Here is a 72,089-nt window from a genome sequence, read left to right as displayed (position 1 = left end):
TGGGGGTATCTATCATGCTGACACTTATAAACGTTTGCAATTTTGGCTTGGTGTAGGAAAATAAAATGATCCTCACAATTGTAATAATTACCGTATATACTGGAGTATAAGCCGACTTTTTCAGCACATTTTTTATGCTGAAAAAGCCCCCCTCAGCTTATACTTGAGTGAGGGACCAGGGAAAAAAAAAAGCAATACTCACCTTCCAGCCGACATCTGTGTCACCAGCGCGATGGTCTCCCCAGTGGTGCGGCAAGCTGCACTGTAATCCTCCCCGCTGTCATCTCTCCGCTCGGCTTTGAATTCCCCCGCCATCAGCAAGTAAGCGCTGTGATGGGATCGAGCACCAGCCAATCAGAGCCGGCACTCGATTATTCGCAGCCTCTCAGTGAATGACATCACTGAATGGCTATGATTGGTTTATCAAATGCTGGCTGTGATTGGCTGGCACTCGATCCAATCACAGCGCTTACTTGCTGATGGTGGGGGAATTCAGTATGTTTGCCCATATTTGACATACTGCAGTTGAAAATAAGAAAAAAAATTACAATTTTATCAAAATTTTCCCAATTTTGGCACTTTTAATAAATATACACATATTATATTGGTCTATTTTTTACCACCTAAATGAAGTACAACATGTGGCAAAAAACAATTAATCTATGTTAATGTGACACATGTCAGATTTCCAAAATTTGCCCTGATTAACAAGGCACAGACAGGCTTGGTCACTAAGGGGTTAAGTTGTTCCAGTGATCAGATTAACACTGGAGTGCTTCCCCTGAGAGATACTGGGAGGTCTTAAAGCAAAGAATCACACAGACATTTCTACTAGATGTCAAAAATGTGTTTGACTGCTCTGTAACTGCGATAAACTAGAATAGTGAGACCGGAGGACATAGGATGAGAAGAACTCCATTCACCTGATACTTGGGAGTCTCAGATGAGGGGTCCTCATCTACCGTATTAGACATTTATGTCCTATCCTTTGGATTAGCCACAAATGTTTTTGGTATGAAAACCCCTTGAAATGTATGAGAACTATCTCCTGTTATAAGCTACGGTATGCATGCGTCACTTGGTCATATTGAGCATAACCAATGAATGCTTCCATTAAGGACTCATTGGTGGCTGCGGTGGGATATTTAAAACGTTTGTGCCAGAACTAAGTAATTAATTCTTGTACAAAAAAAGTTTGCAGACTCTTTGCAAAGATCGCCGCAAAGCTTTTACAAGGTGCGGACTCAGTGCTAATATGTCATTTTTCTTTGGAGTAAGGATACTGTGCGTACCCTCAGACACTCGTTCCCCCCATTCTTCTTTTTTCGCTATTATATCTTTTGTTGGGCAAGCAACTGTGGAGATGGCAGCTGCTTATAAGATGAAGAGCAAGGAGGTGCTGATGGCCCACTGTTCTGAGAGAGGCCTGGATGGGACCAGAAAGACGAAGGAACAGCTGATCCAGTTGTTGGCGGAGGATGAAGACCAGTGTAGTGGCCTGGAGTTAACAGGGCCCCTCCATAATGAATGCATGCATTTGTCTTGTGCCTATTTGTTGTCAGTGTCTTTCATGTTGCATGAATATAATGTGTATTGCGCCTCTGCAGCACTGAATGGATTAACCGTTTGGTATGTGAGATGCCTGGAAAATGTATCTTGTTGTGTATCACGTGATCCTGCTTTGTATATATGTGTATGCAAGGTGTTTTAAAAGAGTTCCATTCCAGTCTGGACTTGCAAGAGAGAAGGAAGGAGTGATTGGAGTTCTGCAAGTGAGCCACACAGACACCATCTGCTCTGTGTGGTCCGGAATGGAGGAGGCTGAAAAGTTTCCACAAGCCTGCCCTGGGCCTACTTTACCCAGGAGATTCCAGTGTTACCCCTAAACACTATGAGGGAGAGAGGAACCGCCATGCAGAGTGCAGTGCTTATATTCCAAATGTGAGTGCTGACTGGTAGAGAGCTGGAGAGAGTAAAGGAGTTTGGCCAGGAACAGAACCCACAGATAACATGGGCTGTGGATTCTTCTACTATACTATGATTTTCCTCCCTGTCACATCACTTTGTGTTCTGCACCATTTTCCTGCTCACATGAGTTTGTACCTTTGTTGGACTGTACCCAGTTATTCTACAAGTAAACGATCACTGCCGACCGTTCCCGACTTTGCTCTTTAAACGTTTTCCCTGTGTGTGGACTGCCTATTTCTGCTACCTGGATTTACCGCAGAGAAGAAATGGTAGCATCACGAGTGACAGGACTTCTAAGGTAATTTACATATTGGGTTACCCCCATGAAAGTTCCCTCCAGCAGTAATTTGGATGGGTCCCGTGCTACCCCAGGGAAGCAGTGGGTAGAGCCCAAATCTACCCCGCTGTCTGCTCAGCTGTGGGCCCACTCCTCAGATGCTGTACCAGCACTAATTCACTGTGGATCCTGGGCAAGGGACTGATGTCCCCCCTGCAGAGAAGGCCATGGATCAAGTCCCAGGACGTCCAAGCAGCTCCAGCTCTCAGCAGGACTTGGACTTAGCTACCCAGAGGGCCCTATGGCAGTTGAGCAAAATGGACCCTACTCTGTGCGTGCAGCTAAAAGAGGCTGCAGAACGTGAATGCCAGGCTGAGCGAGAGGTTGCAGAATGTGAACACCAGGCTACACGTGAGCATCAACTACAAATGGCCCAAATCAAGAGTCAGGCCTTCACCCCACAGACCGTGAGTCCAGCGACATGCCATCCTCGGAACCCTGGGCCAGCTGATTAAAATGCATTTACACACATTGAGGTACGGGCCCCAGAACACCCGCAAATGGCATGTCCACGTACCTGGCTATAATTTACATGTCATGCTTGATATTGCTGAATAAATAAAATCATGACCAAAAATATGCTGGGCATACGTTCCCAATAGGAGTATCTCCAGTAGAGATATGGCCAAAATGGGGAATTAAGGTTTTTTCATGTAACTACGCCTCTACCCCAGCTCTGCCTGAATTACCTCAGAAAGGGTGGTGAGAGATATGTTCTGGGGAAACCTTTAAGAGCCAGGGGCTCACAGAGATCTAGTTGTCAGATTTTGGAGATCCACTATGGCGTAAGGATATTCCATTTGCTTCAGCAACTTCGCACGAACAGAACCTTGGGCTGAATATCCCAAATCTGGTATCTTTATTTTCTCCTTGTTTCATTTTAAATATTGCCTGCTGTGTTTGCCTGTAAACCTTACCTCCATTGTAACATCTTTCTCTCTATATTTTTGTATACTTACAAATATTTAGCACTGCTAGTCTTTTTTAGAATAAATCTGCAATTTATTAATCAAGCCTTGTCTGTTTTAAAACAAACCATAACTCCGAAAATTTTGTTCATAATTCGTATTCTGGGTTTCAGCTACCTGTGATATCAAAGCTGGTGGGCATAGCGAGGGTGTGCAGGTATTGTAGAGTGCTGGAGACGTTAGACCGACCAGGGGGTGATTTGAGCTTTTGTTCTGCATGTATGCAGAAGCCTGGGAAAGCTGGATACAAATCCACCTGTATTTTAATGACTTTGCACTTGTAACCCCGATAGAGTGATTGATCGAGGTTCTGCCAGGACAATTGGTGGTGGCCAGAGTGATCAAGTAGTTGACCCACGAAAAATTGGCAACAGAAGCAGGATCGGTCGGGATCCCTCCTCTCTCTCCCTGACAAATTGGTGCGTTTGAGCTGTGGTGCTGGCAAAAGCTGCTTTGTATACCCTGGACAGCAAGAGTAACAAACAGAGAAGTCCTAAATCCTATAAGACCCGATATAGCATTGGAGGGCAAGATGACGAGACTCACGTATTTTGGCCATGTAATGTGAGCTGAGCCGCTAGAAAAATCTATAATGCTTGGACAGATTAATGGCAAAAGAAGACCGGGCAGTCAAAGGACATGAGGGCTGATACTTTTAGAGCTGATACTGCCATGGATATCACACAACTGAAAGAAGCCATGCAAAACCAAAAATCATTGAGGGAACTCACCTTTAGGGTTGTGAGGGTCGTGAACGACTAAACAGCTAGCAACAACAAGGACTCACACACGCGCGTACATGTTCTCATGCTGGCCGCATCAAGGCCACAATTCGCATTAATTAAGAATAGCCGCAGTCGAATCCCGAGCCTAATTAGTGTTTTGCCGTCCCTTTACATGGGTGTATCGTGGGAAAAACACACAGCAGAATGGAAATTCTTCGGTCGGCAGCAATCCTCGGAATAACTTCCAATAGCTTTAATAGCTTGTCTATATATACTGGAGCTTCCTGCGTTTTTCGCCGAAAGATAGGTCACAACCTATCTTTTCATGCAGCGAAAAAAATCGGCAACTGAAGACGATCGCTGATTTCTCATTTTGACTATACGATTTGGCGACCGAAAATCGTCCATGTGAATGAATGCATTGGAATTTTCGGACAACGTTTTTACATGGTTAAAAAGCCACGTAAAAACTCTCGTATGAATGAGACTCAACTGATAGCAGACAGAGATCTGAAAAAGGCGAGAACTAGCAGTGATGGTACCAATGAGGATATGTCTTTTTTTCTTTTTCAGAGACTTCGGAGCAGTAACAGCTCTTGAGTTGTAATTGTTTGTACATTAAGTAACAATTATAGTTAATGATGCAAGGTATTAATCACCCCTTCATTAATTATAAATCACTGTTCATTAGAGGCTAGCCAAGAGTTCTTGCTTTTTTCTAATTATCATGATTCATTGAACATTTGATCAGACAGAAAACAAATAATCCATTATTAAATTAGAGCATTTACCCTGAAAAGAAAAAAAAGTCATCCAAGTCCTTCGTTATCTTCTGTGGTCAAGTATATTCAGCAGTTTCCACCTGTTACCCAATTCTAAAAATCTTCCTTGTAATACAGCAGTATGGCAGAGCGGAATCTGGAGTGTATTTACACGAGAAATGCGGACCAATATCGTTCTTGTAAGGGCGCAAATACGCTCGCCTTAGCACAACGCATTTGCGCTATGAACGAGGTCGATGATGTTGATTTGCGCATGCAGGGCTAGTTCACGCCCCTTCTGTGGATTAAAAGGCTATTTAGCCTAATGAAGTTCAGGTGTGTTCTACCCTTCATGGAATTGTGCAACGTATTGCGCATTTACGTGCATATTGATTGCATATTTGCAAACCTCCCATAGACTTCTATGGGCCCTTGGTACGCAAATATGCAGGAAAATAGAGCAGGATGGGTTTCATACTCTGCGTATTGTGCACATATATTTTACATGCACAAAAACAAGTGAAAGTACAGTCATGTGAAGAAGCTCTAGACCTGTGATTTTCCTTCCGATTGTGATCTGTTTTGCAATAAAAATGCATTGCATCACGCATTTCAAAATGGCATGTTATTCCAATAGTAAAAATAGAAAATAGCACTTGCATGAAACTCGAATTTACATGCGAATGGGATGCAATTTTTGGGGGGTCCCATAGGGAATAAATGGGCGATTCTTAAACAAAATTACCCAAAAATAGGACACACTATGATTTTTCTATCTTGCAGCATCACTGTAATAGAAAAATCCCCCATGTAAACGCAGCTATTTAAAATAATGGGTTCTTCTGATGTGCGAATTCTCGCAATGCAACATTTACAAGTGCAATATCATTCTGACTTTCTCCCTGTAACTACAATGGTGACATCAATGGTAAAATCAATGCTTTTGTTACGACCCGCATAGTGGGACTAAGACACGCCCATGTGTTGAAGCCCTTAGGCTGGCTTCACAGGGGCATAATTGCCCACGCAATACCCAGAGAATAGAACCACTGATTTCAATGTGTTAATTCACATTTATTTTTTTTCACACGCGCAAAGAAATTGAACATGCTCTATCTTTCTGCACATTTGTGCACTAAATTCTTAAAACTTTATTCTTAAGTGTGTGGGCGGCTTAATCACAAGATTATATTGACTTTTCTAGTAAAAAAAACTGATTTAATTTCAGACTACACTGGATTATCAAAGGGATTGTCCCAAAAGGGACTCTCAGAACCCCCAATCAGATGTGATATAAAAGTCCAATATCCAAAAATGGCCAGTTTACGTTCTAAACAGTCATAGACAAGTGGGCATACATTGGTGTTTATTTATGGGACTTACATATGTTAGAGATGAGCGAGCATTGTCCTTAGCGGGTATCTCCTCGGTTGGAAGAAAAGGTTCAGCTGCCGTCGCGGGTGACAGGTGAGTTGCGGCGGTGAGCAGGGTGGAGCGGGGGGGGGGGGGGGGAGAGGGAGAGAGAGATCTCCCCTCCGTTCCTCCCCGCTCTCCCCCACAGCTCCCCGCTCGCCGACGGCAGCCGAATCTTTTCTTCCGAGCGGGCAGGTACTCGCTCATCTCTACATATGATTCCACTCATAACTTTATTATTGCAAATCAGCTTTTCTATTAGCACTTCCACAGGAATTAGCTCAGTTTTAGAAACAAAAAGCAGAACGGCGCCACAGTAGAAACGTGACTAAGAACAAAAGTTTAGACTTTTCTAGGCACTTTGGGATGGACCCGTACCTATGTACAACCCCAACACCAGTAGGCCACGACTGTTCCTCAATAAGCAACCAAAGTTCACTGGACCCCCATCCATGTGGAAATCCACAAACAGGAGGGCGCCTGTCACCTGCAAGCCATAAGGTCACAGTCACATCAATATGAGAAAAATGCAAAAAAAACACAGCGCTCAGTGGACAGTGATGACTGCAACTCAATATGTAAAGAAGTCAATAGGACCAGCAACTTACGTACACCCCTCACGAGAGTAAGTGGTGGTTCTATTGGCTTCTTTACATATTGAGTTTCAGTTAGCACTGCACCCTGTGGTTTTTGCATTTTCCCTATAGAAGCCTATTTTTGGCATTGCAAGGTTTGATCCCCCAATTATAAAACCTTTCTGACATGGGTCTTTCTTTAAAAGGGAAAATATATTTGGAGATGCTACCAATTTCCTATCATTCCCTTACAGTTTCCCTTTCAAATTGGGTGGGTATTGTAAAAATGACTATACTCCCCTTCATAGTTCTCTGTCTACCACCTGTAGCATCTCTGCGCACTATAAATGCTGAGCTCCATATAACGAGGTACAGAGGTGTTGAGAGGCTTGCAATGTACACACAGGCATAGCTTAAAACTGTCGGGCACCAATGTAAAATTTACAACGCCTTCATTTATAATGCTTCATTTATAGTATTGGTGTCCTAATATGGGGAAGAGAGACCTTATGGGCCTGCTAACAGTCTAGGACTCGGGTGCAACCGCATCTGCTATACCCATTATTAGAGATGAGCGAGCGTACTCGGAAAAGTAATTTGCTTTATCCGAGTATCGCTGTGCTCGGGTCTGAAGATTCGGGTGCCGGCACGGAGCGGGGAGCTGCAGGGGAGAGCGGGGAGGAACGGAGGTAAGATCTTTCTCTCCCTCTCTCCCGCCCGCTCTCCCCTGCTCCCCGCTGCGACTCACCTGTCAGCCGCAGCGGCACCCGAATCTTCAGACCCGAGCACAGCGATACTCGGATAAAGCACATTACTCGAGCGAGTAGTGCTTTTCCGAGTACGCTTGCTCATCTCTACCCATTATAGTTATGCCTCTGGGTGCACATTAATAGACAAACCAGCTTTTGTGCTCCAAAACTAACTGACTCCACTCCACAGAAGCATGGGGCTGAAAGAGGACCTATAACGTCCAGGATGGGCTGCAAACATTACCAGCCATGTCCCCTTTGACTCTTCCACCAGTATTTCTATTTTTGCTTTTAGTCCCCCTTTTCTGTTCACCTGTGATGGCTCCTTTTACTTTCTGTAACAGATACTAGTCCACTGTCAAGTAGATGATCTCCACCACCCAGAATCAATGGCTCATGCGAATTCTGACTGATACTCGTTAGTGAGAACGACTATTTGACAGTGGATTAGTATAAGGCTCAAAAAGGAAGGGGAGCTATCACAAGCGAACTGAAGGGATAAAGCAAAAATGAAAACACCGGAGGAATTAGCGGGGATGTGGCTGTAAAGGTATACATTGTGTCCCACCTGTCAGAGGACATGACAGATCGTCTTTTTTAAAGGGGTTGTACCAATATAGACCTATTACCTATCCACAAGATAGGTGATAAAAGTCTGATCAGTGGAAGTGTCACCACTGAAAACCCCTATTGACTCTGAGAACAGTGGTACCATGTCCCCCTCCTTACTGTGGGCTCACTGCTCCCGCGTTTGTATGGGGCATTGGAATAAGTAAGGCTGGCACAGGTGTTCCATGCCAGGTACAGTCGAAGCTGAGCTGTCTGATGACAGTCGGGCTCTTTTTGTAATGTTCCCTCTAGAGTCCATTGGCAACCTGGAACATGATCACAGGGTTCCGATGGCTTGCTGTCGAAACAAGAGACCTAACAATGGCCATCTACGAAAGCCTATGAGCCTCATCAATAAAAATTAAGAAAATGCAATCAAAAAGTAATCATTTTAACCACTAAAATGAAGTTGGATTGGCAGAGTTGTCTTCATGTCCACTGCTACTTTTTGGAAAGACAAGAGTTTTACAGTCTAGGTCTGAAAAATGAATGCAATTATGATATAGGCATCATTCTGGTTGTTAATTCACAAATGAGGTTATGTTCTTTGAAGTAGTACATCATAAACTGTATAGCATAATCTCCATATGGCAATGAAAGAGTTGACTGCTGCCCTGATTTGAAATGCCATAAAAGTTGCATGTTTAAGGGGAATTCATTAAGAAGACTTTATTTGATATCGTTTGCCCACATGGATTACAGATAGCTCAGATGTACGCTGGGATAAGGAAGCTATCTCCATTTTAAAGATTACTTTGTAAATCAGGGGCTGATTGGAACATTGTGATGTTTAGCTATTTCTTCAAAGACAAATGTTACCAGATAAAAATCTGCTTTTAATGAGTTCGGCTTTATAGTCTATATTTGTTTAGCACAGATGGTATATATGTCAATGGACAAAAATATAAATCCAATTGTAATTGTAATAAATTATACTGCCGCACATAGCGCATCGGAGAGTCATCGTAAATTATTAAAGGGATAGTCCGAGGATTCAAAGTTAAAGTTAACATGCTAGGTTATAGGAAATAACATGTAATTTAGCAATATAATGTTGTGACTGCTTGTTTTACAAAGCTGCAGAGATATCACTTTACCTGTGGTCTCCTTCCACTTAGGTAGTTCTCCATGGGTATCCAATGGTTATGAGCTGTAGCTCCTTTGATTTACTGGTTTACATTCCATGAGTATGTCTATGTCTACGAATACTATGAAATGGTAAGAAAATGAAGACTTTTTGTTAAAGGGTGCCTTTCCACTAGCCTTTTTTTTATCGCTGCGTTTGTTTTTCACGCGATTGTCAATGGGACTTTCTAATGTTAAAAACGCAATGCAATGCAATTGCGTTTTTGGTGCAACGATAAAAAAAGGCTAGTGGAAAGGAGCCCTTAGGGTGACTACCCACTACAGTTTTTTTTTCACTGCGAAATTCGCAGCGTTTTTTCCTGATGGGGTCCATGGGACTTGTCATGTTAAAATCGCGATCGTGATTTTAACATTACAAGACCCCTGCAAAAAAAAACCCCTGTGAATTTCGCAGTGAAAAAAAAAACTGTAGTGGGTAGTCACCCTAAGGCCTCATGTCCACGGGGAAAAGAAGATTTTAAATCCGCAGCGGATCACCCGCATGCGGATCCGCACCCCATAGGGATGCATTGACCACCCGCGGGTAGATAAATACCTGCGGATGGTCAATAAAAGTGAATTTTAAAAATCCTGGAGCATGAAAAAAAATGGACATGCTCCATTTTCGTGCGGGTCTCCCGTGCAGACGGCTTCACATGGACAAATTTGCGCATGCAAAAAAAACCCCAAAGCATAATCTATTTTAGTGCGCCTAAGGCCCCATAGAGGTCCATGGGGGGTGGGCACATTAACACATAAAATCCATGAAATTATACATTACACTGCGCAATTCTATGGGAAAAAAGAAAACATCTAGAACAAACTAGGTTATATAGCCTTTTAAATCATGGGCTTGGGTTTGTCCCGCATCCTTGTCAAATGTCCCTTTTAGCAGAAAAAATACAGTAAAATGCGCAAAAGCACATGCAAAAGCACAACAATCAAAGCGCAAATACATTGCGCTAATGCATGCGATTTTGCGCCCGTGTGAAGCTGCACTAAAGAATATTTTAAAAAAATGATTATGCACACATAGCATACCTCCACTCTCAAGGATCCCCACTGATGAGGAGAACATAGAGACAATAGCATATGTGGCCATGGCCACTTCATTCTTTATTCAGCTACAGTGCCATACATGGGCCTATGGTTGTGCCAGGTATTGCAGCTCAGCCCATTCAAGTGCACGGGGCTGAGCTTAAAGGGGTATTTTGGTCAGAAGCAATTATCACCTATCCAACGGATAGGCAATAACTGCTAGATCGGTGGGACACCTACTGATTACCAGAATGGAGGACCCCAGTCCCTCATTTACCACTGACACACCATTGAAAGTACATGACACAGAATAAAATACGCAAGTGCTGTTCTTGTGTTCAGTAGGAGTCCTAGAGTGCCAACACCCACCAATCTCGCAGATAACCCCTATCCAGTGGATATATAGTAATTGCTTTGGGTCAAAACACCCTTTAACATACGAGGCACTACGACTGCGTTCCCTCTATTATGATAATATCCAGTGCATTTAGAAAGTCTGCAGACTCTTTGGGCTCCTTCCCATGGACGGATTTCCGCCGCGTAATACGCCTCCAGTCTTCTGGGGTATAATGTCACAAGGTTTGCACACCTGGATTTGGGGATTTTCCCCCATTCTTCTCTGCAGATCCTCTCAAGCTCTGCCAAGTTGGATAGGGGCCGTCTGTGAATGGTCAATTTCATGTCTCTCCAGAGATGCTTGATTGGGTTCAAGTCCGGGCTTTGGCAGGACCACTCAAGGATATTCACAGAATTGTCCGTAAGCCACTCCTGTATTGTTTTGGCTGTGCGCTTGTTGGAAGGTGAAACTTTCGCCTAGTCTGAGGTCCCTTGCTCTCTGGATCAGGTCTTCACTAAGAATATCTCTGTACTTTCCCCCGTTCAGCTTTCCGTCAACCCTGATCAGTCTCACTGTCGCAGGTGCTGAAAAACACCCCCACAGCATGATGCTGCCACCACCATGCTTCACTGTAGGGATGGTATTGAGCAGTTGATTGATGTGCAGTGACTGGTTTCCTACAGACATAACACTTAGAATTGAGGTCAAAAAGTTCAATATTGATTTCATCAGATGAGAGAGTCTCGCCTGAGAGTCCTTTAGAGTCCTTTAACCCCTCAGTGACCGCCCTATAGTGTTTTTACATCCTGCAGCTGCAGGACATGTATGGAGGGAGATCGCACTGCGACCTCCCTCCCTACATCACAGGTGTTAGCTGTTTCTTACCCACCCCCCCCCCCCCCCCAAAAAAAATACAAGTAGTACATTAAAAAAAAACTATGTAAGTTTGGTATCGTAGTAATCATATTGATCCATAGAATAAAGTTATTATGTCATTTTTGCTGCAGTTTGTGCACCGTAGAAACCAGACACACCGAAAGATGGCGGAATGTCGTTTTTTTCAATTTCTCTCCACTTAGAAGTTTTTTAGTACATTATATGGTACATTAAATAGTAACATTGAAAAATACAACTCGCCCCACAAAAAGCAAGCCCTTATACAGTTAGATCGATGGATAAATAAATGAGTTACAATTTTTTTAAAAGGGAGGAGGAAAAAACGAAAAAAAAAACAAACTTGGTCAATAAGGGGTTAAGGAAGGGTGAAGAGCCACTGTAAGTGGGAAAATTGCTGGGATTAGCCGGGTCTAGCTGCTCGGAGGACATCACCAGACCCAAGATTGGAGCTGCAGGAAGATAATTTGCATATTCCCTGTGAATTCTGGAAAGAGTGAAGAGTCACTGTGAGCGGGAAGACTGCTGGGATTAGAGGACATTACAGAAGTTGTGCACTTAGTAGCATCTTATAGGTTATATATCTCTGCTACAATTCTTGACTTTTAGAAGTTTGAGGCCTTAGTCACACGGGCGTTTTTTGCCGTGATTTGCGGATCGCATGACGGATGCGCATCCGCAGATCGCGTGACTGGGGCCGAAAAATCGCCCGAAAAAACTGCTCCTAGCCGCGTTTCAATAGAAACGGGCCGGAGCTGTCCAGCGCATTGAATTCATGAATGGGTGTGAGTGAGAGCTGCCTCTGATTGGCTCAGCGCTGAGCCAATCAGGGGCAGCTCTCACACCCACTCACACCCACTGTAGGCCGGCTGCGCTGAACTCCGTCTGCCGGGACAAGGTGAGTATATATATAATTTTTTTTTTTACACATTTCTGGATGAATTGCAGGGAAGGGCTTATATATTTAAGCCCTTCCCGACAATTCATCCCGCGATCGCCGGCAGCCCATTGCTTTCAATGGAGCCGGCTGTATTGCCGGCTCCATTGAATTCAATGGGCAAACATCGTTTTTCTCTGCCACAGCTGTTACAGCTGTGGCAGAGAAGAATGATTTGTCTTCTATATGTTCTCAATGGGGTTGGCGCTGCTGCCGCCGGCCCCATTGAGCGCATATAGAGAAGAGAACAGGAATCGCAGATCGAAGATAGGTGCGATCTGCGATTTCTGTTCTATAATTTATCGGATGAGCGCATAAAAAGCACCCATGTATCCGATACCATTGCAAAGCAATGGTTTTTAAAAATCGCCGGACGCATGCGCATGCGCAAGTCGCACGAAAAAAACGCCCGTCTGACTAAGGCCTGAAAGTGGACATCAACTGACAAGGAGAGCCATATGGTGAGCTGTAATGTATGCTACATGTTTACAGACCTGCCAGAGAAAAAGCCAAACTTGACCTGCCAGAAATTAAAGCTTGTGTCTCTACTGAAGAAAATGGTGCAAAGTCTTCAAGAGAGAGTAGCTATATTGAAGCTCATTAAGGAAGATGAGGATTTCCTTGACAGAGCAGAAGAATGTCTTAAAATTTTTGAAGGAAAATAAATGTTCAGTGTACCTGCAGAAGCAGAGGAATGGAAGCATGTGATCCAAAGAAGGAGGAGGATCAGGAGTCAGCCAGCAGCCATACTGCTCAGGAACCGTACCAGGCTGTCACACTAAGAGGTACAGCAAGAAATTACTTTGCCCACATAGAACTGTGTAGTAAGCACCCAGAATCCTCTTGGATGGAGATAAAGAAGTGTTGTTGTTGTTGTGAAGAAAAGGAGAGTGGTGGTTGGCAGGATTCCCTATTGAGAGGAACAAAGGCCGCTGTCTGCAGACCTGACACCTCAAGAGAAGTGTGCTGTCTTCAAGGTGCACAAATCAAATAAGTATTTGACAGACTATCAAGACTCTTCAGTCCTACAGAACATTAATCATTCCTACTGATGTGTGTACAGACAAATGACACTGAAAAAAGGACCTTACAACTATCTGCAGAGACTTTGAAGGCCTCGGAAAGAAGGGGAAGGAACTAGGAGCACAGGTGGTCTTCTCATCCATCCTCCCAGTGGATGGCCATGGAATAAAAAGATTGCACAAGACTCTAAAGTTGAACAACTGGCTACGTCGATGGTGCCATCAGCAAATATTAGGATTTCTAGACCATTGAGTGAATTACCTATTACCTATGGACTGTTTGATAGAGACGTGTTCCACCCTACAAAAATAGGTAAGCATATTTTTGGCATGTGCCTTGATACATTCATCCAGAGAACTTTAAACTAGAACAATATGGGAAGGGAAGTGAAAGGCCAGGTAAAAATAATAATAACACAGGTCTGCAAAAAAAACTTTTAAAAAAATTGTTTTGATTTTGTTAAATCATCTTTATGTAGTTTTTTTGCACAGATTTCAAAAATGACATGGGTTTTTTTCTATCACATAAGGCTTGCCTACAAAATAAAGTTGAAGTATTTGGAAAAAATACAAAAAACGGAAATTTTTTTATTTGTTTTTATTATTTTAACATGAAGTAAAAGCAAAAAAAAAAACAACAATACCTAGCTAAAATAAGCATAATAGTGATACATGCACATGTGTTGCAAAGTTATTATAAGTCTTTGTAAAAACGTTTTCTTTTTCCATCAAAGCTTCTTTTGGTACTTTTTCAGCTGTGTTCTTGTGAATTTTCCCTTTTTAACATCCAACAGTTGTCTGCCATCATGTTGACATTCCATCGACCTTGGTATCTGCGCTCCATTTCTTTTAGATCTTGATGGAAACATTCTCATTGTTCCTCACTTACAGCCCCAAGATCTTCTGGAAAGTAGTCCAGATGTGAGTGAAGGAAATGGACTTTGACACTCATGTTGCAGCCCAAGATTTTGTAGTTTTGTAACAATTCAGCAACCAAAGTTTTGTAGTTTGGGTCTTTTTTATTTCCAAGAAAGCCTATTACAACAAGTTTAAATGAATTCCAGACATTTTTTTCTTCCATTTCCATTTTTGTGACAAAGATTTCATCTATTAAAAGTTTTCTTATGTCAGGCCCAACAAAGACTCCCTCTTTCAGCTTAGCATCTGATAGACCAGGAAACTGTTCACAAAGATACTTGAAACACTCTCCTTCTTTGTGTAATGCTTTCACAAACTGTTTCATTAGTCCCAATTTGATATGCAGTGGTGGAAGTAAGATCTTTTTAGGATCCACTAAACTTTGTCTTTCAACATTTTTAACTACAGGAATAAGAGCCTTTCTGATTGGCCAGGTCTGCTTGACATAGTGTTGTTTGCTGTCATGGCTATCCCATTCACAGAGGAAACATGGAAACTTTGTGTAACCATTTTGTTGACCTAGTAACATGGAAATAACTTTCAAATCCCCACAAATGGTCCATTTATGGTCAGAGTAGCTGAGCTTATTAAGAACAAACCCAAGATTTTCGTAGCATTCTTTCAAATGGACTGAGTGTCCAACAGGCACAGAAGCATATTGGTTTACCATTGTGAAGAAGTACGGCTTTCAAACTCCTTTTTGACGAATCTATGAAAAGTCTCCATTCCTCTGGGTCATACGTTATGTTGAACATTTCCATGATTCCAGGTACATTGTCGCAGAAAACTAGTTCACCCTCTTGTGTAAAAAAAGGGACAAATTCCTTTTCTCTAAGTCGGTACCATGAAAATGAAACACCGGAGGCTAACATATGTCTTTCTTTAAGTCTAGACCCTAACACTTCCGCTGAATCCTTTGGTAGGCCCAGATCTCGTACTAAATCATTCAAGTCTGATTGAGAGAAAAGTTCAAGGTCATTGGTACCTGGATCATAGCTGTCATCATTATCGCTGCTACTATGTGACATTTGGTCTAAATCGTCTAAAATATTGTCCAGGGTATCCGGAGGTGAAGGAATAGGCAAGTCAGGTCCATGAGGAACAGGGCGAATAGCCGAACGTATGTTGGTTGGGTATGAAATGTCCTTCCTGTTTTTTAAATTGAAACCTTGCACTGAACAAGAACAAAAAGAACAGTCATCACTGTGATTTTTAGGCTCTCTCCAAACCATGGGTGCTCCAAAACAAAATGATTTCTTCTTACCTTGAAACCATTGTCTCAGTTCTTCAACACACACAGAACACACTATATGAGGAGCCCAAGATTTATCTTGGTCCCCTAATTTCATACCAAAGTATGCAAAATACACCTTCTGAACAAAATTAGAAATGTTCCTTTGTTGCTTCTTGACGGTATAAGACCCACAAATATAACAGAAACAGTTAGGAGAGTTGACACATCTTCTAGTAGCCATTTCTTCTAAATACCGTAACACAAACTGTTTGATGCGTACACCACAGTGGCTGGCTCCACACTGAGTCACTGACTGCAGTCAAGGTCACGCCTAGCAGACAGTTTAGATTCAGTTTATAATCTTTACTTATATAGCGCCAACACATTCTGCAGCACTTACAAGACAGGGGAAATAAAACAAGACCACGGTTACATGAAGTAATCAATTGATGGAAACAGTAGGGGTGAGGGTCCTGCTCCAACGAGCTTACATATTACAAATAGTGGGGTGATACAGAAGCTAAAGGGGCTGAAGATGTGCATGGTATGGCGAGGTGGAGAGTGAGGGATGCTATACACACAGACGATGGTCAGGCCATACAGTGGCGGAATCGGTATGACTGCAGGTCCCGGTTGATTATGGCTAGCAGGAATTGCACTCAGTAAGACAGGGAGAATGTTATCAGGTGGAGCACAGAGGAGTTTGGCTTAGGGGATATGGTATGACTAGTGACTGGCACAGGGCTGAAGGATCCGAGTAGTGGCTGGACAGGAAGATGAGCCTGGCTGCCGCATTCAGAATGGATTGGAGGGGGTAGAGTCTGGAGCAGGGGAGGCCTATCAGCAGCAAGTTGCAATAATCGAGCCAAGAGTGGATGAGGGCAACAGTTAGCATTTTTAGTGTGTCCACGGTGAGAAAAGGGCGTATTCTTGCAATGTTCTTGAGATGCAGCTGACATGTTCGGGCAAGAGATTGGATGTAGGGGGTGAAGGAGAGATCAGAGTCGAATATAACCCCAAGGCAGTGGTTGTGCTGTCTGGGAGTTATGGTGGTGCCACACACTGAGATGGAGATGTCAGGATGAGGTCGGTTAGTAGAGGGTGGAAACAGGAGAAGGTCAGTTTTTGAGAGATTCAGTTTTAGGTAGAGAGAGGACATAGTGTTAGAGACAGCAGACAGACAGTCGATGGTGTTCTGGAGGAATAGTGCTGTGATGTCATGGGAGGAGGGGTATAGCTGGGTATCGTCAGTATAGAGATGGTACTGAAAGCCAAATCTCCTGATGGTCTGTCCAATGGGGCTGTGTAGATAGAGAAGAGGAGGGGGTCGAGGACCGAGCCCTGGGGGAGCCCAACAACAAGGGAAAGAGGAGGGGAAGTAGAGCCAGGAAAGCAGACACTGAAGGAGCTGTCAGATAAGTAGGAGAAAAACTAGGAGAGGGCAGTGTCCTTTAGTCCAATGGAGCAAAGCATACTGAGGAGGCATTTGTGGTCAACAGTGTCAAATGCTGCAGAGAGGTCAAGGAGAATCAGTAGGGAGTAGTCGCCCCTTGATTTGGCCGTCAGGAGGTTGTTTGACACTTTAGTCAGGGCGGTTTCTGTCGAGTGCAGGAGGTGGAAGCCGGATTGTAGAGGGTCAAGAAGAGAGGTTTCTGAGAGATAGCTTATAAGGCGAGAGAAAACCAAGTGTTCTAGTAGTTTGGAGATGAAGAGGAGGTTGGAGATGGGTTGATAGCCAGGTAAAAATATACAGCAATTTAAAATCTGGCCTTGGGCATTAGCCCTCACAGTCCTCCACATTAATAGCAAGAAGACCTGGGTGAATAAGGTCCAGGGCAGACATCGCTCAGCCTCTTCCATCCTAGGGAACCTCGTAGGATGAGGCACAGTTTCTCCTACTCACTACAAAGCTCTCCCTTTCCCAGGCTCCAACCAACTTGCAGACTTCTCTCTAGACTGCCTCTGGCTAACTCCCTCACTTAGCATCCTTGCACACACATATATGAAACATGATCACGTGACACACAACAAGATACATTTTCCAGACATAACCCAGACATTAACCCATTTAGTGCTGCAAAGGTGCAATACACATCAAATTCATACACATAGAAGACACTGACAACATAAAGGCACAAGACAAACACATGCATACTTATGGAGGGCCCCTATTAACTCTGGGCCACTACAGTAGTAGTTCTGTAGAAACTGTTTGGGTAGGAATACAAGGAGAGAACAACAGAAATGACACCATTGTATGCATTTGCTATAGAACGCCTGGACAAGAAGAAGATATGGATGAACTCTTTCTACATCAGATGGCCAAGATCTCAAAAAAGCATGATATAGTGATCATGGGAGATTTTAACTATCCAGACATTTGTTGGGAATCTCTCTCAGGCAAAAGTAATGCCCAACAAATTCTTATCCGCTCTTGCTGACAACTTTATCTTCCAAAAGGTAGAAAAGAAAACAAGGGGATCTGCTATCTTGGACCTAATTCTTACCAACAGGAAGGGAATGGTTGAGGAAGTAAGAGTGGCTGGGACCTTACGAGGCAGGGATCATGCTATTCTTGAATTTTGGATAACAAGGGGAGGAAGACCTGAGAAAACTCAGACCTCAAGGTTGGATTTCAGAAAGGCCGATTTTAATGGATTCAGAAAGAGGATAGGAAGAATCCAATGGCTGGATGTTCTTAAGGACAGAAGTGTCCAAGAAGGTTGGGAAGTATTGCGAAATGAGATTCTCAAAGCACAATTGTTAACAATCCCTAAAAGAAGGAAAAAATTGAAGCATTTAAAGAGACCAGGATGGATGAACACAGAACTTACACACATGTTGAAAAGCAAGAAAAATATGTTTATCAAATGGAAAGAGGGGGTGATATCTAAAGAAGAATATAATGTGGTCTGCAGAAACTGTAGGGCAAGTGTCAGAAAAGCTAAAGCTAATAATAGCTAGCTGAAAGCTAAAGGTACAAGATGCGATACTGAAAGCACTTCTTTTTATTTAACAGCATTGAGAACCAGCAAGTGAATACGCGTTTCAGGGTCGAGCCCTTTCCTCAGTTCGGTTGGAATAAACATGACAGGATGCCTGGGGGGGGACACAACTCCAAAGGTTTTTGGATGTGCCAGAGGTCCTGTATGTGACAGGGAGACAGGAAGGAAAGAATTTCCAAGTTCAGTGTAACATTTGAATCACGTAAAAAAGAGTCTTTCACTGGACTGTGCTCCTCGTTAAATAGATGTGATGCCAGTTGTTCCAAATAAACGGAAAAAACTGTTTAACCCTTTGCAATCCAATTTTCGATTCAGGGTTTCCAAGGGGGCTTTCTCTTTCTGCCATTATACAATGGTGCCATCTGCTGGCTAGAGCCAGTACTGCAGTATGTGACATGCCGGAGAGGCCCCCGACAACAGAGCGACCAGTAATGCACAGTAAGAATACCCTGCCGGATGTCTTCCGACATCAGAGCTGTGCAGCCTGCAATCAGAATGTCTTTAGACGTCAGACAGTGGATTGGAAAGGGTTAAGGGCAAAAACACATGGGCGCATGCGCTATTATGCTCACCACCAAGGAGTGTATTGGTGCATGAACTGGGGTTTATTTGTTTTTCAAACTGTTCAAACTCTGCGTTATTGCACACGAGTTTGAGGGGAAAAAAACGGGAAGATGGGTTCTGCCTTATCTTTCTTGCATGTAGGAAAACTACGTGCGATAAAAATAGAGCAAGTCCTATCTTTTCTTGTGTGTAGTACAATCCCGATAGTGAAAACAAAACCATTGAAATCAGTGGTTTTGTATCGTCCCATTATGTGTCTGTGATTATCACGGCCGCATAATGGGACTAAAACACGCCCATCTGTTTAAGCCCTAATATAAATCTTTTTTTGTAATGCTGCACTTAGAATGAACGATTATCACTCAGAAAATCATTCAAACAAGTGAAACTGAACGCCAATTGTTCAGTTTGAAATGTGAGCCAACGACTGAACAATTAACCCTTTGCAATCCAATTTTGGATTCAGGGTTTCCTAGGGGGTTTTCTCTTTCTGCCATTATACAATGGCGTCATCTGTTGGCTAGAGCCAGTCCTGCGGTTTGGGACATGCTGGAAAGGCCCCCGACAACAGAGTGACTAGTAATGTACAGTAAGAATACCCTGCTGGACATCTTCCGACATCTGAGCTGTACAGCCTTCATTTAGAATGTCTTTAGATGTCAGACAGTGGATTGGAAAGGGTTAAGAATCATGCAGTTCTGTGTCTTTAGGTGGCTGTTGTGGAAATATTTTGCACGTGTGAAATGTCTCTTAGGCCACTATTACAAAAGCCTCATTAATGCTCTAGTAATAGCGCTAATTGTTAGGCTGCACCTGCCCTTGCCAGCAGCTGCCACTAGTGCTTGCGTAATAGCAGCCGTAATCACACAGCACTCAGGTAGGTCATTATTTCTATTATGTGTCTATCATCACTAATACTATGCATTAATCCCTTAGTGACAAGCCTATCTTTTGCTTTAAGGACCAAGCAATTGTCATTGTCACATTGCCAAGAGCCATACATTTTTGACATAGCTGTATGTGGGCTTGTTTTTTTTTCTTAATGTCACCACTTTGGGGTACATATAATTTGTTGTCGAACTTTTTTTTTTGAAGGGGACGATTGGAAACTCCACCCCTCCACGACAATCAACTGTGGGGTGCCGATGGGTGACAGAAGTATCCCCCTCTTCCTACCATCTGATTAAATGTTGCAGTTGTTATTAATTGTGCCATATAAAGGTGGGGTCACACGAGCGTGTTTTCGCGCTTACATAGGCGCTTACATAGGTGCGCACCTACGCATGAGCAAAAACACACAATGCTGCCGGTGGCTCCATTGAAAACAATGCCCTGCCGGCACCCCTGCATTCTTTTTCAGGGAAGGGCTTTACATATAAGCCCTTCCCTGAAAAAGAAACATTTTAGTGTAAAAAAAAAAAAATTGCCTCTCCGCTGCTGCCGTGACCCCCGCGGGCATGAAGAGCACATCTGCCGCATGTGGCAGATGTTTCCTTCACCCCCGCTAGTTAAAAGAATTCCCTGCTGCTACATCTGCCACATCTGTGGCAGATGCAGCAGAGGAATTCTTCAATTATCAACTGCAGCTGTCACACATGACAGCTGTGGTAGAGAATCCTGCTGCCTGCATCCCCATCAATGGCTTTTCAAGGAAGGGCTTCATAAGCCCCTCCCTGAAAATCCAATTAAAATAGTGTAAAAAGAAAAAAAATTCAATACTCACCTGCCGGGGCTCAGCCTCGACTTCTGCCGCTGTCCCAGACTCTGTAGTTCTGAGCTATCAGCAGCCGGGGATTTAAAATCCCCATCTGCTGGTAGCTCTGATTGTGATTGGCTGAGTGCTTCAAGCATAATTTGCCTGTCTGCTTTGCTGGGAAAATCAAATACCCACAGTGTGAGTCAGAGGTCTCAAACGTCGTTCAAAGTCACCAGTACAGCCACTACAAATTATTTGCAGGCCTTACACAGCTAGCAGTGGTTTTCCGCAATCAACAAAGTTAGCTGAAAAATTACATAAAACTACACTTAAAAGTAATTAAAAAAAGGACTACGGTAAAAAAAAAAAAAGAAAAAGGAAACTTCATAAGCCCTTCCCTGAAAAGCCATTGACGGCTGCCGGGGTTCAGCGGCGACTTCTCACCTGCTTTCAGCCCCGACAGCTGAAAGCAGGTGAGTATGCTTTTTTTTTTTTTTACAGTACTTTTCTTGGATTTTCAGGGCAGGGCTTATGTTTAAAGCCCTTCCCTGAAATCCAATGACGGGGATGCCGGCAGCAGGATTCTCTACTGCAGCTGTCATGTGTGACAGCTGCAAGTGAGAATCGAGGAATTTCTCTGCTGCATCTGCCACAGATGTGGCAGATGTAGCAGCAGGGAATTCTTTTAACTAGCGGGGGTGATGGAAACATCTGCCGCAAGCGGCAGATGTGTTCTTCACTCATGCTTGCGGGGGTCATGGCAGTGGCGGAGACGTAAGTATTTTTTTGTTTGTTTTTTTACACTAAAATGTTTCTTTTTCAGGGCTTACATGTAAAGCTCTTCCCTGAAAAAGAATGCAGGCAGCCGGCAGACCATTGTTCCCAATGAAAACAATGCATGCATACCCAATTTTTTTTTTTACAGTACTTTTCTTGGATTTTCAGGGCAGGGCTTATGTTTAAAGCCCTTCCCTGAAATCCAATGACGGGGATGCCGGCAGCAGGATTCTCTACTGCAGCTGTCATGTGTGACAGCTGCAAGTGAGAATTGAGGAATTTCTCTGCTGCATCTGCCACAGATGTGGCAGATGTAGCAGCAGGAAATTCTTTTAACTAGCGAGGGTGAAGGAAACATCTGCCGCATGCGGCAGATGTGTTCTTCACTCATGCTTGCGGGGGTCACGGCAGTGGCGGAAGACGTAAGTATTTTTTTGTTTGTTTTTTTACACTAAAATGTTTCTTTTTCAGGGCTTACATGTAAAGCTGTTCCCTGAAAAAGAATGCAGGGAGCCGGCAGACCATTGTTCCCAATGAAAACAATGCGTGCATACCCAATGGTGCATGCATGTCCTATCTTTGCAGGCACGCCCCGGCAAAGTATGGACATGTGCACACACCATAGGGAATGCAATGTTGCAAATACAAACGTGTTTTTGTGCGTGCGAATGTGACCCCACCCTAAGGGGTTAAACTGCCAGGATCTGATGTTTCTCGATATCTGGCAGTTAGAGCAGGAGCCTAGCTGTCAGTAGTCGGCCAAGCCACCGCCATAAAAAGATGTATGTGCAGGTTAAAAGCCCATTACTGAGGTCAGTAAAAAGGCGTATTGGCCATTACTAAAGGGTTAAACTACTGAGCTCTCTTGTGATGATGTCACAATGGTGTGTGTTTATTCATATCCTGTGTTCTATTGTGTTGATGTTATAATATTATCTGTTGTAATTATGTTACAATATTGTGGAAATATCCAATAAATTGCAGTCTATTATGATTATGTGATTACTTTCTTTGTGGATATGTGAAGGTTTTGCTCTGTAATGATCATTAGTTATAGGCTTTAGCTCTTCAGTGGTGATGTCAGTAATATATATATATATATATATATATATATATATATATATATATATATATATATATATATATGTATATTTACTTTGTGGAGGTGATGATGTCATAAGAATACGTATTTATATTTATAGGCAACACTCTATTGTGATGATGTTCTAATATGTTTGTTAGTGTATATGTATCTATTTACAAGCAGTGCTATAATCTTTGCATGCACAAGCTTTAGGCCCTATGGAGATTTTCTGATAGTATATTCATATACATGTTAAACATAGGAATGGCTGAAATGATAAAACCTACAAATAAGGAGTATCTACTTACTTTTGCCCATTATGTAAGATACCATAAAAATGCTAAACTAATGGGTACAACTGCATCCACTAAAAAGCACCAAAGCTGCAAATGGAGAGAAGAGGGGGGGAATTATACAGATATATAGTACTATACACCTCTCAGCCTGCCCTCACAGAAGTCCTGGGAAGTGTAGACAACAATAACAATTCCCTATGTTCACTTTGTTTCTACCGACTGCAATAAAATGAAATGGTCCAAAGAGTAGGAAAGACACAGGGAGTTTTTTATGTGTACACAATATATATACTGTAATTAGTAGTCAAATCTTCCCTTTTAGCTTACAGCTTTAAAAACCATTGGCTTTTAGATCTTTCCATAAGTTTTAAACAAAACCGTTAAGTGAAACGACCCAAGGCGATGCTAAATAGATTGACTTCTCAAATGTAATTTCATTTTAATAAACAACAATAGAGACTATTACACGAGGATGAGCGCCTGCTATGATTTCCCTCTCCGTCATTTTTAAATACACTCTTACGAGGGCGATAGTGCATTTATAAAATCGCTGCGATATCGCAGTGAACAATTTGCGATTTTTGTGCGATTGCGCTGCGATTTTTCATCCACTAAACTCGCATCGCAAAGCTCTATGTAATATTACTGTCCTGCGATTTTTTATCGCAGCGTTTTTGACACTTTAAACTCAATTGTAGAGAAAAGAATCGCAACGCATTCGCGCATGCGATTCTGCGATGTGCGATGCGTTTTTACGGCACCCATTTACTTGCATGGGCGAGGGAAAAATCGGACATCGCACAAATATAGGGCAGTCGCATTCGGAAAAAAATCGCACCCGCGCTGCGCAAAAAAAATCGCAAATGTGCATAGCCACATTACAAATCATTTGTTTCAAACTAGAATTTTTAGCGCTCAATCGCAGCGCTAGAAAATCACAAATCGCTATCGCAAGTGGGTGGGAGCCCTTAGAAAGGAACCAGATTGAGCAGATTAGGACAAATCTCACACTTTTATTTGGGTGGGCTCATAAAAGATGAAGTCATCTGACCATACACGGGGAAGCAAGGATTGGTTGAATGTTAACTAGAGATGAGCGAGCACGCTTTGATAAGGCAGTTACTCAGGCTCAGGGACGGCGGGGGGTAGAGAGAGATCTCTCTCACTCTCCCCCCCCCACCGCTACCCGCTGCCCCCCGAGCCTGCTCAGACGAGAATGCAGTTGCTCGAGAAGAGCGATGCTCGCTCATCTCTAATGTTAACATTTCCAATGTTTTGTTTTGCAGGGGATAAGTACTTCATATGTGCCAGGTAGTCCCTAAGGCTAGGTTTACACGGCATAGAATTTCTGTGCATACCCTCCAACAACTAAGTAAACCGCAATCCCTAGAATGGCATGATATGTGAGAACAGACACAGTACAGCTTGTATATTTGTCAACTGTCCCTATGTAGTAGACATGATAATTAGTTAGTATAAAATGTCTATTGATTTGTATAAACCAAATGTATTACGCTACTGTAATGACTTTTAACTCTGTGGAGGTTAATGGCCACACAATCTCATCATGGTAGTTGCTGGACAATGGCATGGTGAAAGATGTGTGGTATAATGTTAGCTGAATACATAAAGTTGCACAAGCAGCCTCTAAGAGTTAAAAGTCCTAGTACTACATGTATACCTGTATTCAATACTGAGTGTTTTCCCAGTCCTTTCCCATCCCCCACACAGAAACTTCTACAACAAAGAGATACTTTCAGTTTCAGTTTTGACCACATGTTGTTCAGACAAAGGCTCCTACTTGAGAGAGGTGGGGAGAAGGGGAGGCGGGGAATTCTATATAACCCAGCGAATAAGAATATATATATGTTACTGATGTCATCTGTTAAACGCCCATAAAGGGCAGGTGTTATGTCTTTCAATAAAAGAGGCTGTCTGGACGTTCCTGCCCAGAGAGCCATTTTGGACATGAGACTGATAACTTACGTCTAATTTGGTCAGCGTGCGCATACTGGTTTTTTACACAATTAGGAAGCTATAGAATACCCTAAAGCCTGCTGGAGAAAACCATAATCCAGCTCAATTGGCATTCCTGGGTGCGCGGGTGGATCTTAGAAGTCAGAGCCTGGAACGTATAGAGACCGGCAGATAGCACGCGGAACTCAGGGGCCCAAAAATCTACAGAACACGGTAAGATTGCTTTATTTTAATCTACCTGTGTCAAGCTGATTTCCAACTGCTAATCTGCCTGTATCTGATCTAGACTAGACCTTCACTGAAAGGCAGGTAATAACTCTAGTTCTGTCCACCTGATTACCACCATGTTACCTGTCTAGGGGTATTTTGTATGCTGTGGCTGCTGTGTCTGAGACGGTTAAAGACTGTGTATCTAAGACCAAGAGACAAATTCTGTGAGGATTAACCTTTTGTGTGTAGAGGGGCGGACTCGAGTGTATAGCTGGACATAGTCTGTGTTCCTATACGCTTTGAGGGCACACGCCCGAGGGCCGCGCTCCCCTAGGTAATAGGGCACGTTTCCTCTAATACGCTTGGAGAGCGGGCAGGTAAATTTAAAATATGCGTATTTATTTGTATGATTGAGCACGGTATATGCTCTTGTACAAAGGGAGAGATACGTGTGAATTATAGCCGTGCTTTGTGACGGCTGACATCCCCGGATACTGTTGAAGTCTTTGGGTCACTGAATATAATCGTCAGTCTCTGTGTATAGCTAAATGTCCTGTCCAAACTGTGTGCAGGGAGTGCTGCTGGGGATTACTAGTGGAGGGTGGGCTGTTGCAAAGGTAGGTGAACCATATACCTTGAGCCGTTGTGGGTATTCTCCAGTAATCCCGTCTGTACCGTCTGTTCGGTGTTATAGAATTAATGTGCATTGTGATCTGAGTGGGAAAGAGGGGTTATATTGGAAGGATTTGAAGAAAGCAGATTTTACAAGAGGAACACTACTGTGTCCAGAAACTTCGGATAGGATAGACTTGGTAGGTAGAATAGAGTTGAGCAGATTGAGAAGGTTAGGCATAGACGCAGGTTGTTTAGAGAATGGGGAACAAAGTGAGCAAGGACAAGGGCCATAGAGCTTGTGATTTGGTTGCTGAAAGGGAGGGAGCAGAGTTTGCTGAACAATGGGAGAGGATCAGGAAAGTTGCAGGATGGGAGAAGATTAGGGGTGGTAGATTACAGCCAGAACAATGGAGGAAAGTTTTGAGGGACAAAAAGGGGGCTCTGGCAGACAGGGGGCTGCTGCAGTCTGCTGAGGCGTGGTATAGAGTAGCAAAAGGGATACACGAGCAGAATTGGGTGGAGGAGGAGGTGAAGGAGGGGGGTGATGTGTATTACTTGTATCATGAACAGTGTAATGCCTTTGTGTCCACTACACCCCCTCCCTATGATGGCGGCCATCCCTGCTGGACCTGCCTTGTTTGTAATGTTCAAAATCCCACATGGCGTGAGGTCTGCAGTAATTGTGGGGCACCCCGCCCCCACCGTGATGTTACTTCCTCCTTTGTGCCCACTTCTAGTGTCGGTAACATCACTTCCGGTCCCTCCCCATCCGGGACAGGACCTGGCCCTGCCCCTTCCTCCTCCAGTGGCCATCTTGCCTCACTTGGCCCCACCCCTTCCTCCGGCGGCCATCTTGCCTCACCTGGCCCCGCCCCTTCCTCCGGCGGCCATCTTACGTCCCCTGGCCCCGCCCCTTCCTCCGGCAGCCATCTTGCCTCACCTGGAAGTGCTGCCGCCCCAGGCCCCGCCCCTTCTTCCTCCGGCGGCCATCTTGCTACACCCGGGAATCCTAATTCTCTGACATCCCTGTATCCAGTGTTGCATGCAGATGGTTCTTTTCATGTGCCATCCAGCGCTGTGCCTCTATCCCTAGAAGGCACTGTTGAACTAGCTAACCAGTTCAATTCTGGCAGCCTTTCCCTCATGATGTTAGGGGAAGATGGTTCCCCGAGCCTTGCCCCTGGCTACGGACTCCATCCATGGGCAGATCCATCCCCCTCTAGTGCTAATGTAACCCGTAGCCTCCTGGGGGAGTTCCAAGGAGTACAGAGAGATATCTGAAGTGTGCAGGACCGCCTTGAACACTTCATTAACGCAAGTGGTGACCAACGGGCCCGGATGCCAGGGCCTGCACGTTTAGCCCACAGCCAACAGCCTCCCAAGTCCGGAGGAGTCCGGCCTCCAGCTGATGCTCCTGTGTTGTACGTTTCTTTTACTCCTACTCAGGCGTCCACCCTTAATACCAGTCTCCCTGACCCGGAGAGACAGCCGATGCCTTTTTACTGGAGACTGGTGCAAATTCAGAAGAATTTTAGTGCTACCTGGAAGGACCTCCAGGCCCTTACTGAAGTTAAAGCAGGAGACACCTACTGGCCAGTGATTGAAAAGCACCTGGACCCACTGAAGGTGGAGAGCGACATTACATATGAATCCGGTATTCAGTTCTGTGAACAGATCAAGGTGTGGGCCCAGGATCGTCTTGCAGATCAAGCGACCACCATCCAAGACGTCACCCAGGAAAAGGGGGAATCTGTGGAGAAGTACCACACTCGCTTGATTCAGTTGTTTAATGACCTAGGCTTCTCCACGCAAACCAAAGCGCATGCCCAAATACTTTCATCTGCCTTTGTGTCAGGACTTCGTGAACCCATACGGAAAGCTCTCATCACATCTCGTCCGGAATACAAGACGCTGTCCATGGATACGCTGTTACTGGTAGCAAAGGGCCTAGAAGGAAAAGGACACTCACTGGCAATGCTGGCAGAGGACCCATCCCTGCAGAGGTTTCGGGTGCCACAGCCTGGGCAACCAGACCTGCGTACATGCTACAATTGTGGTCGCCCTGGACATCTTCGCCGTGACTGCCGTGCCCCAAGAAGGCGACGTTCCGGCCAAAGTACCAGAGAGCAACTTCCTCCCCCACCTCCTCCAGCCACTGACCTTCTACAATAGGACAGTGGCAAGCCTGCGTCCATTATGGCCATGTCTCAGCGGGATACCAACATTGATCTGCCGGGTCCACAAGCCCAGGTTACCCTCTCCGTTGCAGGCCGTCCCACTACCTTCCTCCTGGACACAGGTGCAGCCAGAAGTGTGATTAAGGTAGCAGATTTCCCTTTCAAGACCCTGCTGGACAATGTCGAAATCTTGACCGTGGGCATAGAAGGACGTCCTACCTCTCACCGCCTTTCAAAACCCCTACAGATTGGCTCTCTCCCTAATGTGTTAGCACGGTTTGTGATCCACAAGACATCTCCGCTGAACCTGCTGGGAGCAGACCTGCTATCCAAGTTGCAAGCCACCATCACCTATACCGAGGATGGAGGAATAAAGGTGTCATCGCCTTTGTCGGAAGAAGATACGATGATTCTGGCATTAGAACCTTTACTCCTTGCCGTCAGCACGGAAAACCCTAATACAGTGCTGGCCGATGTCCTCCAGCGAATTCCAGATAAACTGTGGTCCAAAGGCCCGGAAGACATCGGTAAACTCCGAGTGCCACCTGTGGTAGTTAAACTGAAACCTGGAGCCAGCCTCCCACGTCGGCCGCAGTATCCACTTAAGATTGCTGTCTCACAGGCTATCGCAGGGCAAGTGAAGGCACTCTTGGAAAATGGGGCACTCATACCCTATGAATCTCCCTGCAACACCCCGTTGTTTCCAGTAAAGAAGAAGACACCCAAGGGGATGCCAGTGAAATACCTTATGGTGTAGGACCTCCGAGCAGTGAACGAGGCCACCATTTTTGGACACACCCCTTGTGCCTAATCCACATACCCTGTTGGTGGGGGTACCGCCCACCGCCACATACTTCACAGTCGTGGATCTTGCAAATGCCTTCTTCAGCATCCCGTTGGACCTGTCCTGCCAATTTCTCTTCGCCTTCACCCATGATGGCCGGCAATATACATGGACCGTGATGCCTCAGGGGGCCCTGAATTCTCCAAGTCAGTTCGCGAAAGCCATTGCGTCTATCCTCGCACCATGGCAATCTGAACACATTACGGTGGTTCTCCTACAATATGTTGATGACCTCTTGCTGTGCGCTGATGACCTCCCCACAGCTGAGGCGGCGTCGGAAAGCCTGCTTTACTTCCTGGCCGACCAAGGTTGCAAAGCATCTCTATCCAAGCTCCAGTGGTGCTCCACTTCGGTGGTTTTCCTTGGTCACTGCATCACACAGGGGGTCAGGCACCTCACCCACGAACGGATACTGGCAGTCCAGAGGATACAAGTGCCAAACTCCGCGCAGGCGTTACAGGCTTTCCTTGGCTTAATCTCCTACTGCAGATCATGGATCCCAGAAGCCTCTCTACTGATGCAACCTCTGTATGATGCTTTAAAGACGGATCCATTTCTTCTAGGACCCGAGGCGCTTGAAAGTTTCTATCTTTTGAAGACAGCCATCTCCACAGCCCCTGCATTGGGCCTGCCGGACTATAACAAGGACTTTCACCTTTTTGTCAGCGAACAGCAGGAACATGCGACGGGTGTCCTTGCCCAATCTCACGGCCCCAGAATGAGGCCAGTTGGCTACTACTCTGCACAGCTAGACACAGTAGCCCGTGGAGGGCCCTCCTGCCTAAGGGCCGTTTTTGCTGCTCAGGTCCTGTTGGACAAAACTTCGGACCTTGTTTTGAGACACCCTTTGATTGTCCCAGCTCCTCATGACATTACGGCCATCCTCAATCAAACGCAACCAAAACATCTTTCGGCAGCAAGACACCTCAGACTGCAATGTTTGCTCCTCCTGTCGGATAATGTGACTCTACGCCAATGCCATATACTCAACCCCTCCACTCTCCTCCCACTTCCTGAGGGGAGTGTAGAGTCAGAAGAGGAAAAAGAAACAAATGATCCGGGGGTGCCTGAACATGATTGCTTTGAGCTCATGAAACAACAAACCTCACACCTACCTACTGTCCTAGATACCCCACTGCAGAATCCCGAACTTACAATTTTTATTGACGGTTCCAGGTACGCGGACAGCAAGGGAAGGTTTCACACGGGGTATGCAATCACTACGGAAGACACCATCCTCCAAGCTCAGAGACTGCCTCCAACGATGTCTGCACAAGAAGCAGAACTACAAGCCCTGATTTCAGCCTGTAAATTGGCCAAAGGGAAGACTGCAAATATCTACACGGACTCCAGGTATGCTCTTGGAGTGGCTCACGACTTTGGACTAATATGGAAAACCAGGGGATTCCTGACGACAGCTGGTACTCCAGTGAAACATCATGAGGCTATCGGAGAACTGATGGATGCGCTGCTTCTACCTACCCAAGTGGCTGTGCTGAAGGTCAAGGCTCACGGAAAGTTAAATTCACTAGAAGCTAGAGGGAACTATCTAGCCGACAAGGCAGCTAAAGAAGCAGCAGCAGGTCCAGACGAAGGAAGTGAGACTCGGGTGGAGGATCAGCCAATGGAAATGGTCGCTCAGACGGGACCAGAAGTGTCTACCACCCCAGATGTAAGAAGTCTCTCAGAAGCACAGGCGAGAGTTACGCCAGAAGAGCTGAAAATCTGGGAAGGAAAGGGGGCTACCAAAGACAGAAGAGGGCTGTATCAAATCTCAAGGAAACCCTGTCTTCCAAGATCTTTGTACCCGGCAGTGGTACAATGGGCTCACGGACCCACGCACTTATCCAAAATGCTGATGAACGCCCTCATTCAGAAGTACTACGTGGCCCCTGGAATCTCAGTTCTGACTGACCAATACTGTAAATTGTGCATTACTTGTGCGGAATGTAACCCAGGGCGTATGGAGAAGGTTCCTGCAAAACACCTCGCCAGACCCGTGTATCCCTTTCAACGGATCCAGATTGACAACATCCAAATGCCAAAGAGCGGGCGATACGAATACGCCCTAGTAGTGGTAGATGTCTTCTCCGGCTGGCCAGAAGCATACGCAGTGAGCAATATGACTGCAAGGACTACTGCTAAGAAAGTACTCTCAGAACTCGTCTGCAGGTTCGGAATCCCAGAGGTCATCGAAAGTGACCAAGGTCCAGCGTCCACTGCCAACGTCACCAAAGAAATTTGGCAGGCCCTTGGTAGCAGTCTGCTGTTCCACACACCTTACCCCCCCCCCCCTCCAGAGTAGTGGAAAGGTAGAGAGACTTAATGGCACACTAAAGAGCAAAATGCTCAAAATGACGCAGGAAACAGGGCTACCCTTGACAGACTATCTCCCAATAGCCCTATTTAGTGTGAGATATACACCCAGGGGGGATCACGCACTATCCCCCTATGAGATCCTGTTTGGGTCAGCCCCAAGGTTAGGTTGTTACTACCCCCAACAGTTACAACTGCAATCTGATGTATTGACTAAGTATGTGACTTCCCTTGCCAAAGAACTAACCAAGGTCCATGCACAGGTGTTCTCTTCCATTCCAGATGCAGAGGCGGACACCGGGACCCATACCTTGAAGCCTGGGGATTGGGTGTATGTCAAGAAGTTCCTCAGGAAGCACTCCCTCGAGCCTCAAATTGATGGTCCCTACCAGGTGCTTCTGACTACTGCCACAGCTGTGAAACTAGCCGGGAGACCCACCTGGATCCACGCTTCGCACTGTAAGAAAGTTCCAGATCTGGGAGACCAGGTCTAGTCATGCTGTGGACATTATTCTAGTTGGGACTCGTCAGAGTGGGAGGTGGGTCTCGAGCAGTAATCACGAGAGAGGAGGGTGGCCTAATGGAATCCTTGGTCGGAGGAATATGAGGGTACTGTTACCTTTTGGTATAACTCCTCCAACACTCAGGTGGCCACATATTCCTTCGACTATTGTACTGTGGTCCCGTGTCTAGAGACAAGACCCCACCATGGGCCGGATTCAGCCCGGTCCAGCTGGCTATATGACTTGTACACCCGGGGAATTCAATATATTTGTGTCACTGATAACGTCTGGGGAGAAGACTGTCGCTATTGGGGATCAGTGGGATGGAACACAGGAACAGACTGGTCCTATAAACCGCGAAGTGCCTTAAATAAGAAAGATAAGAGCGGAAAAACCCTAATTAGTCGTATGACCCTCCTTAAGAATAATAAGGATAGTGGGAATCGGAAGGCTGAACTTAGTATGCTACTTGGCTTTAATATGGTTCTTACACTAACCATAGAAAATCCAAGCCCGGGAGACGAGGGGACTTATTGTTTGGGGACATACCGATAGGGGAGGACAGATCCCTTAGGGAAGTTTAAAATAAGGGATATGGTAGATGCTCCCGAATGGAGGCCTTCACCTAGTCCCGTGCCTATATTTAACCCCCTGCGCCCCAAAATAAAGACCTTGACGAACATGATGGCCATAGCCGACCCTACCTTTGAAGACGTCATGACAGTAGAGACTGGCTACTCTGACCAGAATATCTGGTTAGAGTGGATGAAGTATAACGCCAACAAGAGCAAAAAGTCCAACTGTTACATGTGCGGTAGTGCCCGACCGCACTTGGGGACGGTCCCACTGAATCTCCCTGTAGATGTTAAAAAGTGTTTCCTTAGTCTCTTCACGAACATTTCCACCAATCACACTGCTTGTGAGAAGTGGAAAAAGGAATACCCCATAATCACCCAAGTGCCTCGCCCTGGGGAGAGTATTACAATCTACCCCGGAAACTATACCTGCTATGCAAACAGACAAGGGGGGGGGGAAGATTTTTGGGGAACTTCACCCACGGGTATTGCTCCTCCTACAGTACACTGGGATGGGAATGGACGCAGAATCAGGTCCAGTCCTTAGGAGACGTTTACTGGCTTTGTGGAGACATGAGGTTGAGGACCCGTCTGGAAGGTAATTGGACAGGGGAGTGTGCCTTAGCAAAAGCCCTTATGCCCCTCCACATCCTGTCAGATAACGTTGAGGATAAGGAGGTTACCCCCAATAGTTACCATAGAGTGAGAAGAGAGGCTCCTTGCGGTAGTTTCGATTTACACGTGTATATTGACGCCATAGGACAGCCAAGGGGGGTACCTGACGAGTATAAAGCTAGAGACCAAGTTAAAGCTGGATTCGAGTCCATTTTCCCAATCATTACGGTAAATAAAAACGTTGACTGGATTAATTATATTTATTACAATCAGCAGCGATTTATAAACTACACCAGAGATGCCTTACAGGGACTAGCTGACCAATTAGGACCTGCCTCGACTATGACTTTTCAAAATAGAATGGCTTTAGACAGGATTTTAGCTGAGAAGGGGGGTGTCTGTAAGATGATAGGGGAGACTTGTTGTACCTACATCCCAGACAATACAGGACCCACGGGTAAAGTCACAGTTGCCATTAAAAAGTTGACCGCACTATCGGAAGAATTAAAAAGAAACTCAGGGATAACTGACCCTTGGGACCAGTACTTTTCATGGATGAGTGGGTGGCAGAAAATTTTGGTCCAGATAGGCATTGCTGTTCTATGTGTACTGATTATCTTTTCTATTTTAGCCTGCTGTGTTGTCCCCTGTGTCAAAAAGACCTGTGAAACTGCTGTTGAAAAAGCCGCTCCCACAATGAGTTTACTGGATGCATCCCCAGACGGAGTGGACAAGTCCTACACCCCCTTGAAGACTCTAAATCCAACCTACAACGTGCTCCAGTTATAGGGTTAGACCACCCTCCTTGGAATTACGAGTCGGTGACTACGGGGGACCCAGGCTAGCTGTGGTCCAGTCGCAAGGGCTGTAAAGAACCCGTGGTTGGCTTAGAGAGCTTACCTTGGTATGCTTGATGGGCCTGCCTGGATTTGGGACCCCAAGGAGGGTCACCCGCAGGGGATTGTGGAATTACTAGGGAAAGTTAGAGAATAGACATTTCAAGGGGGGATTGTAGTAGACATGATAATTAGTTAGTATAAAATGTCTATTGATTTGTATAAACCAAATGTATTACGCTACTGTAATGACTTTTAACTCTGTGGAGGTTAATGGCCACACAATCTCATCATGGTAGTTGCTGGACAATGGCATGGTGAAAGATGTGTGGTATAATGTTAGCTGAATACATAAAGTTGCACAAGCAGCCTCTAAGAGTTAAAAGTCCTAGTACTACATGTATACCTGTATTCAATACTGAGTGTTTTCCCAGTCCTTTCCCATCCCCCACACAGAAACTTCTACAACAAAGAGATACTTTCAGTTTCAGTTTTGACCACATGTTGTTCAGACAAAGGCTCCTACTTGAGAGAGGTGGGGAGAAGGGGAGGCGGGGAATTCTATATAACCCAGCGAATAAGAATATATATGTTACTGATGTAATCTGTTAAACGCCCATAAAGGGCAGGTGTTATGTCTTTCAATAAAAGAGGCTGTCTGGACGTTCCTGCCCAGAGAGCCATTTTGGACATGAGACTGATAACTTACGTCTAATTTGGTCAGTGTGCGCATACTGGTTTTTTACACAATTAGGAAGCTACAGAATACCCTAAAGCCTGCTGGAGAAAACCATATTCCAGCTCACCTATTTGGCACAGTATAATTGAATTCAACTCACCCTACTGCTATCTGAGTAAGGCCTGCAAATAATTTGTAGTGGTTGGACTGGTGACTTTCAATAATGTCTGAGGCTGCTGACACACACTGGGTGTGTTTGCTGTATCCCTGTTAGGTTTTCCTTTAGTTTTATAGTACCAAAAAAGCCACTGCCAACTAAAGCCACAATCCCTGGGCTGCATGATACGTGAGAACAAAAGACCACACAGTACAGCTTGTATATTTATTTAATGTCCCTGTTTGACACAGCATCATTGAATTCCCCTCACCCCACTGCTAGGTGCATAAGGCCTGCAAATAGTTTATAGTGGCTGCACTGGCGACTTTGCATGACATCTGAGGCCACAAACAGAGAACTGCAATATTCCCCGCGCCAAAGCATAGTTTGTCTGTCTGCTTTGCTGGAAAAATCAAATACCCACAACACAATGTGAGTCAGAGGTCTCACACATTGTTCAAAGTCACCAGTATGGCCACTACAAATTATTTGCAGGCCTTACACAGCTAGCAGTGGTTTTCCGCAAACTACAAAGTTATCCTGCTCTTCTTCTCCTGCTTCTGCAATGTTTTCTCCTCCTTTTCCCAAAACGAAAACTTTCTAAAGCACAAGAAACATCTGTAGCTCTACAGTTGTTCCTTGGAGAAGGCCCGCGCTCGGCTGTTCTATTCACCTGGTAGAATTTGTCCTTTGTAAATTTTATAGCATTGCTTTTAAAAGAAGCACCACACCTTCTGTCTCCCTTAGTGTAATTTTTGGTAACTACATTGTTTTTTTCTCAGACGAGGAGGAGTAGAAGGCCCATGTTTGAGTGTTGTGTTCATCTGGCAGAATTTGTTGTAAAATTTATGACATTGCTTTTACAACAAGCAGAACACCTCCTTGGCACAATTTTTGATCTAGAAGACTCTATGTGGGTCTTCTTTTGTTTTCAGTGACCCCCCTTTGCTATGATTGACCCCTACACCACTGTACACTATTTTGACCAATTTTTGGGAGGAGCACAGTGTTCCCCAGATGTGTGGCTGTATTCCCATGCAATTTGGGAGGCTTTGGCTGCATCACGGACACTTTGGAGGGCAAATTAGTGAAACTGATTTTTACTCCCATTGATCTTAATGGAAGTCGGAAACGGCTGTTGATTCATGATGATTTTGGTGAAATCGACCCAATACCAATACGAACTAATCGCTCTTTAATAAGGACATTCCCCTCAGTTCTGAAAGAGATCTAAATCTGAATATGATAACCACTGTCAGTAATGCCTATGACAAGAATTTAAGAAAGAAGAAATAAAGGGAAAGGAGGACAAGGGGGCACTAATGTGGTGTAGTAAACCCAAAAAACAACTGGTGGTGTAAAGAGCATACAGTAGTTAATGCTTTTACCTGATGCAGTTGTGCAAAAATGTTCACAACTACACAAATCACCTCATGGTCACAGGTGTGATAGACTGGACATGGGGAGGAGTTGCAAGCCTTTCTAGGTCCACTGGAGAGTGTTTCCCAGGACTCAAACCAGACAATGTATAGTAGCAAAAACAAAAAACACTTCTATAGGCACTACTCCTCAGGCACCAATGAGCATGATGTCAGACTTGTTTCCAATTAAAATTCTATGACATGGGTCAGAAGGTGTATCGTCTCTCCTTAAAGGGGTTCTGTCAATACGATCTGTATTTTTTTTTCTCCAGTAAATCTGCCCTGCCGGCACAGGCTGTGGTAAATAACACATACAAAACGTTTTTTTCAGTAGTTGTACTTACCTAGGCTCCATTTCTCACCTCCATGCTCTGTTTACATCTTCAGCCCCTCCTGCTAGGTCATCTCCCAGCACCCCTTGCTGTGCTGACCACTTCCGCCCTCACAAAGCTACTTCCGCCCATCCAGTGATCTAGTGCAGTGAATAGAGCTTGCAGTCCCCCAAAATCTGCTAGAGTTTCTCCCTGCCTCTCTGTCCCTGAACACCCAACACTTCCAGATCTTGCTTACCATCTCACAGTAGTTACTCACAATAATCACTCACAGCAGTCACTCCACATGGTAAAACAGAAAACGTATACCTGTCTTTTTTCCCCTTTGAATTTTCCCCATGCAATGTATTGTACGTATATATAAATTTATCTATGCGTATATGTATCAAGATGCATATATATATATATATATATATATACATACACACACACTGCATAGGACATGTACGTTCCGCAATAGAGAGCATACATGCGCTTACACCTGTGTACGGCTGCCCACAGAGAGATAAAAACCTGCACAACAGTGTGCGCAATTGCACTTACATCTGTGTAAAGCTGGTCTTCTTGTATGTATGTATGTATGTCCTGTTGTACCGCCTCTAGCTTGGATACAAGATGTGATACAGGTGGGCATGGAGGCTCTAGTACCCTGTTGTACCACCTCTAGCTTGGATACAAGATGTGATATGGGCAGGCACGGAGGCTCTAGTACCCTGTTGTACTGCCTCTAGCTTGGATACAAGATGTGATACCAGCAGGCATGGAGGCTCTAGTACCCTGTTGTACCACCTCTAGCTTGGATACAAGATGTGATATGGCGGGCATGGAGGCTCTAGTACCCTGTTGTACCGCCTCTTGCTTGGATACAAGATGTGATACAGGCGGGCACGCTGCCACGTGGGATGCATTATGCATTGACACTTGAGGGACACGATAATAGCATGCTGACAACAGAGGGCAAAATATTGCTTTATGTCTTTGGTGATGTTACATTCATTCCCATCGGCTGATTTTACATAAGTGAGCACTATTTCAGTCCAAGTAACTCAGACCAACATTGCGCAAGGCAAATATGCGAGTGCTGTGCGCTTTCTGAGAACAATGCATTGTGATGTGTATATATATATATATATATATATATATATATATATACACACACACACACACACTTAGATTTTTTTTTATATACATATTTTGTGTGTGCATTACAATACTTGTCCTGCCACCTGTGTTTTTTGTCTTTATTGTCGTGCATCCACCCCTTTGCAAAAAAAATCTTACAGCCCTTTAAATGTATGTATGGGGGGGGGGGGGGAATGGAAGAGCCAGGAGCAGGAACTGAGCTCCCGCCCCTTGCCACTATTTGCAATAGGAGGGGCAGGGCAGGGGTGGAGCTAAGCGGCGATACTTAGCTCCGCCCCCGTCTGGCCCCCTCCTATTGCACATAGTGCAGAGGGGCGGAGAAAAGGCAGAGAAAGGGCGGGAGCTCAGTTCCTGCTCCTGGCTCTTCCATCTTCCCCCCCTGCAGTCAAGGACACCGTATATCGGCTCGGCATGAAAACCGAGCTGATATACGCTCGTCTGAATCTACTCCTACACTGCTAAGCCATGAAGCAATCATGTTAGGCGCCCCCACACACCCCGCCAGCGCTGCCGCCACAGCCCCTGCTGCCGATGCCATGGATCACATGCAATGCTGGCCAATTTGCCCTGCTGATGCTCTGCTCTCCGGCATCGCTCTCCGTCCCCTGTTGTCATACTCCCCTGCGGCGTTGTAGCCTCCGCTATTGGTCCGCTACTCCAGCTGTGTCGTTCCCCCGCTGTGAGGCTCCGCTGTTGTACCGCTGCTCTGCCTTCTCCCCTGATGCTCCGGCGCTGAAGGACCCCCACTCTGAAGCTCCCTTGTGTCGTAGGAGCCTCTGCTGCTGGCCCGCTGCTCTGCTCTGTCCCTTGATGCTCCAGCGTCGTCGGGCCCCCGCTCTGAAGCTCCTCTGCGGCGCTGCTGCTGTGCCTTCTCCCCTGTGCCTTCCAGTACCCCCTTATCAATGCGCCCAGCCAATGAGGAAGTGGGGGCGTCACCTGGCTGTCAAGCAGCCCAACAGTGGTGTACACCCACTACTTCCCATGGCGAAAGGGACACCAGCCGTGCATAACGCACTTCCTGCCTGGGCAATGAACGCTACGTCAGTAGTGACGTATGCGTACATTGACCTGCAGGAAGCAGAATGTAGCGCAATGTACGTTACATCACCGGATCCAGCTAAATCAGGCAGCAGCAGGTCACGTGACACCAGCTGCTAGACGATCCAGGAGAAGATTTGGGAGGAGAAGAGGAGAGGTAAGCAGGTTGCCTGGGGAGCAATAGGTAAGTATATATTTTTTTGTTTTTAATGACAGAACCCCTTTAAGGAGAGCACCTACGAGTTGTGTTGAGACACCTATGAGGTGAGTGAGGAGACTTTTAAGTCCATGCATGCTCCTGTGGGAAATATATGCAAATAAGGAAGATGGAACAATACCTATGCAGTGCCACTTATTGGATGGCGGCATTCCTTCAAATCAATGTCAGACCCTTTTTACAAGTCTTGTAAACAATGATTCAAATTATTAAAAAAAACAAAATAAACAAACATTTCCTATGTGCTGTTCTCCATGTCTCATGGATCGTTTGTGGGAGTAAAGAACCATTTCTTTCTTTTGGACCTGCGGGGATCTCGTGTGCCAGCGGGGACCTCTTACGTTGCAGCCCCCGCTGGGTACCAGGTGAGTTCTTTTATTCACTACTTTTTATTGCTGTAAGTTTATCAAGGCGCTGTCTGATTCACACCGTTCTTAAAAACAATGATTGAGAACTAAAAGCCAAGCCAGAAATCCATACACAGACAGCTGTTTCGGGGTTTTTGCCCCTCATCAGCGTGCAGTAGGTTTCTGGCTTGGCTAGTGAGAGGCCTATGACATGGGTCTGGAGGAGTATTGTCTCTCTTTAAGGAGAGCACCTAGAAGGTGTGTGGTTAGAACCCCTTTCTTCAGCCTTAGTAAGGCTTCAACAAAATAGTGGCCTGCACTGCTTCCACTCTCTCTGCTGCTTGTCTGACAGGAGGAGTGGAAACTTGAATCAGGTGCCTCCCTTCATTTCCTCCCTGGCCATAGCACAAGGCCAGCAGAGGGGAATTTACCTGATGCTTAGCCAGTCTTCTCACTCCCTGTCCCCCCTCCCAGCTGGGTCCTGAGCCACAGGTGGCGGGGCTTAACGCTGTGATTTGATTTAGAGGAGCACTGTCCTAATTTGCATTTTCTATACTTGGTAGAGGCAGCTTTACAAGAAAACTGTGCTCTTTAACAAGCGGACTGTTTGGACATAAAATAGGGACTCAAAGTAGGGTATCTGAGGATTTTTTATTACATATGATAGGGGGAATAGAGGAATCAGAATAATTTTGATTAAGCATTGGGGGATTTTGTTAGGTGACCCCCATCTTGGGAATGTTTCTTCCTAAAAGATCAGAGAACACATTTTGTAAATCTAATTCAATCAAAGAATATAATAGCCCCATTGAACAAGTGTCTGTGCATAGGGAATAGAAATAGATGCAGTAGATATTAATCCTATTGGATTTATAGACATCAGAGTCTTTTACCTGATGGCATCAACCAGTGGCAGATTATAATAGGCGCAACCTCGCTGGGCCCAAAGCTCCAAGGGGACCTACAGATGCCTAAACTGTGCCTGAACTGCTGCTAAACTATTGCTGCTGCTAATATTGCTCATAATGGCTCCCGCAGCCTTCTACACCCCCATTAGATTTACACATATCAGTGCAGCCTCCCCGTCGCGCTATACAGTGCAATAACATCATATTAGTATGTTGTTGTTAGGGTTTCAGGCACTAGGCTGGAGCCTCAGGTGTAATAGCCGAAGATTTGGAGAGAAGTCAAGGATAAGCCAGGAGTCAGCAATGGGAGGTCTCGGTTTTCAGCACAGATGGACAAGGCAGGTAGCGCAGTCAGAGAGGAAGCCAGATTTCAGTATCACGAGTTCTTGCAGAAATAGTAGAGGAGCAGGCAAACGTGCACCTTGATCAAGCAGTGCTGTGAAGCAGATTAATTACACGCTGGTGCAGTGGCAGGGTCAGGCTTTTATAATGAGCCCAATCAGAGACAGAGGCGGGGTCAAGACCAGGAGGCAGGAACTAAATAACCAGGATCATGGAACAAGGCTGATCGTAATGCAAAAGTAGGGAAAAATGGAAAACTGGGTAGATCTTTAGGCTGCCCGGGAGCTTCAAGCAGAAAGCTGCCTGGCCGACCCTCGCTGAAATTGAAAAAGGTCCACTAAACTGTTGCCCAGGTTTGGGAGAAGGTACAAGGGTCTTGAGATTTCTGGCGGATAACCATACCTTCTCTCCAACCTGGAAAGGAGGAGCCACTTGACGATGTCAGTCTGCCACTTCTTTGTAGGCCTCCTGAGCCTCTTGTAAAGCCTATGTCAATTCCTTTTGAATATCTACCAATGCTGCAAATCTGTGGTTGACTGTCAGGACAGGAGTATTGGCAGGAAGGCCAGGAATGAAAATGGGATGTGTCTCGTAGTTGGCAGAGAACGGGTTCTAGGCAGTAGAACTATGTTGGGTATTGTTATACATGAACTCCGCTGTTGGTGGATAATTCACCCAGTCCTCCTGAAGATGGGAGATGAAGCAGCAGAGATACTACTCCAGAGTCTGGTTAGTTCTCTCAGTCTGGCCGTTGGACTGAGGACGAAAAGTAGAGGATAGACTCACGGTAGTTCCCAGGACCGTGCAGAAATGTCTCCAGAACTTTGAGGTGAACTGAATCCCTCTGTCCGAGACGATATCATCAGGAATTCCCTGTTCCATAAGTTCTGGGAATTAGCTCCGCCCCCATCCCGCCTCCCCTCATTGCAAATAGTGCAGAGGGTCGGTGAGAGGCTGGAGAGGAGCCACAGAAGGGGCGGGAGCTCAGAGCAGTGGTCCCAGCTCTTCCAGCCTCCTCCCCCTGCAGAGAGAGATGCCATATATCGGCCGGCGTGAATACCCGTCCGATATACGTTCATCTGAATAAGCCCTAAAATGAATGACCAATGAAAAACGAATGATTTTTGCTCAGTTGTTTGCGAGCATTTAGATCGATTATTGTTTACTTTCGCTCGTTTGAATGATAACGTTCCATCTGAAAGCACTTTGAGGATGGCTTCAAACGCGTATAGTTGTGCAATAAAATTTACACACACAATACGCAGAGCCATACAACCCATTGATGTCAATTATTTCGATTTTGCATGAGCACCAAAAAATAGAACCAAAAAGGTCCCCATAGAAATCTATGGAGGTGCACAAATGTACACGCAATACGCAAGTAGATGCGTGCAAAACAGCGCAATTCCGCAGGGAAAAGAACACAACAGGACCTCGCTAGGCTAAATAGACATTTAAATCGGGGTGTGTACGTCTGCCACGCAAACAAACATGCCCTGCGAGTGTAAAAAGTACAATAAAGTACGGCGATACATGTGCAAAAAGGCCTCGTTCATAGGGAAAATATGTTGTGCTGAGCGGTGCATAAAAACGCATATGCCCATGTGAAGCTGCTGGTACACATTATGGTGTGGATCCACAGCAGATTTCACTCTATCAATTTGAATTTAATTGAAAGGGTACAATCTCAACCTATCTTTGGTGCGCAAAGTGCAGGCGTGTTCATAGACTTCTATGGGAGCTTGAAAAAACGGCGGTTAGAGAGTTTACGAACACGATACCACATATGTGGGTTTTTTCTTACATTGTTTTATTTTTTTCATACAAATAGGGAAAAAAGAGCAAAAAAGGTTGTTTTTTTATGTCTTTCTTTTACACTTTCTTTTGTAATTTTACACTATTTATGTCCCTGATCATAGGCAATGGCAAAGCAGGATGCTGGTAGCTGGCGTCCTGTTGCCATGGCAACCCATTGGCCCTCCATGATTACATCACCGGGGTCCGATGATGTCAGAGAGGGACCCTTTACATAGATCATGGTGTGTAAGGGATTAACAGTGGTCGCTGTCCTTATGCACTCCCGCTATCGGTAACAGCCGCCTCCTGCTGCTGCTGGATGGTGTGGGATCTCTTCTGATCTTGCGCTATTCACGTGACGTAAGGTAACGTCATTTTGTGTTAAGTACCACGATGCCATGACATAAGCTTACATCACAGCCATCATAGCCATTTTTTATGGAGCAATAAAAAAAATGTTCTACTATTTCTACACCGCTGATGCTGCCGCCTTTCTTGGATATCATTGCTTATGCCTGGGGTTAGGTTCATGACCCCATAGTATGAAGGTTAAAATTCTAAGTACAGCACCAATCGGGCCCACCCCACTTGCCCCGCTGCCGGCCGCAAGAAGAGACACCACACAGAGGTCTGGTATAGTTTCTCACACGGGACAAAAAACTGCGCACTTTATTACAGATTACATGAGATCTTATACACTTTGTCCCATCCCCACTATGGGGTGATGGGCTCATAATCATATATGGGCAGTCCGGATTGCCGCCTTAGACAGTGAGGCGCCTCTGGCTTATACAGAAAATCACGTATTCAATTAACTCCAGTACAAAGAACCACCCACTTAATTCTAAGAAGTCCGGATTTCGGGCCTAAGACAGTGAAAATTATGTACATGGTTGAACATCTTGATATGGGCTTCTGGGAAAACAGCCAAGTACATGCGTCCTTGCGTCTGGTTCGGTATCTTCTCTGAATTTAAGATACATCTCTTGCAAAACCTTGGGATATCTGATGTAAGGCGACATTTAAGTTTTTTTCATTTGGAATTGAATAAAACTTGCATACAGGTATAAAAGCATAAAAAACACATATGGCAATATATATATATACCCTCACAAACCCCCCTAAAAAACTTAATATGGAGATCAAGCATCAGACTTTGCACTCTTCCTCGGTCGTCTCTCCCTTGCGTCAGGGTTTCTCCACTGCCCGTAAGTCCCTACTCCTAAAAGGGAGGGATCCCTACCTCACCTCAGAAGGAGGCCATGGATTCCCTGGGCTTATTTCCGGGCCTCCATACCCTCTATCTGTACAAGTTAACACCCCACAGGGTGTGCCCTCGCCGGAACCTAAGGTCTTCTGCACTTTCCCTAGGCAAATGGGAAGTCCACTGACAGTCCATCTTATGAGACTGAGGCAGACACAGTACTAGTCCATCTCTCCATTCTTCTGGTAACGTATCTGGTTGGCATTATCGGAACTGGCTCTTCATCTTTTTTCAAACAAGGGAAATTTTGGTCACATTAAAGGGATAATACACAAACAGGAAATTACATACCCCACCTCTTTCTGCTAAAATCATATCCAGGGCTACTCTAGGGCCATGGATGCAGTGGGCCCTAACTGGTCAGCTAACCCTTGTAAAGCATCTCTGGTGTAGTTTACAAACCTCTGCTGATTGTAATAGATATAATTCATCTAATCTACATTATTATTAACAGTGACAAAAGCAAATAAGGACTCAAAACCTGCTTTAACCTGATCTCTAGAATTAAATTAATCTGGCACCCCCCTTGGCACTCCTATTGTATCTATGTATACATGTGGGTCAAAGTTACCACCTGGAGCGTCAACTTCCCTCTTAGCACGATGCGGTGTTGGATTCTCACCCTCAGTGTAGTCTACATATTGCACATTTCATTGTATTAATTTGTTCTGAAACAGGGGGCTAGTGTACAGTAGTCAAAGGTGTGTGTTAGAGGAATTGTACCACATTATAGCATGTAAAGGATATGCAGGATCATTAGTTTTTTCAGTGCGAAGTGTGGATCCAAGTGGGCTTTCCTTCGAGCTTGACTGCAGTTGGCGTGGTGAACAACATCTGGTAGGGACCTTTAAACCGGGTTTCTCGCTCAAACTTTTTCACATAGACCCTGTCACCTGGTTTCAGATTGCGACACTCATCTGTAGGACCTTGGAGAAAAGCAGAGACTACAGAATGCATTACTAACAATTAATTAACAAGAAAATCATTCCCCAAACTCAGCTACTGTGGCCTGTATCCTCCTAAGAAAAAGAAAAACTAATGGAAGACACTCAATTCAAAATTTTACCATTTCCTTCATTTCCTTTTGTATCTACTTTCCCCCTACTCCGCGGATGGTAGGGTGTGTGAAAAACCTGGAATATACCCAAAACAGACATGATGTGTTGCATTATTTCACCTGTGAAGTGTGTACCTTTGTTTGACTCAATCACTTCCGGTACCCCATATCTGCAGATTACCTCATTCATGAGCTTCTGTGCGGTTACCTGCTTATTTACTTTGGTAACAGAGTAGGTCTCCAACCTGAAAAACATTAACAACAACAAGCACATTTTCATGCTTCCCAACAAGTGGGAGCTGAGTGTAGCCAATTTGCAATCCCTGAAATGGGTAGAGTGGTCTAGGCAAGTGTTATGTGGCAAATTTACTTCTGCCCTGTTGCTTTACGGCAAAGATCATGCAAAACTGGACAAATGATGCAGCAGCTACAGAAAACCAAGGAGCCACCCGTCCTCGTTCAAGCGTCGACATCATTACTGCTTTGAGAGGTGCGTCTTTTCGTGCGTCAGCTGGGCCATCATGAGGCACAGGGACTATGGTGGGCAAGTGCTGTTGACTGTTCACCATACGCCGTCCCTTTTTAGTCCATTTGTCTTTTTCTTCCTTGAGCATATCAAAAGTCAATGTTTTTATCAAAGTCCAAGTTTTTTATCAAAGTCCAAGTTCAAATCAAAGTCCAAAATTATTATCAAATCAGAGTCCAAGTTGTTATCAAAGTCCAAAGTTATTGTTAAATTCTTCTTTTCTTCTTTCTTCCACGGCTTGAGGGCCGCTGCTTTTGCTGTGTGGTCTGTGATGGCGTTGCCTCTTGCTTCTCCGGTGTAGGAATTGGTGTGAGCTTTCCACCTTGTCAGGTAGAAGTAGGGCCTCCATGAGACTGCACCGCTGCAACATTTTTAATTGGCTGTCCTGCTGTGGTAAAAAACTGTCTGGCCTTCCATGTTGGGCCTTAATCATGAGCTATGCCAAATGCATACCGGGAGTCAGTGTAAATGTTTGCCGTCTTACCTTCCTCCACTCTACACGCCTCCGTGAGTGCTTTTAATTCCGCTTCTTGTACTGCGACATGCGGAGACATTCTGCTTTTAGGACATCTTGTTGTGTAACCACTGCATATCCAGTGTGGAGTCGTCAATCACCCTGGGTACCATCTATAAAAACAACTCAAAATATGCATTATTAACAAGGGCTTTCAGTAACTTTTTAAAACTTAAATTTTCTTGTTGCATCACTGCTAGACAATCAGGCTGGTATTCTATTTCAAAAAGATTAGAACCTTGTTGCAAAAAATTTAAAAATGTAAAAATGACTTGCAAAAAATTTAAAAATGGCTGATTTGCAATACCTAAAATGGCTGAGTTGCAATACCTAGATCACCTATGCCTTCTCCTCCCCCCTTTTAAACCAGGGTACGCAATTGGAACAATAGTAGCCGGGTTTAAGTTATTACAACATTGTAAAAAGATTTGATGGAAGCAGATAAGGCCTGTAAAATGTTAGCACCTATAACAGAAACATGAGTTACACCAGGGCAGAATAATCTACAAACACCTATTAATATTGGAAATGTGAGATCCCTTTAAGTGAATTCATTATTAGTCTGTTCCTGCCTGCAATATCTTTATCAAATTTCAGACAGGAGAAAAAAAACAAAACAAAAAAACTAGCTGCTCAAAATTCTCCCCCCTCCCTTGTGCAGGAGGGATGAAACATTATTACGTACTATTACATCATATAGCTCCACCCCTTCGATATTGGCACATTGCATCCGTCTTCTCAACTTAATTTCAGTGTAACAGTCCAAGCATCCACATCACAACCAAGCAAAGTCCCATGCATGGGGTAGGACTTTTACCCCCAGTCAATTTCCACATCACACATTCCATCACTCACCGCAGCTTGAACACGGGTCACTAACTCTCATCCATCCATGCGCTCAAGTCTGCTCCGTCGCCCCCCTTTAAAGGTGTACCAGTACATACAGATGCACAGACAAAAAAGTTTGACAAACATACATACATCAGCTGAAAAAACACCGAGGTGAGTGCTATTATTTTATAAAGTACATAATTCTATTGAGATGAGATTGTGAATGAGCGCTATCTTTGACAAATTATGTGAAAAAGTTTGCTGAGTGACTGAAATATTCTATATTTCTTATCTACTGAAGCTATTATATGCTGTATTAAACGCTGAAGTATTTAGTTTCTCTGGGTATTTTTCAACCCCCCTTGTGACCCTGACTGTTATCTCTCCGTGAATATGAAACACAGTTTTAGCTCAAACTATTGAAAAAAACATTTTGAAATCATAATTAACACATATCCTGGGACCTTGCAACATTCATTTTCAACCCCTGTATAAGTAAGAATATACATTAGAAATTACTATATTTCCCTGCCTACTAAGACAGTATAACTAATTAAATTCATTTCAATTCATTGCAAGCAAGCAAAGATATTAACCAAGGATGTTATTACATTTTCTCTCTCGCTGTTATCTTCCTGACCTTGGAAGGCTACACAGAGACTGAACAAAAGTTCGCAGCTAGATGTCAACAGACTCTTCTCCCCTTCAGCTAACTATTTGCACATACAGTATATATATACACATATACATCCATCTAGTATGGATTATACATATTATCTATTATCTATCTTGTATTATACACATTTCCATCTCTCTTTACCAACAAATCACGTGCATTGTAACTTACTTATCGACTTTGCCTGCTCCCCTTATTTCTCTCCCCTACCTAACTGCCAATATAACCTTCAATAGACACTCTCCTGACGCCCTCTTGATCACTTACTGTACTTTTCAACATTTCACTTACGGACACTTTCTTAAACAAACAATGTGTACATACGTAACTTACTCTGACTGTCTCTCTCTCTCTAGCAAACCTTGGTCTTCCAAGGCACCTCTGGGTCCTAAAGACCTCCTCCCAGACACCATTTTGTAATCTGCCATGCGGTCGGTGTCACACATTTTCATTAGATTTTTCTTACATTCTACAAATTCATCCACACGGCGGCAGCCCTTGAGGGGCTCTATCTTCTTTAATAAGGTCTTACGCATATTACAACAAAAACAACAAAAAATAACACGCTCCATAGAGTGAATCCTTCTGACCCGAATTGTCAGCCCCTTATATATGGCAATACAACCGAAGGCATCTTCTTCTTATGGAACCAGTCCCAAAGAGTACATCCCTCTCCTCAGCTAAACCATTAACTACTAAACTAAACTAAAACGGAGGGTTCCTTCGTCAATGGGACCTATCTCACAGAGTGCTTCCCTCTCCTCTAAACCATTAACGACTAAATAAACTCGAACGGAGGGTTCCTTCGTCTGTGAGACCAAATGAAAAGTAAGAGGAAAAAAAATTCTGCAGATACAACAAACAATCTCCACTATTGCTAAAACGCTACGGACTTCAACAACAAATAAACTACAGACTAGTTTCTGGGTGAGCCATTGGTGCGCATATCACGGTCAGTGGTTCATGACGGCAAACCCGGAGCCCACACGAGTTACCGTGTAGAACTCTTAACCCAACCCGTCCGGTCACAAACCACAGATAGTCCATCCTGCTGCAAGACTTCGCAGTGTAAAACACAACATAAATATATGCTGGCCTTACCTGGAGTTCTAAGTGAGTTGATCAGGCTCGGTTTGCAGCAGGATGCTTTCTCCGTGACGTGGATCCGGGTGAATTGCGCTGTAAGCTCCGGTTTTACCGCCCCAGTTGGTTGCGCCATTTATGAAGGTTAAAATTCTAAGTACAGCACCAATCGGGCCCACCCCACTTGCCCCGCTGCCGGCCGCAAGAAGAGACACCACACAGAGGTCTGGTATAGTTTCTCACACGGGACAAAAAACTGCGCACTTTATTACAGATTACATGAGATCTTATACACTTTGTCGCATCCCCACTATGGGGTGATGGGCTCATAATCATATATGGGCAGTCCGGATTGCCGCCTTAGACAGTGAGGCGCCTCTGGCTTATACAGAAAATCACGTATTCAATTAACTCCAGTACAAAGAATCACCCACTTAATTCTAAGAAGTCCGGATTTCGGGCCTAAGACAGTGAAAATTATGTACATGGTTGAACATCTTGATATGGGCTTCTGGGAAAACAGCCAAGTACATGCGTCCTTGCGTCTGGTTCGGTATCTTCTCTGAATTTAAGATACATCTCTTGCAAAACCTTGGGATATCTGATGTAAGGCGACATTTAAGTTTTTTTCATTTGGAATTGAATAAAACTTGCATACAGGTATAAAAGCATAAAAAACACATATGGCAATATATATATATACCCTCACAATAGGTGGCTGGGCATACTCTTGCTGAAACCTCTGCACGAATGTGCATGTATTAGGTGTGCTGCGGGACTACGCTACAATTTCTAATAACCTTACATCACGTGGCGTTAAGGAGTTAAAACTTGCTGTTCAGCCGAATGAGGAATTTAGGACCTGCTACAGCGATCTCTCTCTCTCCCAAACATTTTTCCCTTGCTCATCAGTGTTTTTTTCAACACTTATACAGCTCAGGACTTCTGCGTGGAAAAATAGTCCATTCGCACATTTTTTTTTGTGCAGTTAACCGCAATCTTTTTTTGCGCAGCTGGCTTCTGCGCATTTTTGACGCCCGTCTGAACGAGTCCTTATACAGCGAATGTGAAATACTGAACAATTCTCCTGTGAATGAGACAACAATGTATCTGTCTGTATAAACAAACTGCACGATGAACTAACGATGACGTCACTTGCTCGTTCACACGATAAGCGACTTGTGTAAAAAGACCCTAATCCAGCATTCGCTTGAACGATGTGGTGCAAAATGTTTGACTTTTTTGTGCCTTTAGTACAAATGTTGTTTTTTTTACATTTCTATTTATTTGCTTTTATATCTGGAGCTGTATCAGTCATTATTACACATCGCTGCCCTGCTTTTATTTGTAGCTGGGCTTGAAAGGGGCACTAATTATGTGATGCCGCCCCTGCTGGCTATGTAAGCGGGGAGGCTGCAGTCAGGAGCGGGACGCTCACACTTGTTTACATTTCCCCCATTCTTTGCTGCTAGTGTGTTGCTGGGCAACCTGGACGCCGGGCTCATGACGTCATCGCCGCTCGACAACAGGACGCTGGGCTGTGTGCTGCTACGGCTGCTGGGCAACTATTCGGTATGAATCTGGCATTCAGATGTGAGTATGCAGATTTATAACGTGTCTGTGAGGAAGAGAGGAGGTCTCTGGTGGAATAGATAATGGATATGTAATATTATATGTCAGTTATCCCTTTGGCATAAGTTTGTATATGTTTAGTTTGCATGCATTTATGACATGTTTATGTCTCCTGCCAAGAACAAGAGAAAATCTAATGCTCGTACACATGGCAGCGATTGGGCGCTGCGTATGACCACATATCTTACACAGTGTGACTATTATTTTTTTTTTTTATTCCCCACTCTGTTTCATAGCGGCGTTGCATATTAATCGGCGCACATACGCAATATATTACATATGTACAGTGTTTAATATTGAACCCTTAGGGTGGTATGCACATAATATGCGGTAAAATAGAACATACTGCTTTCTTTTTTTTTTTAACACGTGTTATATGAAATTTATATACGCTAATATGAATGGATCAATAAAAATCAATGTTCTTTCATTGACTCCATTCACCCCGTATTATGTGTGTGTGGGAAGGAATAAATAGAACAAATCGGTACAGCCTAATAGACTAGGGGGAGGGTTCTCACATGAACGGATACTAATTGCGAATTCCGCGATCGCAATCCGAGCGGACTTTCCTTGGCAAAGCGCAGGTATTGAAAAGTGTATAGTTTTGTTTTTCCCCTTCACACTCGCAGATACGAATTACGTATTCTGCATGCAGAAGAAAAATCTATTGTGCCACGGACACTGCCATTGGAGTCAATAGAGGCGTCCGATCCGCAGCCCATACACAATTAACATGGCATACGGCCTGCGGGTACCCGTGTCATCGCTAAGTGACGGCGTGGAAAATGCAAACAAAAGGGGGGAAAAAATACTGCACGTGATCACTTGCGAGCCGCTGTGGTCATTCGCAATACAGTTTAATCAGGTAGGCAGGGTCACGGGCTGGGCTCACATCTGCTGCGGGCTTCCTGCATGCAGAATTCAACCTGTGAGCCCGGCCTAAGGCTGGGTTCACAAGGGACGGATTTGCTGCGAAATGTCCGTGTGGATTGTCCCCACGGAAATTCCGCACGCGGCTCCTAATCCCGGGATGAGCCAGAAAAGTGGATTAGCCAATCCATTGCGGACAAACGGTGTGGACACGAACATGCGTCGCGGAAAATGCGCAGCATGTCAATTCTTTTTTTTTTTTTTTTCTGTAGTGGCTTCCCTACTTTCTATGGGGAGAGATAGCCGCAGCGGAAATGCAGGCGGCAAAGCCACTCCAAAACCCACAGCTGCGGTATTCCAGCGGAATTTTCGTGGATTTTCAGTGTGGCCAATCTGCGAGAATTCGGCTGGAAATCTGTCCCGTGTGAACCCAATTTTTGCTTAAAAAAAAATAAATCAGCATTTTACTGCGTGCAGAGCTGTGCTTTACTGCATATTTTTGCGCAGTAACAACACAGGCAAGCAAGCTGATGATGTCACACCTTTTTTTTTTTCCTTCCTCCCACTGGCAAAGTAGCCTGCATAAAAAACAGTGTTAATTGTACGGTTGCGTATGTGCTGCCATTTTATATGCAACCCAGTCATTTGAATGGGTGATGTGGTGCGTTTAATACGCACTACAACGCTGAAAATAGAACATCGAGCTTGCGATAAACATGCAGCGCAAAGATGCTAGTGTGAAAGGACTAATTGAAATAAATGCAGGTTTAGCACTTTGTATTTTGCGCATGCGAAAAACATGCATAATATGCAGTGGAAAAAAGGTTGTGTGTGTGTGTGTGAGTGGCCTGAGGCCTGCATCACGTGTGTATGCGAATTTGCGTGCGCAACAATGTTTCTTACTGAACATGCAGCGATGCTCTAAGCTATTGAAATAGTCAATTAGTTTAATGAGTTCACGATGTGTTCCTTTCTTGTGTAGAAGAAAATAGAGCATGCTGCAGTTTTTTTTGCGCACGCAGAATACGCGCTTTTGAATAAACCCAGTTGGTTCCATTTTCTGCATATTGCGCACACAAAATTTACCCGCGCAAATATGTCCGTGTGACACAGGCCTAAGACAGGTGTTTGTACGAGAAAATTTTGTGTGCAGAATACGCAGAAAATAGTGTATTTTGCATGCACATTTCGGATGCGCAAAAATAAAATGTAGCATGCTTTATTTTCCTGTGCATTTGCGCAGGAAAAGAACCCATCATCAACTCGTTAATATAACTGGCCATTACTGGCCATAACTGGCCAACGACTGAGATTATTGATGTGAGGTTTTTTTGGGTTTTTTTTATGAACGCAAAAAGGATAGTAAAAACCGCTGTTGCACACGCAAATACACATGCGCTCGTGTGACGCACGTCTGAGGCTGCTTTCTTACCCCCTCATTAGGGCTCAGGTCAAGGTTTCCGTCTCTCTGTCCCGTCTTTGGGGAAAAGAAACAAATACTGTATAGCGGGGGGGAGGGGGGAAATGGATCTGTTTTTTTTTCCTGTTTTTATTTCAGTTCCTCTCCTCCAAAACCTTAGCGGAGAGACAGAAACCCTGAACCCATAAGGCCTCATGTCCATGGCACGCGCAGATTTTGGCAGTGGAAGACCTCCTACCTTACCCCTATTCCACACTTCCCTGTTTGGTCTCTAAGCAGCCAGAGGGGTATCTCCCTACAAATCCTCAGTGCATCCGCAATTGAATTGCGGATCTCTGGCTTCCATAGAGATCAGTGGAGCCCATCCGCGCAGAACCCGCGGTAAAATGGAATATGCTGCTATTTCTTTTCCGCGCATGGCATCCGCAAATCAAATCCACAGGTCTAAATTGAAGTGCAGACCCCCTATGCTTTCCTATGTGTGGCTAGAACTGCGGATCGTCCACACGGGTGCCCCGCAATTCAAATCCGCTCGTGGACATTGGGCCTAAAGCTCCATTCACACGGGGAAGTTTGGTTGCAATTAAAACCACACCAAAATGTGCATTGGTAAAACCTTGTGTGTTTTTGGCAGAGTCCTAGTAAAATATGCCAAAAAAAATGCACACATTTTAAGGCTGGGTTCACACGGGACGGATTTGCCGCGGAATTTCTGTGCAGCAAATTTGCCCGCGGTTCCTAATCCCGGGATTAGCCAGCCATGTGGACGGGATTTTGCACAAATCTCATCCACATGGAGCGGCCAATCAGTTGCAGCTGAGCTGTGGATTTGGCAGCCGCAACATGTCAATTCTTTTTTTTTTTTTTTTTTTTGAACCAGCACTTATCCCGCGGAAATCTCGCGGCCAAACTGCCAGATTTCCATCCCGTGGGAACCTGGCCTTAAAAATGCACTTTTTAGTTTAGTTTTAATTGCAACCAAACTTCCCCGTGTGACTGGAGCCTCACACGGCCGGAATACACAGTATTCACAGCATGCACTAAGTGTATGAGACTAGCAGGCGCCCTAAAGTCAAAAGAATGAATTAAGGCCCCTTTCACACCTGCGTTTTGGTTCCTCTTGGCTTTTTTGTTTCTCTGTCTCATTTTTGGAACATCGAAACTGAACTTAAACTAATGTTTCCATTTGAATATCTTTTGTGTATATTTGTATTTTTAAGTGATTTTAAGGTGTTTGTGGATGTTTGTCTTATCTCATGTATTGGAATAAGCATATACTGTTTAATCCATGCATGTGCTGTGCCTATAACGAGAGAACCATTACATATGAAATGGACTTATTGTTGTACTGTTTCATGGATATTGGATCGCCGGGGGGCATTTATTGGATATATTGTTATATGCCAGCTAATGTGCATTTTTTATGTGTTAATTTGTATGTAGTTATTGTGACTAATGGTCAAGTCTTCATGGGTATTGATGTGGTTGCCTATAGGCTGATAAGTCCATCTGTTATAACTCCGCACCCCCATATGGTAGGGACGGTCTTTGGGTTTTTTTTCGGATTATAAGGCCAGCTTCACATGTGTGCACTTCAGCATAACATATTTGCACACTAAATGTGTTTTGGGTTTTTTTGTGCACATATCGACGTATTTTACGGTATTTTTTCTGCTCGCATGGCATGTTAACTGTCGCGTAGAACACAGACACACTGATTAAAATGGCTAATGAGTTCCATATGTGTTCTTTTTCCAGCACAATTACGCAGTGTTTCGCATATCTCCTTGCGTATTGCACGTATTTGCACACCGCCCATTGACATGTTCGTTTCTTGGGGGCGTTTTCGTGCGACAGAAATGTGTATGAACCCATTGAAATCAATGGGTTCTTCCCCAGTCTACGGTCAAGGGAATAGAGGCTAGGCCAAGGACAACTGGAATCCCTAAATTCACCCATTACATTACAAGAAGTTCTTTGGGCCCATAAAAGCTCAGCCTGCAGAAGCCTACTAGAAAATCACTGCAAGGTAGCCACACGCTGGTATTTATCCCCGATCAGATTTGGCACGATCTTAAATGCAATTTCAAATCGCAAAACCATAGAAGAATTTGGGGGTTCAAATTTATAACAACTGTTGACACTTTCGACAGAGGGTTACATTTTTCAAGAGGATTCATGCGTGACTGGGAAGTATCAGACATCTATAGCACAGATAACACTGCTGGCCTGGTGACCCCCTAACACTAATTCAGGGACCATAAAACCTTCATATCTTTAGCAGTGGACTATTTATGTATGCATTTATTTCTCTATTCATCCTGTTGTAGCATTCTTTTAAGTCCAAATTAATCACAGCATGTCTGTGCCTTGTTATAAGTATGTATGTATATATATATGCCTGCCTTTTTGCATCTATTTAATTTTGCCTGAGGAAGGACCCTGAGAGGTACAAAAGCTCGCTATTATTACATCATGTATTTTTGTTAGCCATTAAAAGGTATCATATCTACAAGATTATTTGGTTTCTCTTGCTGGGAACAATCACATTAGGATCTTTCCTGACATGCTGGATCAGTTTTGGAGAGATTGTGGGAAGTCAGGGTCCTTATACCACATATTTTGGAGCTGTCAACGAATAATACCCTTTAAGGGTGCCTACCCACTTGCGATTTTTTTATTTTTTTTTTCCTGTGATGCTTTGCTTTTTTTCTCAAGAGCAATTAGTATAGAATGTGTTCTTGTCCATCTGGGTTTTTTTCCGTTTCGTGGGGTTTTTTCACATAGGAACTGTCAGTTGCATATGTCTCCTTATTTTTCTCTTAATGCACCCATGATTGTCAATGGAGGGCTGCAAAAAACGCCGCAAAAAAACGCGCGGAAAACGCAGCGTTTTTCACGCGCGAAAATCGGCAGCACAAGTGGGTAGGCGCCCTTAGAGAGAAATATTTGCATCAATATATAAATTCACAGAAATCCAATTGGTGTCTAACCCTCAGATGGCATAACTATTGCTGGAAGTGGAATAGATGTCTAGCAGATACAAACGCGTAGTGATCCATCTTTTACTAATAGCCTCATTGCCATAGCCAGGAATTGGAAGACTGCAGAGCCACCGTCCCCTCAAAATGTTAGACAGGATGTTTGAACACAGAATTTATGAAAAAATACTAGCTATTAGGAACAACAAAATACCCAATCATGCAGCTTTTTGGTCACCATGGATAAACTACTACAATAGGATGACACAATAATAGACAACTCCACAGATTAGGGAAATAGTCACCCCTTAATAGGATAAGGAAAAATAGTATTTAACCTACCTTAATAGGAAGCAGTAATGTCATAACACCCCCCCCCCCCCTTCTCCTTGTTAACTTCCCGTTCCCAGTTATAACATACAAGATGACTGTATTACACTCAAGTTGGTTGAGTACAAAGGAGATGTAACATGTTATCATTTCAATAAAAAAACAAAAAATATATATATATATATATATATATAATATATATTTTGGAATTAAAAAAAGAGAAAGCAGTGGGTTCTATTTTCTGCGCATTGCGTATGCAACTACATCCATGTAAAGCAGGCCTTAATGTTTGGTTTGCTTGGACTCTGTAGTCTGATGAAGACCCCCCCCCCCCCCATTCTGGGGTTGAAACGTGTAATTTTGTACTTTTCTGTTCATGTTTCCATGAATAAAGAGTGAATTTTAAATAAAAACAAGTTTGCATCATAATCGTTGGTCCTCGAGGAGTAGCGCCTCTAGAAGTTGTTTTTGTTTTGCTACAAGTAATTGCTTGCGCTTGCATTCAAGGACACAACTCTGCGGGTTACCGCCTGGCAGCTGAGCTTTAGTCAGTGGAAGCCGTCCGCGCCGCAGCATAGATGCAGCTGACACTGTGTCCGTGCTGCAAATCCACGGGAAAGCAGGACATTTAAAAAAATAAATAAAAAAGCACTATGCATGTGTGGCAAGCTGGCAGCGCCTCGAGCGCATCTGGCTTGCAGAAGAAAGCAGATCCGTCCGTGACGGAGGAGACCCGGGCCGCGTTCAGAAAGGTGAGCAAATGTATTTTTTGGTCTCATGTCTGCGGGCCCGGGTGGAATCCGCTGCAGGAGTCCACACTCAGAATCTGTGCCTGCCCGTGGACATGAGGGCTAAGTGGTGCAGATTTTGGTTCACGTTTTTCTGTTGTGGAAAATCTGCACTAAAGTGGTCACATGTGAACATGCCATCAGTGGGCAGATCTGCGGGAAGATTTTCTTACACGGATTCTATATGGAAATGACATGAAGTCCACATTGAGAAATCCAACGGGCGCCAAAAGCAAAATCAAAGTCTTTATTGACCTGTGAATGATGAATAATATAACGGATGTCACGTTTTTTTTTGTGCATTTTAGGGCTGAAGTCCGTGGAGCAGCTACCAAAGACAGTCTGTGCAAGGTGAGAAGATTCCCTTCTGTAGGACTAACTGAGACCCTGATAAACTAGTGTAGACTAGTAATGTAGAATATCTATTCATAATCATACTTGATTGTTAAGGGGGTTTTTGACAATCTTATGGTGTTCCTTGTAGGGCATCTCCTGCGGGTGTTCTCAGTCTACATTAGCCAGGGTATTTACATACAGGCCAACAACTTTTATCTGTGCCAGGGTAGAGGAGAGCTACAACTCTAGACAATCGCCCTTCAGAGGCTCTTTTAGGTCATATTTAGCTCATACAGGATGGGGTGTCCTCTGCTCAGGATTCTTCTATTAGATTAAGCCAAGAACTGCAGCTATCAAAGCTCTGGGGATTGGATTGTAAGGACTAGACAACATAATGTCAGATGATTATTAGCCCCTTTTTATTATGGAAATGGTTTTGTATACATAGCGGGTGATATCTGGTATTTTTACAGTTAATGTTTGTCTTTTTTTGCAGCGATCTCTGGGCTTTCAAAATGGGAAACTACAGGAGATAGAACCCAAAGGTAATTACAGAAGCATCAAACAAGGCATAATGGGTAGACTGGGGTTTCATATGCCTGTCTTAATCCATACTTCCTTGGAGTAAAATGCACTAAATTGATTAAGAGGTGCTTGGTGCCTAACACACTTTACATATCTTCAGCTGTCTTTATGCTTGGAAATCAGATCTGTGACTGATATTAGCAGGCTTCGAGTTGCATAATAATGGGCATATTCATCATTGCACTCCAAGTGAGCTCAGAGTGTAGAAAGGGAAGAGGCGGAGAACAGCCAGCCAGGTGTGCGAGGGAGAGAGCTGACAGCAGTTATACTGTCCTGGTTTCTATGTTTTCTTGCTGTGAACATGCTTAGAGTGCAATGATGAATATGTCCAATGTGTGCCAACTTCTGGCATATGTAATAGTAAATCGATTAGTCCCCTCCCATTAAACCACACCAATTTTTCAAAAGTGGCAAGAGGTCTAAAAAGTCCTGATTTATAGTACAGGGGTGTCCAACCTTTTGGGGTTTCTGGACTGTATTGGAAGAAGAAGAGTTGTCTTTTGCCACACAAACACTAATTTAACTAAATTTCGCACATGGATTTTGCTCATTAATGGGGTAAATACACATGCAGCTCCTCTTCAAACACTGCAGCAGAAAGCCATGGATTTTCTGCAGTTTTTAGGGACAGAATTCGCACATGTGAAAATCCTGCTGTGGAAATATACCATTAGCCACCTGAGACACAGAGGCAGGCAGCGCTGAACTGATGACGTCTAAATGAATCCAGCTGGGATGGCTGACCGGGCTAGTCTACTGTCTACTACTGGGCACTGGCCAAACTGTAGCCTGAGGCTTTATTTCCATGAGCGCATGTACGCCGCGTTTTCACGCCCGGGCGCATATACGGTACCCATGTGAAGCATTGGTTTCCAATGCAGCCATTCACACGGGCAAATATACGGCGCGTAAATACGCCAGCAGCGCGAAAAATAGAACATATACGCGGACGGTGCATATATGCTCAGCCAACACATAGTTCTGGAACTATGTTTTGGCCAATATACGCCAGCGGGTCCTATAGACTCCTATGGGAGCAGGGAAAGAGAAGGAAGGGGGAGGCATTTGTGCAGCATCCAACGCTGCGAAAAGCTTACAGGTGCCTTGGAAGGCATCCCAAGGATTTTGGCAGAGCTTGCGGTTGTGTGAATGGATGAGAAAACGCTGGCCGAGATAGCGGAAAAATGCCCATTCAGGCGCTTATATGTGAAAACCTAAAAACGCCGTCGCTGTATATGGGCTCGTGGGAAAGAGCCCTGAGAGAGAATTAGAGAGTGGGTAGGAAGAGGCGGAGCTAACAATTGCCGCTGCTTGTCCCGTGATCAACATGGCTTGGAGGCGGGACTACTAACCACTAGACCAATGAGGGTGCCAGCAGGGCTCCCTAATAGCTTTTCTCTCCAGGGACTCTCCTACAACTTGGAGCAGCAGCGGCAGTGGCTGAACTGTAAGTGCCAACCCCTGGGCTCCTCACCCTTGCATCCCAGGGTCTCCGTACTCATTACTTCACAGTCACACACAGTAGTAGTTGGGCCGTTCTTATACACAGGCCTGGCTGCATGTAGTGAAGTAGTTATGGGCTAGCCGCTGTCCCTGGAGAGGTCCATCCACAAGGACATTTTCTGGTGCAGTAAGCTGCCAATCCACCCATGTGGACCACATTCCTAGCCATCCGTGGCCACATGCGACCCACGAGTCACGGATTAGACACCCCTGTTTTATGGCGTGCCACTTAACTTGCAACTTTTCGACTACATAAAAGTTAATGAAGTTAATAAATTCTCCCCAATGTTTTGGGGTTTTTTATTTCCAAACACTTTAAATGTATCGAACTGAATGGTCACAACACAATTATCTTTGTGTACGAGCGCTGCTTAACATTTAATTTACCTTTTACAGAGGAGGCCGCTGTTCATCCTCATGATGCAGCAGGAAGGTAGTTCACCTTTATACTGTTAACAGCTTAAACATATTGCTAACTAATTAAAAGGTAATTCTCATTTAATAAAACTTCTGAAAAGTCAGAATTTTAATTGGCGGGGATGGAGGTCCTGAGACCCCAACTGATTGTTAAACCAAAGGGCTACAAGCACTCGTACAAAGATATTCCCATGTGGATCATCATCCTCATCATTGCATAGGTTGTTCATACGCATTGCTGCTTATATTTTCCTGGTTAAGGCCTCCTGTCCACCGGCGACATGTCACTGCGTTATCCGCGACGATAATCCGGCCACGGGTAATGCAGTGAACACTTTCCATAGACTTAACTATAAAAACCGCAGCCTGACGTCCATGAGCGGAGAATCATAGCGATTCTCCACTCGCGGGATTCAAATCGCGGCATGCTGCGATTTGCGGCGATTCTCTGTGGTGAGCCTATCTATCAGATAGGCTCACTGCGGAGACCTTTCATTTCTACCCCCTGCTCACCTACGGCTGAATATCGCTAGCGAAATTCCGCCTCGCCCATACATAGATGAATGACTGCCTGTTTACACGGGCCAACAGTCGTTTGATTTTTAGGTGAGCTGAAAATCAAAGCAACTGTGTCACTTTATTTTCAGCACACCCGCAATCGCTCTTTTGAATCCAGACATTTGCAGATTGCACAACTCTCTAGTTCATCTTCATTTCCTCGTCAGTGATGCAAATCCCAGGTGAAATACAATGCATGGAAAAGTAGATTTTTTTTTTTTTTCCCTCCAGGGGTGACTACTAGGGATGAGCGAGTATACTCGCTAAGGCACTACTCGCTCGAGTAATGTGCCTTAGCTGAGTATCTCTCTGCTCGTCCCTAGCTGACAGGTGAGTTGCGGAGGGGAGCGGGGGAGAGCGGGCGGGAGAGAGGGAGAGAAAGATCTCCCCTCCGTTCCTCCCTGCTCTCCCCCGCAGCTCCCCGCCCCGCGGCGGCACCCGAATCTTTCGGGACGAGCGGGGAGATACTCGGCTAAGGCACATTACTCGAGCGAGTAGTGCCTTAGCGAGTATACTCGCTTATCCCTAGTGACTACCCACTACATTTTTTTTTTTCACTGCGAAATTCGCAGCGTGTTTTTTTTCTGCATGGGTCTATGGGACTTGTAATGTTAAAATCGCGATTTTAACTTTACAAGTCCCATAGCCCATAGACCCCTGCAGAAAAAAAAAAACATGCGAATTTCGCAGTGAAAAAAACTGTAGTGGGTAGTCACCCTAAGGCCTTAGTCACACGGGCGTTTTTCACGCGATTTGCGGATCGCATGACGGATGCGCATCCGCAAATCGCGTGACCGGTGTGTGCAAGTCGCCCGCAAATCGCCCGAAAATCTGCTCCTAGCCGCGTTTCATTAGAAACGGGCTGGAGCTGTCCAGCGCATTGCATTCAATGGAGACGGCAATAGAGCCGGCTCCATTTAAAGCAATGCGCTGCAGGCGAGCCCGGGATGAATTGTCGGGAAGGGCTTAAATATATAAGCCCTTCCCTGCAATTCATCCTAAAATGTGTTAAAATAAAAAAAAATTGTATACTCACCTTCTCCCGGCAGCCGGAGCTCCGCGCGGCCGTCCTGCAGTGGGTGTGAAGGGGGTGTGAGTCAGACCTGCCCCCTGATTGGCTCAGCGCTGAGCCAATCAGAGGCATGTCTCACTCACACCCATTCATGAATTCATGAATGGATGTGAGTCAGACCTGCCCCTGATTGGCTCAGCGCTGAGAGGCAGCAGTCACTCACCCATTCATGAATTCATGAATGGGTGTGTGAGTGAAACCTGCCTCTGATTGGTCAGGGCTGTGACCAGTCAGAGGCAAATCATTCAGCAGGCGGGGATTTTAAAGCCCTGCCGGCTGAAGAGTGCCGAGAAGCAGTTCAGGAGAACTGACAGCGGCCGCGGCTGGACTCCGGCTGCAGCGGAAAGGTGAGTATACAATTTTTTTTTTATTTTAACACATTTTAGGATGAATTGCAGGGAAGGGCTTATATATTTAAGGCCTTCCCGACAATTCACCCCGCGCACGACGGCAGCCCATTGCTTTCAATGGAGCGGCTGTATTGCCGCTCCATTGAATTCAATGGGCAAACATCGTTCTTCTCTGCCACAGCTGTTACAGCTGTGGCAGAGAAGAATGATTTGTCTTCTATATGTTCTCAATGGGGTCGGCGCTGCTGCCGCCGGCCCCATTGAGCGCATATAGAGAAGAGAACAGAAATCGCAGATCACACATAGGTGCGATCTGCGATTTCTGTTCTATAATTTATCGGACGAGCGCATAAAAAGCGCTCATGTGTCCGATACCATTGCAAAGCAATGGTTTTATAAAATCGCCGGACGCATGCGCAAATCGCGGCAAAAAACGCCCGTCTGACTAAGGCCTCAGGCTGATAATTGGTGACAATTTCTCTGTTTTTTACTATAGCAGAGGCTTAACTGTTTTTCTATGTAGGGTAGTGTGTAACCTAATGCTGCTGTGTCTAGAGTTCCCATAATAAAATATCTACCTAGTCAAACTATAAGACCGCTTTTACACTGGCGAAAAAATCGTGCGATTTTCTTGTGATGTGCAAGCGCTACTAATCACATGTATATGAAGCCCATTGTTTCCAATGGGTTCCTTCACATGAGCGATGTTTTGTAGGCTGCTACGTTGCGAGAAAAAAAAAATCGTGGCATGCTGAATACTGCCGCAATTTGCGCTGTTTTGTAGTCCATGTTTCCCTAGGGAGCCTTATTTGAGTTGCATTGCATCACACAAAAACATGGTTTTCGTGCGATGTGATGCAACTTTTACAATAGGAAATCCTACTGTTTCCCCTAAAATAACTCCTAGCTGCATAAAAAAAAATACATCACCCATCAGGCGCTGCCAGCTCTGCTGTATGTCTCCTCTGCAGCTCTGGCAGACTTGCCTGTAGTCTTCAGCCAGTGCTTCCTGGTCAGGGGTTCAAAAACCCCTGACTCGCCATGAATATCCTTCGCGGACTTTCCTTGCAGAAACAAGAATTTTATCCCTCCTCTGCTCTCATTTTCTGTGAATATCGCCATACACTCCACCATTTTGTTTTCCCGCGTGCCTAGATCACTGTTGCCATAAGCTACAAACACTAAATTTTGAAAACATATATTAGACACATAAGGCTTTCATGTGATGTAACATTCGTTACCATAGAAACAAAAAAAGAACACAAAGCCAAAGACTTATCAGCACCCCCTCATATAATATAAAAAATTGCCAGCTGTGAGTGAGTGCACTCAACTCTGTCCACAGCTCCAGTTGCTCGGCCACCTCGCGGTCATCAGAGGCTGTGGCCCTTAACCACCCACCCCAGTATCTGCGTTACTGCATGCAGAAGCCAGCCTGTACTCATTGCAGACACGTGGGTGTGTGTGTTTGAGGTCAGGGGTTACAGCCTCTGATGACAGCGTGGCGACCACCTGGCCAGAGCTGTGGATAGAGTGAGTGAACTGCTTGTAAGGTTGCTGCCCTGCTGGATATTCAGTATTGGGGGTTCATTATTACTAATGGAGCCACTATAAGGGTCACTATGACTACTGGGACCACTATGGAGGGGAGGCACTATTAATAATGGGGCACTATTACTACTGGGGCCCCTATCTGAGTCACTATGACTTCTGGGGCTCCTATCTGAGCCACTACGACTACTGGGGCCCCTAAAGGGGTCACTATTACTATTATATATTGTGTATTGGCACTATCAATGCCTTTAGAATGAGTGTTCTTTTGCTGGCGGGTGTGTAAAGGAGGGGACAAAGACCACAGCTATTTTGGTCGAAACGTTGCAGCATGCATTTTCTGAAGGAATGAAACATTTACAAACTCTTTCTACAAGAATCCTGCTGAGATGAGTTCCTGAGTGTGGCTCCTGTTTTTGTGCTTGGACTGGATCTAAGGGCTGGAGGGTCTACAGCTCTTTCCTTAGGAAGCCTGCACCAGCATTGAGTAACTTCCCCACGGTGTGGTTGCATTGAGAGTGTCGCTGACAAAATTATTTGGTTCTGGTTGATATCTTCCAGGTAAAGATGAGAGAAGCAGGAAATTAAGCTGCTATTAATCCTTAAAGCAGCATTCACAATTGTGTTCTAGCGAATGCTCTAATATTACCAGCTATTAAAACACAGGCTTTCCCGTCAGTAGCAATTACCCAATAAAGTCCAGGGGAGAGGGAGAGAGAGAGGGCTCCCCCCTGTTCCCCGCTGCTACCCCCCACTCCCCTCTGCAACCCCCCGCTCACCCACAGCGCACCCGAGTACTTTTCACCCGAGTAGTGAAGTACTCGAAAATCACGGTGCTCGATTGCGAAATCGCCCTTACCGAGTACGTTCGCTCATCTCTATATCGTTCTTTAGACCTGGCAGCGCAGCTGGAAGACATTAACCCGGGAGAAAAAGTTATATCCCTACAGAATGGATCCCACTTTGTACAGTAAGGGCATGTTCACACAGCGGAATGTGGCATGGATTTATCCGTGGAGACACCAACACTAAAACCATGACATCACGGATTTTGTCCACTGACAAGGCTAAATCTGCATGCGGATCCGCGACAGAAATATGCAGCTTAGCAGCGGATTTCAGCTGCAGTTTTAGAGACAGAATCCATGCAGAAAAATCGGCATCAGATTCCGCCGCGTTAACATACACCAAAGCCATTGGCACACAGGTCTGTGTGTACCTGTACAAGGTACACCTTCAGAGTTTTTGTGTGTACCATACCCCTCATTGGTGCAGGCCTATGTGACAATATGGTGCGTGCACAGCATCTTCATAGGTCTTACACGTTTGTATTGAGAGTACCTTATAGTATTTAGGATTTAGTTAGTAAATTTCTGTTGTATCCACCAATGACCACGTTTAATTAGCTAATATTTATGTCTATGATGATGTGGACTAATGAGGCAAATGGTCTTATTCTGTTTCCAGCAGTAATATTCCCGATTACAGTATTCCATCCAGCATGCAGTCGAACAAGACAGAAAATAGTGACATTCAGAAGATATCAATTCCAATAAACACTGGTATTGACCATGATTTTTGGCAAATTTATCAGCAGATTCATTCAACTCCCTGAATTAAATGATACCACAAAGTATAAAAAATCTCATTTACCCTCTGAAGGGTAATTATTGGTATGGTCCAGCATTGTGAGCACATCATATGCATTGGTGAAAAATGGTGCCCCACCAAATAAAGTTATCCCCTATCCACAGGTTAAGGGATAATTAACTGATCAGTGTGGGTCCGACTAATGGATTCTATAACTGGGATTGTAAAGGTTGTAGTATGAATAGAGAAATAGTTGAGCATACGCACTACTGCTCCATTAATTTCAGTAGGACTGCCAGAGAAAACCAAGTTCTAGCGTTCAGCTACCTCCAGTAGCCTGTTGAAATGAATGGAGCAGCAGTGCATATGTTTGCCCATCGCTCCATTCATGCAAGGACCTTCAGGACCCCTTTTCTCAGGATTAGTGAGGATTCCAGCAATTGTGGGTTAGGGATAACTTAGTTCAGTGGGACAAATCACTTAACAACCTTTTGCATATCTGTGTCAAAAATTTCATAGCGGAAGCTGGTTCTTCTGGGGGATCAGAGGGCCATAACTGTGTCTATTGAAAATAATAACTCAAATTAGATTGGCAGTTAAACTCTCCCTTAATGTGCCTGGGCACTGTGGCAATAAAGCATACACAACGTGGCTAAAGAGGTACAACCTTGTAGAATTGGAAGGTTGGTAAGCACAAGTGACATAGTTAAGGTGCAAGGCAATATGTGCTCCAGACGCTGAGTGCCAGGGGAGTTGGTGTCAACAAGACGCTCTGCCATGGCCGGAGGTAGATGGCTAGGGTATCAAACTGAATCTTTGCACCCATTTGAAATGCATGTGATATTAAATACTCTTGTATAAAAAAGACAAAATAATTATAGGGGTGATACCTTTAGCGGTTAGCCAGAAAAACGATATAATTGCAAGCTTTCAAGGCTATTTGGGTGTCTTCATCAGGTTAGTCACTGTGACTGCAGCCTGATGAAGAGGGCTAAGTAGCCTTGAAAGCTTGCAAATACAGTTTTTCTGGTTAGCCAATACAGGTATCGCCTCTATAAAGCCCCATTTACACGCAACGATTATCACTCAAAATTCGTTTAAATGATGGCTTATGAGCTATATTGTTGTGTGTAAATGGTACTATCGTTCACTCTTCGGCTGAACGATGATTTTAGGGTGAGCAATACCAGAGAGTAGATAACACAGAGTGCACGCTGTGTTCTGCATGGGAGCGCTCATTACATTGTATTTAGCAGATAGCCCGTGCGAGAACAAAGAAGATGATTGCAGAGCTCAGACCACATGTGTTCTGTAGCCTTTCCCCTGGAGGCTCATTTACATGCAAATGAAGCTAATAAAGTGCTAAAGGAGATTAGTGTCCATTAGCACTTGATGCAAAATGATCGCTACAACTGTCCATCTTTCAATCGTTTAAAGGTTGTCTTTGCGTGTAAATGGGCCTTAACACTTTTTTTTTTTCTTTTTTATACAAGAGTATTCAGCATTTTTCCGGGTAACACAGTACCGCGCTATTTTTTTTTTTCTCCCCTGGGGTATACAGTTTTTGATATCTGGGCAACTTGTGTGAACCTGAAAGCAATGTCTAAACTAGATTTTTTTTTAAAACTTTGGTTTACTTCTAATGAAGCCGGTACATACGGAAATCTATGCCTATTAATTAATTATAGTTTAGGAATATTTGACCTATACTATAGAGAGAAACCGAGAATAAGCGTCTATTGGTGGTGGTAAGATTAGCACATTGCTGATCCCTACTAAATGAGTGCCCTGCACCTGAACTCCGTTATTGTGTATCACCCAACACCTTTCCTGACCCTATAAGAAGAACCAATTTAACCACACTGCCTTGTATGATTTTCATTACTGTAGATGAAAAAGTAACCACAGGACTTCAATCATTGACCGTTCATAACGGCAACATCAAAGGACTTCTGGAGGAGTCTAGTGATGAAGATGAGAGCGATGATGAAACCGGCCGTGCTCCCATACAGCTTCTAGCAGAGGTGACATGATTTTGGGTTAATAAGCATGCACTTTTAATGAGCCCAGTGGGAAGACAGCAATAGACACCACACCGTTAATATAAAGTATATTCCTGGGGGGTCAGGAGTACAGTGGAAATAACCTGAGGCTGGCCAGTTATTCTCCGCGTCTGCATTATGTTATCCCTACAAGCCCGAAGGGCAATACTTCCTGCAGCCATGCTATCTTACTTGTCCTCCCAGGTTACACATAATATTGTCTTATATGACAGCATGTAATAATGGGACCTAAATAATGATGGCCGTTCTGTATAATTATTCTGAATTCATATTTTTCAGTTCATCAATGCAGTAATGGACGAGGATTACCAATTAGCACAGAAACTGTGTCAGATGAGTATGTGTCTGTTCATATTGCACAGATAACTAGTTCTGTTGTTTCATATTACATGTCATGTTTGTCTGAGGGGGTCATAAACATTAATGCCTGAGTTATAACGAAGATATGTGATAACCCTATAGTGCCAGTCTGATTTTTAAAGTGAGGATCTGTTTGGTCCTGTTTCATTATATTTGAGCAAGACCTTGTGGTCCCTATGGGTATATTATTAAAACCACTACTGTTAGTAAGAGAAGCACTTTCAAGAACAAGATTGCATTATGATATCAAGGTGACAACAAAGTGGTATTTTGTTATTCTAGATATTTGATGAGTGTTGTGATGTTTTTAAATCGGCACTTAACTTTTCACACAACTTCTAGCCATCGAACAACCTTTGTGTGCACCATTAATCTTGTATACACGTGCATTACATTATTTTATTTACTACTGAAAATGAAGTTTGAATTGCCTACCAATAGCGGTCTCCTTTCCAGGACCTTTGCAATCCACTGCCTGTCATTAGGCATTTGGCTTCTCTAGTAACGGCGACATGGGGACACTGGTAGTTGCTGCAAGCAGCAGAGGGGCTTGGAGCAGGGCTATGCAAGGCAGCATGGGAAGTGTGAGAGAGAAAGTCTTGGCCAGTATAATACTGGGAGAAAGGCTGGCTTTGGATATGCCCCCCACCTGGAAGGGGATAGCAGGCAGCAAAGCAGCAAAAAAAAAAAAAAAACACAGAAAATCCAAATGGAAAACTGAATTCATACAGCTCAAACTGGGTGCAGGTAGCAGCAAATTAGCAGCCAATGAAGGGCGAGGCTGCTTTTGAAATTTTTTTTGAAAACTCAAGTACACTTTAGCTTTTGCTCTTCTGTCAAATTGGTAAAAGTTCTACTTGGTTGTTTTTGTATTTTTTTTTTATTTTTTTTTATCGTTTTTTCTAAAAAGTGGGGTGACAAACAATATGGTTCCAATTACACCTTCCACTAACATTTGGGAAGAGTCCTATATGACTGGATCATAACAACGCCCTGGATCATTTACTCAGTAAATTTATATTTTGTTAAAAGGGTTGCGTCCCGGGCCCCTAAAAGAAGCGAGCATTCCCTCCTTTGTTATTTTAAGCAGGACCCAATTCGTGGTCGGGGTTTTGTTTTAATAACAAAACCCCTTTAATTTAAGTATTTATATACAGTGTGTAGCATCTGAATAGCAGCCCCTGTGGGAACGGTAATGGTGGCCCTGCACCTTACCTGTAATTTGAATGTTTATTTCCCAGTGTCACCTGTTCTTAATAGGAAGAGGGGAATAAGCTGTTGCCAGACACCTTTTGGAGTCTGCTTATCTCCTTCGAAGACAAAAGGATAAGGTATGTTGAAATCCAACTGCCAGATACTTTTTTCCCTAAATCTACCATCAGGGCCGACTTAGGACACCCCCACACACAATAGATGGTCATCTGGTCCCACCAATATTGGCAAGTTCATCTGATGTTCATCTAATGTGTATGGCAACCTTAATGTGGTCTTAATCATTGTCACCCGTTTTTCCCAGAATTTGAAATATCTAAGGAAAGGCTTAATTTATAAGGAAATGCACTTTATTGATATTTAAAGAATCGTAAGTTTTGTGAAAAGTTGGACATATAATAGAGACATGTAAAAAATCATCATTAATTGGAAACAATGTGCTTGGTTCTTCTATTCCTGATTACTTTTCCAAATGCCAAGGCCTTTCAATTTACCTATATGTTGACAGGAGTCCCACAAACAAATATATACAGGGGGTGGACAAAAATATGGAACCGCTGTGCAAAATTTATGCCTTAAGTTACATAGGATTATAAAACATATTTCAATAAGACATGTAGAGACCGATTTTAAGTGGAGGTAATATGACACAGATGCAACAAGGTTGCCCGAGCAACAAGGTTCCATTGCTTCAGGGTTTGAGCCACTTACCTACTGTTACCAGCCGGCTCCCAAAACCACCCAGAGCAGGGCAAGAGGTGAAGAAAACACAAATTTGCTGGGAAAGCTCTCAGTCAAGCAGGCGTCAAAAGGGCAGCTCAGCTCTAATGATTAAAATCCAATGCATTTCGTAGGTGTTCCCATATTTTTGTCCACCCCCTGTAGGTTTGCAGTGTTCATGGGCAGCAGATATTCTTCCTTCTGAAATTAGTAGGGTTATATATATATATATATATATATATATATATATATATATACATACACACACACACACTCACTGGAGGAAAATGTATTTTATGTTAAACATTTCCATCTTCAAATTTCCAATGTTTTATTTTTCTTTTTAAATTTTTAGTACTCCTATATGAACCAGACAATCCAGAGGCCAAACAGTTTTCACCTCTTATTGAGGAAATGCTACAAATTGGTAAGCGTGAGAAATATCTTCATGATGACGTCTGTTCTAAGTATTCGTGCAATGGCCTTTCCTTGACCAGTATAATATAAGGGTGTACTTACTTTACACTTAATATTAATGATGCATATGCTTCCTACAAGTTGTTCTGCCTGGTAGAAGTAAAGATATGTTCACACATAATGGATTCTTTCAACTAATCCATGGCAGAAATCCAAAGCTAACACCTAGATTTCTCTTGGAGATGTGCCCTGGATCTGCTAAGGATACACTGCAGATCTGCATGAAGATTAGCCACATTGTCATCAAAGGGGCTGATCCTTGGCTTTTCCACTTGGAATCCTCAGCAAATAAGTGACACATCATGGTTTTTTTTTTTCTTACTCTTGGCCAAGTTCGCATGATTATGCTTGAGTCGGGATAAATAGCTGTCAGTCAATAGCTTAACCCCTTAGTGACCACCCATATGTGTTTTTACGTCCTGGGTGTCTGGGCTTTAATCTACAGACCCGTAAAAACACGCCAGCCCTGTAGACTAAAGCCCCGGGGTCTGTGCAGTGACAGCTCCTGGCCGGAGGTAGCCGATAACCTGGAGCTGTCTTGGGTGGCCGTGGTGAGCGACCCCCGGTCACACATCGCATAAAGGTTTTAAAAAAGTTAAATAAAGTTAAAGTTTCATCTCCCCTCGCAGATTGGATCCGTGAGGAGAGCTGAAACTACTCACCTCCGGTCTCTGTGATGTCCCACAGCGATCTTGTCCTGCAAGGGCCTAAGGCCTCCTGTCCACGGGGAAAATCAGGCCCGCTCCGGATTCTCCATGGAGAATCCATAGCGGGTCCCTCCTGCCCCGCGGACATGAGCGCTTAAAATAGGAATTTAAAAGAATTAACTCACCCGCAGCGGACCGGGAAGGTCTTCTCTTCCTCACGGCCGGATCTTTTTCGTCCGGCGGATGAACTCGGCACGTCGCAGGCAGGCCAGCGGCACGTCGCCAACGTGCCGCGCGCATGCGACGGGCACATCCGCCGAGCCGAAGCAAGAAAGATCCAGCCGTGAGGAAGAGAAGACCTTCCCGGTCCGCTGCGGGTGAGTTAATTCTTTTAAATTCTTATTTTAGGTCTCCCGCGGATCTGGACGGCTTCCATAGGCTTCAATAGAAGCCTGCGGGAGCCGTCCCCGCGGGAGACCCGCACGAAAATGGAGCATGGTCCAGATTTTTTCATGCTCCATTTTTTTTAAAATCACTTTTATTGACCATCCGCAGGTATTTATCTACCTGCGGGTGGTTAATGCATCCCTATGGGGTGCGGATCCGCGCGCGGGAGAAGAGTTAAAATCCGCTGTGGATTTTAATTCTTCTTTTGCCCGTGGACATGAGGCCTTACGCGGTCTTCTGCGCATGCGCGCCAGACGCCAAAATGTCATGCACATGCGCAGAAGGCCGGAGGGCCCTGGAAATTTTAAATCTCCCTGCTCCCCGCTGTAAAACATAACTGTGAATAGGGAGATGTCACGGGAGCCGCGGTATAAGTCCCCGGTCACGTGATCGCTGTTTCATCTCGATCAATGAGGGGAGAGGAAATTACATACCTAAGGTCTCCGGATCTGTTCCCCAATGGGATCTTTATCCGTGGACATTTACCCGGACTCTGCGCATGCGCCTGTTGGCAAAATGGCGAACACGCGCAGAAGCTGCTGATTGCTCTGGAAATTTAAAATCTCCCTGCTCCTAGTTGAGTGCCTGGAGATTTCACTGGGGGATGTGGTATGTGGTCCCTCGTCATGTAACAGTAAGAAAAAAAGTTAAAGCTTTACCTTCCCTCACGGATTGGATCTGTGAGGGAAGGTGAAATTACTTAAGCCCTCCAGCGATGTCCCCCGATGGGTTCTTTATCCATGCACCTTCCCAGTCTTCTGCACGTGTGCTCATCGGCAAAATGCCGGATGCAAGTGCAGAAGCCGGGGAGGGCCCCGGAAATTTAAAATCTGCTTGCTCCTGTCTACCAAAGGTAGCAGAGAGCCTGGAGCAGTGACTGCAGGCCTCGTTGAGCAGTCCCCGGTCACGTGATCGCCATTATCTAATGGTATAAAAAGGTAGCGATCTACCTTAGGCCGATCTCACACGACCGGAAATGGAATTATGGTTTCTCACATTAGCAGTTTAGAATTACGTAATCCACTTGCAGAAAACAGAACGCAGCATGTTCTATTTTACCGCAGATATCTGCGACATAAAGCCTATTGTTCTCTATGGTCGCGGATGTACTCACAGCCCTATCTATCATTCTGACACCTATGAACCTTTGCAATTTTGGCTTGGTGTAGGAAAACAAAATGTTCCTCAATATTTTAATACTTAATGTCAAATTTGTATGTCTCCTAAATGGTTAGTACAATATGTGGCAAAAAAAACAATGTCAGAATTACTTGAATATGCAAAACCTTTACAGTGTTATTCTATGTTAAAGTGACACGTCAGATTTCCAAAATTTGACCTGGTCATTAAGGCGCAAACAGGCTTGGTCACTAAGGGGTTAACACCATGTGCGGTAAAATGACTGATCGTGTTTGCTACATTACAGAACAACAGGAAAGCAGTGAAGATGAGGACAGCGAAGAATCCGATGAGGAGACTGATGACGAGACAGATGAAGACACCAGCGATGATGATGAGAACCATTGTACCGCCCAACATAATTCATAAACTTTTTAGATTTCTTAAAGAAAATCTGTCACGCCAATACCACATCTATAGTTTTTAACTTTTCACTCACTTGTATTCCCCTGCTTTAAACCCACACACATGTCATGTGTTGTGTACTAATGCATACTGCCGACTTCTGGGCTCATGCAATATAATATAGAAGACTTCTTCATCAGCATGCAGCATATGGCCTGTTTGGGGGCTTACAGCAGTGGGAATGCAAGTGAGTAGATAAGGAAATGACTGATTCAGAATCAGTGCACTTCAAATGGTTGTTAACTTTTCAAAAAATATGTGATTATATGATAGCCAGTGTGATAATTGGCAAACATATTTACCTAAAATAAAGTTTTTGTGCTGAAAATGTATCTAAAGTGCTGCCTCCCTTTCCCCCACATTGCTGTCCACTGCCTGCCCTCACATGATTGACACAGGACACTAGGATGCCAGAGTTGGAACATGAGTCGTTATGCTCATTGAACTGTATGCAGAAAGCTAGGAGGAGAGGGAGGGTGGCACAGACATGAATGCTAGAGCTAATGCTGAGATATCTGCTGCTCTTTATACACATATACATTGCTAAATCTTTCTATACAC

At 44.4% G+C, this 72,089-nt stretch overlaps 1 protein-coding gene across 3 annotated transcripts; it reads left to right on the top strand.

Moving 5' to 3' along the window:
* The first annotated feature begins 49,533 nt into the window (after positions 1-49,533).
* On the top strand, positions 49,534-71,860 carry ERICH2 (glutamate rich 2). Of its 3 annotated transcripts, none has more exons than XM_066575883.1 (9): positions 49,534-49,625; positions 56,365-56,407; positions 56,889-56,937; positions 58,877-58,913; positions 63,899-63,990; positions 65,909-66,042; positions 66,361-66,418; positions 68,729-68,800; positions 71,371-71,860. In XM_066575883.1, coding segments are annotated over exons 1-9 (609 nt in total). In that variant the 5' UTR covers positions 49,534-49,623; the 3' UTR covers positions 71,493-71,860. The 3 variants fall into 3 exon arrangements, with proteins under 3 accessions (XP_066431980.1, XP_066431979.1, XP_066431981.1); XM_066575882.1 differs by having other exon boundaries at positions 63,896-63,990; XM_066575884.1 differs by lacking the exons at positions 58,877-58,913; positions 63,899-63,990.
* Positions 71,861-72,089: the final 229 nt, after the last annotated feature.

This window comes from Eleutherodactylus coqui, chromosome 8, assembly GCF_035609145.1.
Source record: "Eleutherodactylus coqui strain aEleCoq1 chromosome 8, aEleCoq1.hap1, whole genome shotgun sequence".
NCBI classification, from domain to species: Eukaryota; Metazoa; Chordata; class Amphibia; order Anura; family Eleutherodactylidae; genus Eleutherodactylus; species Eleutherodactylus coqui.
The sequence above is the reverse complement of the archived record's forward strand: the minus strand, read 5'-3'. Positions and strand labels throughout refer to the sequence as shown.

Bases quoted from the DNA above. Each gene is read 5' to 3' on its own strand.
- ERICH2 (XM_066575882.1), top strand. The intron at 58,914-63,895 runs GTAGTTCACCTT...TTCTGTTTCCAG, and splicing joins CCTCATGATGCAGCAGGAAG to CAGTAATATTCCCGATTACA. The intron at 63,991-65,908 runs GTATTGACCATG...TCATTACTGTAG, and splicing joins ATCAATTCCAATAAACACTG to ATGAAAAAGTAACCACAGGA.